This window comes from Phodopus roborovskii, unplaced genomic scaffold (genome assembly GCF_943737965.1).
Source record: "Phodopus roborovskii unplaced genomic scaffold, PHOROB, whole genome shotgun sequence".
In the NCBI taxonomy this organism is placed as follows: Eukaryota; Metazoa; Chordata; class Mammalia; order Rodentia; family Cricetidae; genus Phodopus; species Phodopus roborovskii.
In genome coordinates, this window is record NW_026125052.1 from 14,755,658 (window position 1) to 14,826,060 (window position 70,403).

Consider the following 70,403-nt stretch of genomic DNA (forward strand, 5'->3'; position numbering starts at 1 on the left):
ATTGTCTACTCCATCTCTATTGGGTTATAGCTGACTTGATCTGTGTAGGTAGCCATGTCTACCTCCATAACTCACAGCTGAGTTCACAAATGCAGGAGACATGCCAGGTCCAGAAGACAGCATTCCACAGCACCTGTCTGTAGGCAGAATTTTCTGTCCCACCAGCCAGTTCCCAAATAACCATCCAGAGATTTATTATTATAAATGTCTGGTTGATAGCTTAGACTTGTCACTAACCAGCCTTTACATCTTAAATTAAGCCACACTTTTATCTGTGTTCTTCCACATGGCTTGGTACCTTTCCTCGGTATAGTATGTCCACATTGCTTCTCTTCCATCTCCTAGTGACTCGGCCCTTCTTCAGCCCAGAGCTCTTTCTCCCGGCGTCAGTAAGTCCAGCCTAACCTCTTCCTGCCTAGCTATTGGCCATTTAGCTTTTTATTAAATCAATGAGAGCAATACATCTTCACAGTGCACAAAAGACACAGCATTCCTCCCCACCGTCCAGCTCTTACATGCCTCCTTGTCTCTTGCATCACGGTCCCTGAGCCTGGGACTCTCACTCCCCTATCAGCCATCAATTGCCAACTAGCTCCTCCGCTGGGGGTGACATTTCATGAATCCCTTCATCACTGATGTTGGAAATTTGATTACCTTGGTATTGTGTGGGTCCTGTGCACAGAGTCAAAGCTGCCATGAGTTCTTGAGCATGACAGTCCTGTCATGTCCAGAAAACACTGGTTTGCAGTGGTCTTCCACTACCCCTGGTTCTTACAATCTTTAAGCCCCCTCTTATGCAATATGTCCCTCTTCTCTTAAAAAAATTTGCATATATCACCTTTCCTTTATGTTTAGGATGTTTCTGACTCTTCAATTTCTTATTTTCACTTCCATGAGCCTGTTATACTCAAATCTGTTTTTTAAAATGATTCATTAAATTAATTTAGTGATTTGTTTAATGATTCATTATTTGTATTTTGTAAGTATGAGTAGTTTGCCAGCATGTATGAATGTATGTATTTTACATGTGTGCAGTGCCCAAGGAGGCCCAGATCCCCTGAAACTGGATTTACAAAGGTTGTGAGTCACCATGTAGGTGCTGGGAACTGAACCTGGGAACTCAATCTGAACCGTCTCTCCGGTTCAGGAACTGGCGTTTTCTTTATTTTTTATTTGTTGCCTTATTTTCACTGCCTAGCCCTCAACAAATGTGTGTCCAGTATGTGTGGAAGGACGGAAGGCTATAACCATTGCACAGTCAACCAGTTCCTAACTTGCAAAGAGCAATGGATTAAACCGAGGAAATCAAAGGCAGAGCTTAGCTCCCGTGGGAGGGTGTACTTCAAATGCAGTGATGGACCAGAGTCAGGGAGGATAGCTTGCAACAGGAAGACATTTATTGAATCACCAGCAGAGAGATAGCCAAAGAAATGTCACTAGTCTAAAAGGAGCTCGTCTTCACTCCCTGGAAGAGAAGCAGAAACATAAGAGGGCCCTGTTTTGGAAAACCATTTATATTTGGTATTTTAATTAGGGCTCTTCATTTTATGGAATGGAGTTCAGGAAGTCATCCTCTGTTCATTCTTGTTGACTTTGGTGGATTTTTCTTCTAGGGTGTGAACTCTGGAGGAGAGAACCTTGCCACGGGGATCTAATTCTTCAACAACAGTTTTAATGATGGCAGTTTTAGATGAATCTAAAATGACACATACAAACCATTAAACTGTTGTTAAATTCACAGATGGAAAATAATTAATCATTTGAAAATGGTATAATATGCCAGGTGGTAGTGCATGCCTTTAATTCCAGCACTCAGGAAGCCAGGACAGGTAGATCTCTGAGTTTGAGGCCAGCCTGGTCTACATAGAGAGTTCCAGGACAGCCAGGGCTACACAGAGAAATCCTGCCTTGAAAAACCAAAGAAAAGAAACATACTTAATAAAAAAGATAGGCAGAAAATAAGAGAAAGGAAGGCTGTGGAGATGGCTCAATCTGTGACGTGCTTGCTTTGTAATGATGAGGGCCTGTGTTCCATCCCCAGAACCCACATAAAACAAGCCCTTGTGATTCTATGTCTGGGGAGGTGGAGTCAGGAGGGTCTCTTGCTGTCACTGGCTGGCCAGCCTCACCTACTTGGCAAGCTTTAGGTCCATAAGAGACCCAGTCTCAAACAAAAATGTGGACCTTGGCTGAGGAACACTACTTGAGGTTGTCCTCTGGTCTCCATATGCGGCTGCACCTGTGCACATGCACACACGAGAAAGAGGTTCCAGGAAGAAGAGCAGCAGGAGGAGGGAAAGAAGAAGAGAGAGAAGAAAGCACTGAATGCTGCATAGAGCTGTTTTTTATTTACCCTTTGTCTGATTTCCAGGTCCTCCATGGCCTTTTGACTTAACACAAGAGCTGTAAAAAAAAAAAAAAAAAAAAAAAAAAGATTTTGCATTAATTGCATCTGTGTGTTGTGCTAAAGCAACCGAGAAGCACACATTCATCGACTGCTGAAATAATGCCGGGGACTGTGCATCCGCACATGGTCTGCACCGCAGAGACTTGACTTTTAGGAACCTTCAAGAGTGTTCTTCGAGGAAGGGTGCCTACCTCTCGTCTCCGTCTATGAGGCGGCAGTAGGTCTCGATCTCCTTCTCCAGGTGGGCCTTGACGTTCAGCAGCTGCTCATATTCCAGCTTCTGGCCCTCGGTCTCGGTCCTGACCTGGTGCAGCTGCTCTTCCAGGGCGCTGATCTGAGCCTGGATCTGAGCCAGCTGTGTGCAGTAGTTGCCCTCGGTCTCCGTCAGGGAGCACTCCAGCGAGTGTTTCTGTGATTTGGGAAGAGGGCGTTGGAGAAAATGTCACTGTACCGGTTCAGAATAAGTCTCTTACAAGAGAGTCATCCTTACACAAGGCAAGCACTCCTATCCAGGGTCTTAGAGATGGTTGTTGGGAAAGTGCTTGCCGTGCAAGCATGCAGACCTGATAGCAGTCCCCATCACCTACACAAAAAGTCAGTTATGGCTGAGAAGTGGAGACAGGACTTCTATGGCTTGATGATCAGCCAGCCTGGCCTAACCTGTGAGCCCCAGGTCCCATGTGAGAGACTCTGTCTCACAAAACATAAAGGAGAACTCCGTAGGAACAGCACCCGAGGTTGACCTCTGACCTTCACACACATGTACACATACTCATACCCACATGTGCGCCACACAATGAACACACACTGCTTATATACACAAATAGTCATATCCATCTAAAAGATTCCATTTGCTCAGTATTCATGGTGCACACCATACTGGTGTATTTGATAGTGACACAGATAGTCGTACATGGTCCTGGTCAATCCAGAAAGGAGACACAGTTTCTCCCTAGGGTTCAGTCGAGACTACCATATGCACTGATACGTGCTGCACTTGTGCGGTAGAACAGTTTCCAGTTTTCTTAGGAATGAAAGGTCCCCTACACTCTGCTTCCTCATTGTGAGTCACATGAAGTCTGGCTCCTGCCAATCATTGCTTTTCTAGAGTCAGTTATAAAACAGTGCATATGTAGAGCAATCCAAAGCACTACCCCTTTAAACTTCAAACTGTTCAATAGCTTGGCTTGTCAAGGCAACTGAGTCTGTATAGAACAAGAGGGTCACCTGTTAGAATTTTACATGTAGTGAAGATGACAAATGGAGATGACAGTATCTTCCTTTTCTTTTTCTCTTTTCCTTTCCTTTCCTTCCCTTTCCTTTCTGTTCCTCCCCTCTCCTTCCTTCCTTCCTTCCTTCCTTCCTTCCTTCCTTCCTTCCTTCCTTCCTTCCTTCCTTCCTTCTCCTCCTCCTTCTCCTTCTCCCCCTCTGCTACATAGTCCTGGCTATCCTGGAGCTTGCTATTTAGACCAGGCCAACCTTGTGCTCACAGAGATCTAACTGCCTCTACTTCCCAAGTACTGAGATTAAAGGTGTGCACCACCATGCCTGGCTAGATGACATTATTTTACTGACCCTTTTGTAGCCAAATATTTTCTATGAGCCCTGATTTTATATACATTCACATACACCGTGTGCACTCTTTGTGGGTAAGCGCTGGTGGTCTCCTAGCCATTGGAGGAAAGGTACAGGCTCCGGTTAGGCAAGTGAGAGAGGAAGTCCCATTCTTTGTCTCCATTGTGCAACTCTGGGAGTCACCTTCCCTCTTTAAATCTGATTATTCTTTTGGAGATAATGATGTGAGCTGTGAAGTCTGCCTGCCTATGCCTCAGGGGGCAAACCCTTAATGAAAAGGGTGATTATTACTGTTATTATGTGCGTTTTGCTTTAGACTCAACCTTCACACTCCTATCTTGCTTCTTATTTATGCCACTTAAAAGGAACTTAAGCGCTCTTAATTAACTGACCAACGGCAAGGCTGGGTTGGGAAACCAGGGAACATATGTTTGCTCTGCAGAGATTTTTGGTGAAGGTAAAATGACCTTTCTTCTGGAGCACGTCATAATAAGTATATTTGCAGGTCTGCAGGGCTTATTAATATCTAGGCATAATTTTCAAGCAGATGTCAACATAGTAATCAATGGATAAAATCCCAAGTGAGGAGCACTATGAAGATGAAAATTCTTACTAGTTTTTTTCAGCTTCCACAGCAAATCTGCCTTGTCTTTCATGCTTACCATGGCTAAGAGGGACTGCAGCTCTATCTCCAGGGTTTGGAGGGTCCGTTTCATCTCAGTAAGTTCATTCCTGGCTGAGGTGGTGGCTCCAGCATCGTCTGAAATCTGCTGCTGCAGGGAAGCGCTCTGCAAAGTCAGGAGCTGGTGTCAGGCTGGGGACATGGCATCCACACCTGGTAATAGGTGTGTGCCTGTGAGCCTGTCTTTACCTTTTCCTGGAACCAGGCCTCAGCATCCCTGCGGTTCTGCTCAGCCAGGGCCTCGTACTCAGCTCGCATGTTGTTCAGCAGGACCGTGAGGTCCACGCCAGGGGCTGCGTTCATCTCCACGTTCACGTTGCCTCCAGCTGCGCACTGCAGAGCCTGCATTTCCTGAAATAGTTTTGTTCAGCCACATTAGGTTCTGACTGTTTGTAGGGGAGCCAAGTGGACAGGGTCTATGCAGCTCAGAGAGTTTTATGAGGTTTGTCTCTTTTGAGACAGTCTTAATATGGAGCTCAGGCTGCCCTTGAACTCTTAGCAATCCTCTTGCCTGAAATCTGGGATTGTAGCTGTGAGCTACCATCCTGGGTTGGTTTGTTTCATTTGAGAGGGAATAATAGAAGCATTTCAAAAGCGTAGGGGAAAATTAAAACCATCTTGATATTAGGATATACTATTTACCATCTGAAATTAGGTGTTGATTTTGGGGAGGAGGCGGGCTACAAGGAGGAGGGCTATGAAGGCAGGGAAGGCTGAATGCCTACCTCCTCATGGTTCTTCTTGAGGTACGCCAGCTCCTCGGTGAGCGTTTCCAGCTGTACCTCAAGGTCAGTTCTGCACAAGGTTAGCTCGTCCAGGACCCTTCGCAAGCCATTGATGTCTGCATCGACGCTCTGGTGAAGTGCCAGCTCATTTTCGTACCTTAGAGATATATTGGAACGGTTCATTCTCTCCCACCACATTTAAGTCATCCCCCCCCTTTGGAGGTCATCCTGAAACTTAACCTAATACAGCAAGCTTCAGTGAGACCTTACCCGGGATGGAATAGACACCCGTCTATGAAGAAAATGGGGATATTCCAAGTTCTCCTCCCTTATGACCTTGATGTTCATTTGTGTTAGTTCCAACTTTTCTAAGTTAATTAGGTTAATTAATTAATGCTTTAAAATGAGCAGATGGACAAAAGCAGAGTAGAGAAGACTCTCAGTAGCCCAAGGAAAAGAGGGAAGTGCCCAGATAACTTTTGGTCTGCTTGTCTTTGGCTCAACTCACTTCATTTTGAAGTCATCAGCCGTCAGTCTTGCGTTATCATTTTGCAGGACGATGTTGGCGTTATTGGCAGTTGCAGAGATTATCTGATGAATGGAGAGTTAGGTAAGAGGGAGGAAGTAGTAAAATATACAAATTTCCATGCAATTAAGTAACATGCGAAATCATAGAAATACTCCTCGAACCTATAGCTGATGATAAGGTGTTTTGAAAATGGGGACTTGAGATGCATTCAGTTTTACTTTATATTTTCATTTTTGCTTTACCTTAAAACATTTCCTTTTAAGTTTATACATATCTAGTTGGAGATGTTGGGCAGTTTTTTTTTTTATATTTTGTATTACTAAAAACATGCATGCATACCTAATTTCAGATGATGGGTAGGTCATGCTCAAATATTATAATTGTAATGTAAATTATTATTACTGTTTTTAAAAATTCACTTATTTTATATGTATTGGCATCTTTCCCATATGTTTGTGCACCATATGTATGCCTGGTATCCCCAGAGATTGGGAGAAGGCTTCAGGTCCCCTGGAACTGGAGTTGCAGAGGGTTATGAGCCACTATGTAGATGCTGGTAATTAAACCCAGGTCTTCTGGAAGAGCAATAGCCAGTGTTCTTAACTGCTGAGCCAACCCCCCAGCCCAGAAATTATTTTGAATATTGATAATGAAGTTCTAGAAGCTGTGCTGTGACCTCTCCTACTTTGCCTTGTCTATATGTCCCATGTCACAGTACTTCTTACCTGGGCCCTGAGGTCATCAATGATCGGGAAGTATCTACTGTAGTCATTATCGAGACCACGGCATGACCCAGGTCCAAATTTTTCATACCACTCCTTGATCTTCTGCTCCAGGTCAGCGTTGGCCTCCTCTAGTGCTTGAACGTTCTCCAGGTAGGAGGCCAGGCGATCATTGAGGTTCTGCATGGTCACCTTCTCATTGCCTGACAGGAGGCCATGCTCATTCGCAGTAAAGGCCCCACAAGAAGCGCTGCCCAGACCCAGCCCTCCTGCGGACGAACTGCCCCCAAAGGCGCAGGAGAAGCCACTTCCGATGCCTGGCACACCGCATGCATTTCCAGCCCCCAAGGCCGTTCCCGCGCTGGAGAGCCGCATGGAGCCCAGTCGTCTGGATGCAGAGGAAAAGCGAACGGACATGGTGCTTACACTGGAGTGCTGCTCTGACGATGAATGTCCTTCTGGGTGAGGACTGCTTTATATATACGTCGTTAGGGTGTCTCTAGGCAAACTGTGCCTCTCCTAGCAAAATGGTGTTTGCTAGCTCACTGAGAATTATCTGTAAGTGGATGACATTTCCCCCTAATGAATGTCCTTACTCTGCTGTGTTCACTTCCGTAGGAGGATAGTTATCTTGATGTTGTTATCTTTGGGAGGGAGTAGGGTGGAGTATTATCAAAGTTATTATAGTGATGCCTTTCAATTTAGTGTGAACAACCCTTCCTGCCTCGTGGGCTTCACGAGAATAAAATTCCTTAAAGAATTAAAACGCAGTGTGGTAGATACACTTCTCTCTTCCTTGTTCAACAACATCTGCCATTTCTCTGGCAACTAAGTCATTATCTGCCTTGTTCTCGATCAGAGAAGTTGAAAATAATTTCAAGAACACAGGCCCTGAATTCTAGAGAAAGGAAGCTGAGTTTTAAATTAAAAAAAAAAAAAAGTCCTTTTTTTGGAAACAGAAACTTTCCCCTTGATCCTTTACCCTTCCTGAATTGCCATTTAATTTGCACATTTTTTTTTTTTTTTTTTTTTTTTTTTTTTTTTTGCCTGAGCTGTGTTGCTAGGCAGGTTATATGGGGGACTCTGTTAGCCTCCATGGCCCCCAGTTTCTTTAGCTGTAAAGGAAGGACCTAGCTCCCCTCTCCTCCTCTCCCTCCCCTTCCCTCCCCTTCTTCCATCTGACAGGTTGCCCAGGCTAGCTTTGAACTTGGGGTCCTTCTGCCTCAGCCTCTAGAGTGCTGGGCTATGGTGCCTGCTCAACCGTGTTCCTTATATTTAACCTTCTACATCTCTTGGTTCCACTAGTTACTGACTACCTCAGTCATACTGCATTTTATTTGGTTGCCCTTTGGGAGTCCCTGCACATCCTCGGCTGTTCCCCTTTCTCTTCTCTTCATGCCTTGTCCACCTCACCTTTTGCTACTGTGTGTTCACAGTTTTGTGCTTGCCCTATAAAATTTTTCCTGATACAGCTGTCATCTTGCTGACTTGCCATCCTATTTCACCATGCCCCCTTCCCATCTTATTTATTTTTGTTCATGCTGTTTCTTTCATCAGTTTATTTATTTTAAGTGTAAGATCTTGCTAGGAACAACTGCCATCACTTTCAGTTGTGAATATTTGAAACAAATAAGCTAAGAACATAAAATTTCATAACCTAGTAGGTAAGCTTGCAGAGAAGAAAGCCAGAAAATCGGAATAGAAAACTAATGTTGAGAGTCTGGAGAGGTGACTCAGCTGTTAAGAGCACTTACTGTTCTTCCACAGGACCAGAGTTCAATTCCTGGCACCCACACTGGCAACTCACAACAACCTGTAACTACGGTTCCAGACGGTCTGATGCCCTCTTTTGGCCTCCATGATCACCTACACTCACATGCACAAACACATACACATAGTTAAAAACAAAATAAATCCTTTAAAAAAGTGATAATGTTCATTCGAAAAACTATTGCTTCAAAGGTACTTAAAATAAAATTAAAAAAGAAACATTATTAATGTTTTTTAAATAACTTAATGTAGTAATAAAATTATGCCAACAATAATTATTCTGTTCTCTTCTGAGGAAACTGAAGGATCCTGTAACAAAACCTTGAGATGTGCAGATCTGCAAACCCCTCATAAAGGAAGCCGATCCCACAATTGTCCTGGAATACAGATATAATCTCTAAATATTGAGGCCTTCCCTTGAAAATAAACAATCTCAAAAGCCACCATATACGACTATCAAAAATTATCAGGTACTACAATACAAAACCATATTCTCCCTGACTGGTAGGTTTAAAGTTACAAGTGAGAAATGATACTCAGGAACAAATATAATAAAAGGAAGCTGGAGAAATCATTCTAAACAGACCACTTACAATTATTAACTGTAGAAGAAACACAATAGTGCACATTCAAAAGATGGCTAAATATATCAAACAGAGCAGCAAACACAAGAAAAGCTTTTAATTAAAAAAGTGTGTGAGGATTTGGGGTGCCAATCGTCACCGCTCTCCTGTTTAATTTTTGAGCCAAGTCTTTTATTGAACCTGGGGGTGTTTCGGGTCCACAGGCTGCCAGCAAGCTCTGGGTGTCTACCTGTCTCTCTTTACCTTCCCAGTGCTGGAGTAACAGGCCCTGGTTTAATAAGAAAGAGTTAGTGGCTCTCCACCTGAGGGTCGAGACCCCTTGGGGATCAAATGACCCTTTCACAGGGATCACCTCAGACCATGAAGCATATTAGCTATGTACATTATGGTTCATAACAGTAGCAAAATTACAGTTACAAAATAGCAACGAAATAATTTTATTATGTGTGTGTGGGAGGGGTCACCTTAACACGAGGAACTGTTAAGGGTCATAGCATAAGGAAGGTGGAGAAGCACTGAAGAGGGGACTCTGAAAGTGAAGTTTTTAGTGGGGATGGATACATTTTTGTTGTTGTTGTTTTGATACTGGGTTTCTCTGTGTAGCCCCAGCTAGCCTGGAACTTTGATATAGACCCAGGCCTCAGATATCCATCTACCTCTGTCTCCTGAGTGCTGGGATAAAAGGTGTGGGCCACAACACCTGGCCTGATAAAAGAGATTTTTGATGCTAAGGAAGCTATATGAAAGATGAGCTTACTCAGGAAACCAGGTTAATACTCCCATGGTCCAAAAAACTCCAGTCCAGTGAATTAATTTAACATTTAAATTAATAGGGCTGGGGAGTTGGATCAGCTGGTAAAGCAACACTATGGCCTGAGTTTGGCCCCAGCACTCATGTGAAGAACCAGGTGTGGCAGCATGTGCTCTAACCTCAGTGAGGGGGACAGGGACGGGTGGATCCCTTGGGCTTGCTGGCCAGACAGCCTAGCTGAGGAAGAGCCCTTGGCCAATGAAGAGACTGTGTCAAAAGTTTGGTGGGTATTGTACCTCAGGATCACACACACACACACACACACACACACACACACACACACCCCTGTGTACCTGAGCATGTATGAACATGCATGCACACAGACAAAGAAAACTAAGTTAGTGATATTATGTACTGCCCAAGAGAAGCCATTTCAGTGCAGGTCCCACAAGATCCCTAAAGTTAGGTTTCAACCAAACTAAACAAACAAATGAAGAAACAGGACATATGACCAAGAGTCAACGTTAACTATAGTCTGTGGAACATGAAAGACCAACAATCATGAAATTACAAGGCAGTATATACAACACACACACATACACACCCGTGGCTTTAATGTATAGGAAGCGAAGGAGCTAGAAGTATTGTCAATGGGCAAGTGACTATAGGAAAAGACTAGGCCACTCCACAGGCATGAATTCATTCCTAGCCATGTAAACTCCCATGCCTGGTTCTGTACATCCAATCAAGAACCTGTGGCTGGGGAGGTCATAGGCTCTAGGGCAGAACCTACTACTGTTGTTTTGCTAAATGGACACATTGTCAAACTGCCTTCTAAATACTTCTATTTATACCCATAGGTTAGTGTTGTTCTCAGCCTTCATCAGCCAGGCTCATTTATGCAATGTGTGACAGTGCAGAGTTCACATCTGGTCAAAGTGTTAACAGTAAGTGACTGTGAGTGCTAATCTCAAGTATCCTATAGGGGAAGACTGATGACGTGTTCGCCACAAGCTGGGTTTGTGCCTAAGTATGGTCAAGAGATGAACACTTTAGGTGAGGACTTGGGCTGCTGGCAACTTCAGGAAGGACCTTCTTTTGTAGTGAGCACTTTTTCTCACCAACCTGTCCCACAGCAGTGTCAGCTTCAAAATGAACACTTGGACGCTATGTTAGTTATAAAGCTATTGGCCGGTGACTAGCGTTTCTTATTGGCTAGCTCTGTTTTAATTATTAACTCATCTCTATTAATCCAAGTCTTTCCACATGGTCTTATCTTACTGGGGAATGCCGGACCTGCACCTTCTTTTCCTGCTATATGATGACTGCTCAGAGTCTCTGCAGAGAAGAGAGCGATTTCCTGTTTGTATCTGCTTATTTCCTGATTCTGCGCACTACGTCACTTCCTGTCTGGCCAACCAGCCAATCAGTGTTTCATTCATTAGCCAATAGATAAACATATGTACAGAAGAACACTCCCCATCAAGCTTCCATAGCCAGGAATGGGGAACAGGGTTTTTTGGTACCTTTTCTTTGTTGGAGATTCTCTGAGAAGGTGGGGTTTGGAGAGAAAGAGAGGGGGCTTCTCAGATCAAATGGGAGTGAGCTAGAGGATCCAGCTGAGCACCAACTACTCTGGGGTATGCAGGAGCACAGCAACAGAGACCTGACTCAATCTAGATGGAACTGAAGGGCCGACACTTAAAGCTTCTCTGGCCACTACACGTGTGCCACGGCACCTGTATACCCTCCCCTGCATATCTGAGTGTGCACACATACACACATCCAGGTAGATCTGAAAACCATAGTAAAATAAAATAACTAAAATGGAAGTCCAGCCCATGGGTTGCCAGCTGAAGGAAAGCTAGAGTACTATTCTACTTAAGCATATGTACAACAGCACAGGTTTGATTATGATGTTTTCACACATACATGTCAGTTTCATCATATTCCTGTCACACATACATGTCAGTTTCATCATATTCCTTCCCTTTTATCCTCTTTGGTCTTCTGTCTTCTCCTCCTGGTCTCCTTCCCTTCCTTGCATATTTTTAATAAATATTATTTTAAATGAGACAGGCGAGGGAAAAAAAGAAGGAGGGACAAGGGAGTGGGTGCAAACTGTGGAAAAGAGATTAAGAGAAAAAGACAACAGTGACAGATGTTCTTAAAAACATTTTGCCAGAGTTCAAGCAAATGAATAAAGACAGAGGGGCAGAGGAAAAGAATTGGTAGAGTTCCTGAAAATGGTGGCAGATTTTCTGACTCCTTACATAAGACTCAAGCAGAACAGTCATGTCACAAAACCAAAGCCCATGTACAGATCTAGGGGGAAGTATACTGGCATGAATCCCAACACAGTTAACATGTAGAACAGACTACAAACATCCAGAAGGAAGAGAAGAAGACATCTGAAGACTCTGATCATAGGACAATTCTCCCCTAAGCACACTGGAAATTATAGCAGAGATCCGAGAGAAGGAGCAGGGGGAACTCCGCTTTTCCTAAGTGAGTGGAAAGATTCTCTACAAGGTCCAAAGGAAATCAGACTGTTCAGACCTTGTGAGTTCTCAGAAGTGCCCAGCCATCTCCCTTTCCCAAGAGCAGTCCCAGGTGAAGCCATGTAGCTGGAGGAGGGAGCCAGCTGACCAGATCATAGAGATGGAGAAGGAGGGAGCCAGCTGACCAGATCATAGAGATGCAGGAGGGAGCCAGCTGATCGGGTCATAGAGATGGAGAAGGAGGGAGCCAGCTGACCAGATCATAGAGATACAGGAGGGAGCCAGCTGATCGGGTCATAGAGATGGAGGAGGAGGGAGCCAGCTGACCAGATCATAGAGATGGAGGAGGAGGGAGCCAGCTGACCAGATCATAGAGATGGAGGAGGAGGGAGCCAGCTGACCAGATCATAGAGATACAGGAGGGAGCCAGCTGATCGGGTCATAGAGGTGGAGGAGGAGGGAGCCACCTGACCAGACCATAGAGACCAAGGAGGGCAGAGTATGAGTGGGATGGGAGAAACGAGAAGGGAAATTCTAGAAATTAAGCCAACACCTTAAAAAAAAAAAACCTACTGTATTTTAGTTAATATGCAAAATGGTGGGTTTCATGGTCACATTTCATACATGTGTGTTACTTTTACCATGTTCGCTCCCATCTTCCTCTCTCTTGTTCCCTTTCTCCTCTCCACTGGATACCTTTTCCCTCACATAGTTCCTTTTCTGCTTTCATGGTTTGTGTATGTTATTGAAATCTAGATGCTGCATATGAGGGAATATGCAATATTTGTCTTTCCAAATCTGATTTTTGTTTGTTAGCACGATTCACATTCCATCCATGTTTCTGCAAACGACATGGTTTTATCTTTCTTTCTTTCTTTCTTTGTCATCTGTGGTGGTTTGAATGAGACATTCCCTGTAAGTCTTGGGTATTTGAGTACTTGGTCCCTAGGTGGTGGCTGCTTGGGGAGGATCAGGAGGTGTGGCTTTGCTGAAGGAGTGTGTCACTGGGGGGTGGGCTTTGAGGCTTCAAAAGACTCCGGGCATGTTGAGCTACCCCTCCCTGCTTCCTGTTTGTGAGTATAGAAATGTGGACACCCAGCTATTGCTCCAGCACCTGGCTTGCCTGCCTGTGCTCCCCACCATGATGGTCACAGACTCTAGTCCTCCTGGAATTATAAACTGCAAATAGAGCCTCCCTTCTGTAAGTTGTCTTGGTCATGGTGTTATCGCCCCAATAGAAAAAAGCCAGTACATCATCCATCTGTTGATGGACATACGGGCTGATTCCTCATCTTGGTTATTGAGAACAGACATGGATGTGCCCATGTCTCTGTGCTATGTTGACTTGGGTGGGCCAGGCCATAGTTCTGTTTTCAGTGTTTGGAAGAATATCCATGCTAATTTCACATGGTCATATTAATTTACAGCCTACCTGCAGAGCATGAAGACCCCTGCCTCCTACACTTGCTTTCTTGGTGAAAACCACACTGACTGGAGTGAAGTGGAATTCTAAATGTGGTTTTGATGTCAAACACCTTGCATCTATGTAGTTTTTCTTTGCTATTTACATTTCTTCTTTTGAGGATTGCCTGTTCAACTCACGTGCCCATTTATTGATTGGATCTTTATAATTTTATATTTGTGTGTCTCTGTACATAGACACATACATACATGTGTGTATGTAGAGCCATCTCTTCAGCCCCAAGGCCAACAATTTTGAATGATGTATCTAAGCAAGAGAATAGAGAACTGTAAGAAGTTAGAAAAGCCATTTGGAATTGCCCATCACTTTAGAAAACAAGGACTAATTGCCCAGGGTAAACAAGCAAAAGAAATAAAGTGAGGTAAAAGCCTACAAAATACTAATATGTATGAGTAAGAAAACGTAGAAATGGGATAGTATTTTTCTATAAAACAAAGCATTTAGTGCCTACAAACAGATGACTATATCATCTACCACTTCAAAATCATCGAAAATGCATGAAAAGGGATATAAAGCTTAGGAATTTGTTAATAGAACAGAGACAGAGTCACAGGAAATGTGTTCAGGGAAAACAAGCCAGTGTCCAGAGGAAAATTATATTCTGCAAACACATAATCTTGAAGTATGATGGAACATGATTCAGAAGCATATTAAATAGCGTATAATGCCCCATGAAAGCTACTCACAGGAAGCTGGTGTAATTCACTTTCTGCAAAGGGCTCGCATGCATCTTGGACACCTGTGATTTCTTTTGTAACAACTAAATGCTGAGATCCAGATGTGATGGTACAAGTCTGTTCTAGTATTGAGGCAAGGGGATTATTATGAGTTTGAGGCTAGCCTAGGTTATATAGTGAGTTGCAGGCAGGGAGGTAGGCCTGGGGTACAGAATGAGATCCTGTGTTAACAACTACAAGAAGTCACAAAACCAAATCAACACACACACACACACACACACCCAATCAACTGTCCAAGCATTGTGGTCCAATTCCTTCTGCTTCACATCAATTCCTTCTCCTTCAGATGGGTATTGATTCTTCAGAACCTTGAAGTATTCCAACCCACTATTGTAAAAAGTGGGGCTCTTCATAGACTGAGGAAGAACATGTATCCATCAGCAGAACTTCTTCAGATACCATGTACCATAACTTCTGCTGGGACAGCAAAAGCTCAGAATTGAATGGCAGTCATTTTCTAGGAAGTCCAAGTATGGCATGTTTCCTTCCACCCTGTGAACTCAACAGAACTTAAAGGAGATTCACCCTGGCGCTAAGTCTATAGCCACTGCTTTGTGAATAGACATCTGGGGAATTTGGGTTATTTCTTCAGCAAAAGGTGCAGAGTTAGAGTTTTGCTTTCCTTTGAGACTTTCTGTGCAACTATGTCATGTACTCCTGAGCCTTCCTGGGCATTCCTACACAAAGGGAACCCCACACAGACAGTGTTTTCAAAGCTCATTTCAAAGCTGAGCATGGCTGCAAGGCAAGAGTTGCTTGGAAGGTTCCACACACAAAGACTCTGTTAGACGAGTCCTGAACTTGATCCAGTGCTCTCTGTTGCTAACTTGAAATGCTCAGTAATTGTGTCTCAAAACTTGAGTTCTGCGATGGACTGTGATGCTGCTGGTACATGGGGGAGTGTGTGAGCCATTTGTCTGCAACAGTTTATACTGCTCGGTACCACACAGCATAAGCAATGTCCGAGTGCACTGGGTTCTGGTTAAAAGTGATGCAAGGGGAAATGTTTGGAATCTAGCCTCCAAGATGGAGTAAGCTGGGTCTCTGGCAATCCCAGGGAGCCAGGCTTTTCATGCAAACCAGAACTTACTTCAAATGTTATGGATATTCCGAGCAGCTGAATGACCCAAGAATCTAGTATGTATTAATCTTTTTGAAGTCTATAAATAGGTGTAGTAGTGCTTGACTTTAATCCTAACACTAAAGAAGCAAGAGCAGGCAGGTCTCTGTGAGTTCTAGGCCAGTCTGGTCTACATAGTGGGTTCCAGGCTAACCAAGGCTCTATCTAACACAAAACTGGACTAAAAAAACCAAAACCAAAACCCCAAACCAAACTCAAACCCAACCCAACCCAAACCAAACAACAACAAAGTGAAATAAAAATGGTTTGTTTTGTTTTGTGTTTCCATTGTTTGGTAAGAACAAAATACATATGTATATGTGAGCTACAAAATATGGATTATATAAGCTTGGTGTTTTGGTTTAAAACTGGGATTTCATGGCATAAAAGCAAGTGGTAAATGTATGCAATAACCTAAATTTTATTTTTTACTCTTTACTTAGAATGATATTAAGTAGCAAAAGGCCATAAAACAAAAGCAAAAACAAACAATAAAACCCTCCCCAAAACAAAATCACAAAAAAAAAAAAAAAAATCCAGGATAAATCAAGAACATAATTAAAAGATCTGGGCAGTGGTGGCACACACCTTTAATCCCAGCACAGGCAGAGGCAGGTGGATCCCCGAGTTTGAGGGCAGCCTGGTCTTACAGAGTGAGTTCAGGACAGCCAGGGCTATACAGAGAAACCCTGTCTTGAAAAAACAAAACAAACAAAACAACAACAAAGGACACAATTGAAGAAGGAGCAAAGTGCATCATATTCTAAACCCTTCAATGCCACTTTTTGAACATGGGGATCTCACATTTTCAATTTCATTTCATAGAGTCTTCCAAGTTATGTAGCTGGCCCCGTGTGTTTAGAAGTCATCTCCTCATAACTTCTAGAGCTTGTTCCATGTGATGCATTGGGGCAGAAATTTTAAGTATTTGATTATTTTCTCTACTTCTTTGAACTCCCAAGAAGCTGTTGTGTTGTTGGGTGGAATGGAGCTTCCCAATGAGATCAGGAAGATACTTGAGAGACGAAAGAGCAGTTTTCCTAAGGCAGAACCACCCAGTGACCTTAGAGACCACACACTTTCCAGTCTTAGCACACATCTTGGTATGGGGAGAGACTGAGAGCTGGCATGATGTGTTTTTGTACATCTCTAAGGTAAGAATGACATTTACATTTTATGTGTCTGAGCACATGACTGCCTGGTATCTGAGAAACCCAAAGAGGGACTTAGATCCCTTGGAACTGGAGTTAGAGATGGTTGTGAGCCATGTGTGGCACACTGCAAATTGAACCAGCAGTCAATGCTCTTAATTGGCTGAGCCTCTTTAGTTCTTGGCTTATACATTTTAAACAGTTGGACACAAAGGAAGCATACATTTTCGTGAAACATTAAATTATTTGCAATTCAAAAATCTCAGTGCCCCTAAATAAAGTTTTATCCAAAGTAGTTGTGCCCATTAACCTATGGCTCTTAACAGCAGTTTTAAAACTGAGCAGTTGCAATAAATCTGTGATCTGTGATGCCTAAAATGTTTATGTCTGGGCCTTCATGAGGAAAAGCTTCTATAGTCCGTTCTGGAAAAGTCATCAACATGCGCTTCAGATGTTTTTTCCCCCCAGACTAACAATGGTCCCCTACTTTGTGGGTGATCTTGAGACAGGTTCTTGACAAAAAAACAAAAACAAAAAACAAAACAAAACAAACAAAAAAACACACACGCGCCATCTAGTGGTGGAGTGTGTCAGTTGCAGGAGAACTTTGAAAGTGCGCAGAGACATGCAGAGACATGACATGGTGGGATTTAAAGATTATGCCTAGTGATCATATTTAATAGTTATTGAAAACTAGAGTGAAATTCAGTGAAAACGTTTTCCATAAGGGTCTTCCTAAGGGAAGAAAACAAGTCACAACTCAATATTGACCACCAGCAAATGGAAGGGTGTACCCCTCAACTATTTTATTTATTTGGAATAGAAACACCGAGCATCGTGCGAAATTCACCAAGAAAACAGGTATTTTGCCTAAGGTCACTCATCTGTAACAGTAGAAAGTGTTTCCATTCTCCCTGAGACTTAGAATAGTGTGTAGCTGTGCTGGCTCCGCCCCCGAGTTATTCCATCCTCTAACGTGAGAGCTAGAAGGGAGCCCTCTGTTCAGCCTTGCCGTTGCTAATCTTAGACATTTTTTCCTCGATGGAATGAATCCTGGAAGACAGAACCTTACCGCGCTGATCTATTTCTTCAACCACCGCCTTTACCAGCGTGGTTTTGGATAAATCTAGAGAAAGAAAACACAGGTGAATGAACGAATTCTTCCCAAAAGATTATGTGTGAGAAGAGCGCAGTTTGCTGGGCTCCTCGCACTGCATCGCACACATTGGGGATGGAGAGTTACAGTTTTATAGTAAGATTTTGGGGTGTCCGGAGAACATTTCCAGGAGTTAAAACCAGTTAACTGTTCGGTTGGCTATTATGTGTGAATGCTATTATGGGAAGGGGTTTTCTGCTAACGAAATAAAAGAGGTTTTTCATTACCTTTGGGTGAATTCCCTGAGCTTCCAGATTCAAAGCCCTTTGAGCTGGAGCAGGAACTGAAAGAAAGAAAAGTTTATTATTTTACATTGGGGTGTGTGTGTGTGTGTGTTGTGTTAATGTGTTTTGTGAGTGTGGGTATGTGTAGGTTGGCATCAGGAATCTTCCTTTATTGTTTTCAACCTTAGTTTTAAAGAGAGATGTATTTATTTTTATTTTATGTGTATGAGTGTTTTACCTGGACATATGCACTTGAACCACATGCATGCAGTGCTCTTGGAGGCTGGAGAGGAACATCAGTTTCCCAGAAACTGGAGTTACAGACTGCTGTGAACCCTGCAGGTGCTGAGAACTGAACCCTGTTCTCTGCGAGAGCAGCAAGTACTCTTAACCTCTCAGATGTCTCTCTAGCTCCCCCCTTCACTGTATTTTTTTTTTTTTTTTTTTTTTTTTTGGGACAAGGTCTCTCACTGAACCTACAGCTCCCATATTAGCTAGACTGACTGGCCACTGGGCACCCAGCATCCAGTCTCTACCGTGACCCCAGGTGTGGAGTTACAGGCTGGAACCACTACGTGCAGCATTTACACAGGTGCTGGTGATCAAAGTCGGGTCCTTATGCAACAAGCTCCTTAACTACTGAGCCTTTTCCCAGCCCCTCCCATCTGATTTTTGATTTTAAAAATCCAAGAGTCAAAAACTTAAGAAATATGCACTAGCTTAATAGAGACACATATAAAATATGCAATGACCAAGGAGCCATACATACATGTAGAATGTGTCCTGAAGGCATCTTCAGGGGCTTGGGGGGAGGGACGGGAGTCAGAAAAATCTTGAAATCACAATGCTTAACATGAGCAATGGTGAGGGACTTGTGCAGAAATGCTGGGAGTTATCTGAGCAGATAAGGGGGCTCTGTGATGTATAAAATATATAGGAAATGATTCTAGAAGCAGGAGAAGGACATGGACTTATACAGTGGGAGAGTAAAATGGTAGGCTGAAAGTGTGGAAGGCTAAGGGGTAGAGCATGGCTATCGTGAGGAACTTCCCAATGGTCTTACTTTTCATCTCCATCTATGAGGCGGCAGTAGGTCTCGATCTCCTTCTCCAGGTGGGCCTTGATGTCCATCAGCTGCTCATGTTCCAGCTTCTGGCCCTCAGTCTCTGTCCTGACCTGGTGCAGCTGCTCCTCTAGAGCGCTGATCTGAGCCTGGATATGTGCCAGCTGCGAGCAGTAGTTGCCCTCGGTCTCCGCCAGGGAGCACTCCAGCGAGTGTTTCTGTCACATCAAAGATCACAGCAAGGGATGAAATCACCAGAGTACCCAGCCAGCCCTGAGTTTCTCAGCATCTGCAGGACCCTTCCCTGACACAGTAAGACAGGAAGTGGACCCTGGCACTAACCAGGCGGTGAACAGGCACTGCATGACCTGACATGGGATAAGTGACTTTCCCCCCAAGACTTCAATTATTTATTTTAACGTTTAGTTAAGTGTGTGTGTGTGTGTATGTGTGTGTGTAGGCAGGCATGTGTCACAACAAACATGTGGAGGTCAGAAGACAGCCTGCAGGATTTGGTTCTTTCTACCATACAGGCCCCTGGGATCAAACTCTGGTTATGAGCCTTGGCAGCAGGTATCCAACTGAGCCATCTCCACCCTCTACCCCCTGCTAAGATATTTGACTGTTAAGATTTTGGTAACAATTTCTGTTAAGACTAACATGTACATAAAAACACTTTGAGGGGACAGACAGTAAAAAACCCACAAGGGATGATTTATAGTCTAATTTTTTTTTTTTTGGTGGGGGTGTCTGTTATGTCAAAGTCTTACTCATTAACATCCTAGTTATCCTATTCTTAGGCCTGCTGGGCTCTTGTTTCTTTTTATAATCCATTTTTGATCTTCTGTCATTCACAAAGTCCTCTTTTGTAAAGCAGTTAAGACCAAATGAATCCTGTGACAGGGTGGGCTCTCAAGGCTGATGCTCATAACACACAGGTCATTGTGTCCACACCACCCCTATGAGTACCCTGCTTCCTCTCACCTTCCATAGACTGTAATTTGCCCTGCCACACAATCCCTGCTTCAATTATGGTCATTTCCCTTATCATATATAAATATGTATGTCTGGGCGGTTATTACTTCTGATACTTGTCTAGTACCTCCTCCACTCTGTTATTTTCCTTTTCTTCCTGTGCGGTATGACTGCAGATCTTACATCACAGGAAATAAAGCCTCTATAAGGAGATACAAGGCTCTGCTTGGCCTTGTTCAAGGTAGTTTGGTTCAGTGTTTACATAATAAATGCATTTTATTTTAAAATGTTTTCTTTCTTTCTCTCTCTCTCTCTGTGTGTGTTTGTGTGTGTGTGTGTGTGTCTGTGTGTTTGTGTGTGTGTCTGTGTGTGTGTGTGTTGGCCAGAGGACACACCTAGGTGTCATTCTTCAGGTGACAGCTACTTATTTATTTAACCACTATTTTAAAGGCAGCCTGATTCAGCTAGATTTGCTGGTCAATGAGCCCCAGGGATCTCCCTGTCTCTACTTCCCACCTCTGAGATGACAAGTTCATGCCTCCATGCCTGGCTTTTTGTACATGAATTCTAAAGATCAAACTCATAGTCTTATGTTTGCCTGGCAAGCACTTTACCAACAGAGCTATCTCCCAGCTCCTTGTATTACTTCTTTATTGCAAGAGTGGCATTAAAATTTTAAAGACGAGTTTGTGCATTGCCAAACATATGATGTATTAGTCAATCCTAGGATCAGAAAGAAGGAGTTAGTAAGATTTTCATCGTAACAGGCTGGAATTGGTCTAATGGCTGAAGACACTGACTGACACTGGCTGCTGCATTTGGAAGAGGCTGCTGGGCTCTCCAGGAGTATTCAGGTAGAAGGTGACCAGTATGGTAATGAGGAAGAAGAGGTGACAAATAGCAAGATGTCAGGGAGGGGTGTACCCACAGTTCAAACCTTAAAGCCTCTCTTCCCCTCATGGGTATTCCTTTATAAGATGCCTAATACCCTGGGAAGTCAGAGGGGGCAGGATCTCTCTTAACTGCCTCCACCTGGAAGGTTGGGTGGTGATGAGAGAGAACCAGATGAACTTGGAAGGTTGCATAACACAGGAAGCAAACATACGGATGTTTATTTAGATAACCCACAATCTATAATTGACTTGTGTTCTACCTGTGGGAAACTGAACTTAGAATTTATCTTGACCAAAGAATCTCAAGTATGGAATCTAGGTTATCAGCATTACTCTATAATTTGGTTACACTGGCTGTTAAGTGGATTTTTTTTGTGGGGGAGGATGGGTTATTTTCTGATCTCAAAGCATGGCTTCCAGGATCTAAGCCCCAAATCTAATTGCTTTATGATTTCATTGCTTCTATGAGAAAATGGCTATAATGGGTGATCTGCACCTAGACTCTGAGTCACAATATCATTGTTGCTGTGTGAAAATACCTGTAATTCTGCTGAGGAAATTTGAGAATGTATTTCCTACCCTGTTTTTCAGAAACATGGGGAGAATTCACCCCTGCAGTGGGAGCAGATTTGTTCAGGGTTCTGATGGTTTCAGGAGAGGACGCAGAAGGAAGGTCTAGAGAGACAGCTGTGCTGAGGGTGTGGAGAAGAAGGGCATGCTGGGTAAGCTTGGGCTCAGCTAATGGTAAGAACACATCTTCTCAGTACTACTTAGTGACAGAACACTGCATCTGTGTCTTTAAGGTTGCTAAATCAAAAGATCTTTCTAGTATACAGATTTATAGTTTCTTTTGTGAATGGCTCACTGTTCTCATTTGTATATAGTAGCTGTTCTCAGGGATTACAAAACATCTTGTCAAGATGGGGAACTCTTGGGCCACATGCTTACCACAACTTTCAGAGTCAAGCCTTTGGGATACTGCCAGCTCACAGTCCTGACTGAATGCAGGTTTTGGACTGGGTTGTTCCCATGGTAACCACTGGAGTCTTCTAGACACCCCAGATGTGCCTAAGAGGCTGAGTGCCAGGCTCTGTGCTGTGGAATGAGAGCTTTTCTATATGGGGTGGGGGGGACCTGTAGGGCCCATGTCGGGACTGGTGTGTGCCTTCAAAAAGATATTTTATGTGTATTGGTGCTTTGCCTGAATGTATATTATATGTACCTCATGGATGCAATGTCTGCAGAAGACAGAATAGGATCTCAGATGTCCTGGGACTGAAGTTAAGGTCAGTTGTTAGCTGCCCTAGGGGTGCTGGGGATTAAATTTAGGTCCCCTGGAAGAGCGGTACAGCATCTCTCCAGCCCTGTGTACCCTTTCTTAATATGATTTTCTCAGTGTTATAAGATGTTGGTGTGACCTATCCTGGCTGGTGTAACCAAATAACACTGGTCCTGTCCCTTATTGTTATTATTAATTTTTTAAAAACTGGAACAACACTGACCAGCATGCTCTTGGGGGTTGAATGAACTATGCTCAGAGTAGAACTTGGTGCCAGTCTGGTTAGAAGACTGCCTCTCTTTCTGTCTTCTGGGATGTTTTTCCTGCTGTCATGTCCAGTCCAGTCTCCCATCCCTCCTCCAACCCCCCCCCCAACCTGATCTTGAAGAAGGGTTTCTCATAGTTTTATAGGAATGGGGAAGCTCAGGTCCCTACCGTTGCTGAGAGTGACTGCAGCTCAATCTCCAGCGTCTGCAGCGAGCGCTTCAGTTCTGTCAGCTCCGTCCTTGCCGAGGTAACTGCGCCCATGTCATTGGAGATCTGTTGCTGCAGCGTGGCGCTCTGTAAGGCAGGGTGCATAGGGTCACATTGGGTCTGGCCCGCTAGGGTGGAATAGACAGAGCAGGTCTGGGTCTCCTCACCTTTTCCTGGAACCCTGCCTCCGCATCCCTGCGGTTCTGCTCGGCCAGGGCCTCGTACTCTGCTCGCATGTTGTTCAGCAGAGCGGTGAGGTCCACACTGGGCGCAGCATTCATCTCCACATTCACGTTGCCTCCAGCCGCGCACTGCAGAACCTTCATTTCCTGGAGCAAAGTGCAAGTGACTGTTCCCATGACATCTGAGAAGGTTTTAGAGGTCCCAAGTTTCCCATAGTAATGTGTAATTTGTGGGTCCTATTTAATCTGTGTTCATCATCCCTCCTTCTTTCCTTCCTATTTCTTCCTTCCTTTCACCCATCCATCCATCCATCCTTGTTTTTATGAGACAGGGTCTCCCTCTTTAGCTTAGACTAAGCTGGAACTTGCTCTGTAGACCAGGCTGGGCCTTGAATTTGTGGGTCATCCTGCCTCAGCCTCCCAACTGCTGGGATTATAAAGTTGAACAACCAGCCAGGTGGTGGCGGCACATGCCTTTAATCCCAAAATTTGGGATCTGTAAATCTGAGGCCAGTTTGATCTTCAGAGTGAGTTCCAGGACAGACAAGGCTAAACACAGAAGCCCTTTCTCAAAAAAAAAAAAAAAAAAAAAAAAAAAAAAAAAAAAAACCAATCAGACAAAAAAAGTTGAACCACCACACCAAACCCAACCATACTGGTTGAGATGGCTCAACTGGTAAAGGTGCTTGCTGCCAAAACACCCGAGTTCAATCCCCAGTTCCACGGGATGGAAGGGGAAAACCAACTCCTGAAAGTTGTTCTGACCTCCCCAGACACACTGTGGCATGTGTGTGGTCCTTCCACCACAAACAAACACATAAAACGTAATTGAAAAAAGACAACCATATCTACCACTTTAAAAAAATATGAAAGGATTACAAAGACCAGAGAGTTTATTCAACAAATAATCATCAGCTGTTGGGTTGATGGACTAGAGTGGTAGATGTTACACCCCCCCCCCAAAATCCAAGCCATCGAGGAATTTTCACTTGAGGGATACTAGCTGTCCTTTATTGAGTGACCATTGGATGCTGGACACTGTTCTGAGAATGTGCTACATGTCCAAGCATCTTTATGAAGCAGAAACTCCTTCACAGACTAGGACAGTGAAAGCCAGAGTGGAGAAGAAACATGCAGGTGTTCTTGCTGGGATCTGAACATGGTTCCCCCACTCCCGGGTGCCTGTTCTAAGTGGCTATACTCTAGGTCTAGGTCTAGGTCTGCTTTGTCAGTCTGTCTAGAGGAGTCAGAAAATGGAGTTCTCACGTGAAGCAATGACCCACACTTATTCACTGACTAGCTGACATTTTCATTTGGACTGATTTCAAAGGGTTGATATCTCAGGTTTCTTCCTCAGACCCTGCTGACAGGGATTTGCTGTGTAGCCCTGGCTGGCCTCCAGCCCACACCCCCTTGCCTGCGTCAACTTCCCAAAGGCCAAGATTATAGGAGTGTACCACTGTACCTGGCCAACTTGTGTTTTCTTTAATCATATTTTAATGTCATTTAAATCGACTCCCTAGTTAAGAACACACACACACACACACACACACACACACACACACACACACACACACACACGGTTCCTAAAAAGCTGTTATTACTTTATTTCTGTACTTTGGAGTTCTGCATACGATTCCTTATAAAGGAATTTTTTTTTTTGAAACTGTGGAGTTTCAAAAATCAAACTGCTTGCAGTTAGCCTAACCCATCAGGAGAGTGTAGCAAATGCTCCCAGCATCACAGTGTGAGTGGCTTTTTACCCCACCCTCAGTGCAGTCAAAGCTGCCTTCTTTCAGTTGCTGTGACTTTATAGACATGGGTCCCTCTGTGCTCCAGGCCCTTCCCTGGTCCTTGCCATCTCTTCTCTTCCTTCCCCTGCTTTCCTTGTTTGGGGGCCCCTCTCGTGCTATGCTGCACGACCCCCCTCTCCTTTCTAACTTTCCTTCCTGTAATGTTCTTATGGCAGGCAAGTAGATTTCATGTGTGATTTCCCTGTGTACAGATGAGTGCTGGGATTGTAACACCTTCCCTCTGGAGAGTTTTCATGGGCAGAGCTGTGATGGGACTTATGTGCAGCTTCTCCTACCTCTTCGTGGTTCTTTTTGAGATACGTCAGTTCCTCGCTCAGGGATTCATACTGCAGCTCTTGGTCCGTCCTGCAGAGGGTCAGCTCATCAAGGACACGGCGCAATCCGTTGATGTCTGCCTCAACATTTTGGTGAAGGGTGAGTTCATTTTCATACCTGGGATGGGGGGGAGTGAATTTAAATGCATCTCAGTGCAAGTTAGCTCTTCAAGAAGCTGAAGGCGTCAACCTCAATTCAATGTCAATTGGAAATCCAAAACCAAATCAGGACTCTCAATCTTATAAAAATCCACAGAAAAAGCCTCATGTGGTAGCCCATGTCTGTATTCCAAGAACTTAGGAGGCTGAGGCAGGAGTATTATGAGTTCTAGATCAGACTGGACTACACAGTGAGACCCTGTCATAAAACAAAACAGCTAGACACAGAGAAAGACCCTTCCCTTTTGTTCTGTGCAGCACAATGAGCAGCTAACCCATCACACAGATTCCAATGCCTATCACAGTTAAGAGAAAGCACCCTTTTTGTAATCTTATCTAAGTTAACATTCTTATGGAGTGAACAATAGTCACTGAACATTGACTTTGTGCTTGCAATTATTTAGGCAGGCATAGAGATACCTGGACAGTTTATTCCTTGGATGTAATGAATATGTTGCATTTTGACTCAAGTTGCATTTTGACTCATTTTGTAACCAATTATTTTATTCCTTTACTTTTTTGGATTACAATTTATTTACTTAAGATGAAAATGAAAAAAAATTCAACACCGTAAACAGATAGGAACTTCGATTTGGGACCATGATTGTCACCTGTCACTCACTTTAGTCGGAAGTCATCAGCAGCCAGTCTGGCATTGTCAATCTGCAGAATTATATTAGCATTAACAGCCGTGGAAGAGATGATCTAGAAGAAATTAAACGGGAGTCAACAGAAATAACTTTGCTTTTGTTATTTATTATTTAAAAAAATAAGCATTTGTATCAACTTTTAACTTGTGCAATTATGAAAATGTTTTAGAATTTAGTTTTTAAAAAAGGAGCAATGTTTTAAATGCATTCTCATGTAATTGTCTTGTTTTTAGAATAGAATAATTATCTATAAATGTATTTCAAAATAAACAGTGGAATTAACATTTAGCTACACCGAAATTCATAATTCAAGGTTCTCGATTTTGAGTAATGAGAATTATGTATTAAAATTAAATACAAATTAGAGAGCAGCCATTACACATTTTCCTTTGTGATTCTATATACTTTTTCTGGAAGTTATTAAGTTTTAACAATTTGACAAGTTCCTGGTTTGTGGTTTTTACCTTGCTTTTAAGGTCCTCGATGGTCAGATGATACTGGCTGTAGTCATGATCAAGTCCACGACAAGATCCAGGTCCATATTTCTCATGCCAGTTCTTAATCTGTCTCTCTAGCTCAGCGTTTGCCTCCTCTAGGGCTTTCACGTTATCCAGGTAGGAGGCCAAGCGGTTGTTAAGATTCTGCATGGTGACCTTCTCGTTCCCAGAGAGGAGACCCCCTTCATTTCCAGTGAAGCCAACACCAGCAGCATTTCCCAGCGCACCAGTGGCATGGCTCCCACCAGGAGCATTGCTCAGTGTCCCTCCTAAGGCCCAAGAAAATCCACTACCAGCAGCTGAACTGCCACCCGCACTACTGCTAGCAAAACCTGTGCCTGCGCTGGATGGCCTGAGGGATCCTGACTGTAAGCCAATGTGCCTGGATCCGCCAGAAAACCGGAGAGACATGGTGCCAGGGCAAATGTTCCACTTGTCTGTGGGCAGCCGGAACTTCAAAGGAGAACAAAACATCACCTGCTTGTGGGTTCTTTGGCTTTTATACACAAGTATGGGGGTTGTCTAGAGCTAAGTAAGTGGTGTCTGTTGAGAGAGAAATGGCATCATTTAGATTAGCATGAAATGATGTATAATTGGGTGATTTAAAAAAATAATTAATGCCTAACATTCCCCGGTGTTGCTTCAGGGTATTTGTTATCATACATAAAGTAGGGCTTACTTCTATATTAAGTTCATTATTTTGACTTTTAATTTTGAGTGAGTAACCCTTTTCTTTCATCTAGAGACCCTATGAACATGCTGTCATTATCTAGTTCAGGGGCTAATAGACTGTTGAAGGCTAAGTGAGACTAAGATAGGGCTCTGTCTGGTTTACCACGCAGATGGATGAAGGACTATTAGCTACAGAAACAGGTATTTTATCCCATGAGAACCAGAAAATGTGTCATTTAAATAAACATATCCTTGGTAATTTTCCCTTCTTTCCATAGCTGTAACACCTATGTATTTATTGTCATGGCCAACAACACAGTATATGTCTATCTATGGCTATCATGGCCAACGACACAGTGTATGTCTATCTATGGCTATCATGGCCAACGACACAGTGTATGTCTATCTATGGCTATCATGGCCAACGACACAGTGTATGTCTATCTATGGCTATCATGGCTAGTGCACTATGTTAAACACAGAAAAGGAAGACGTGGCGTTAAACACGTAGAAAGTGACAAGATATTTTTATAGTCTCTAGGGAATTGTTAGTTTCAGACAGGGGCTGGATCCAGTTTAGCTTTGTGTGCTAGACCAAGGAGTTTGGGATGACTCTTAAGTAAAAAAACAGTGAGAAATATCAAGTTGATTCTGAGAGTTCAGGAAGTGAACTACCTGCAGGACGGAGCCCTCTAATTGGTGACCCAATACCAAGTGGTCAGCCTTGAAACTGTTGTGCACATGCAAGCCACACTGAGCAGACAAGCAGGTTGTATTTTTTTTTTTTATATGTGTGCATATAACAATTAAAGGAGAGGAGGTCAGGAGCTTGATAGGGAGCCAGGGTGAGTGTGTTGCGGGGGGGGGGGCATGAGAGGAATTGGAGGAAAGAAAGGGAATGGGGGGAAATGATGTAATTATATTTTAACTTTTAAAAAGTAGTGAAAGTACCAAGTTGAAATGAGTTGATAAGGCAAACTACAGGGGTGGAAGAGTGGTCCATGCGGGAAAGATGAAGGTGGTGATGACGGTGGTGTGTGGAATAGGGTGGAGTTGAGAGTACATGGTCATTGATTGATATTTGAAAGTAAAGGAAGAATTGGGATTGTTGGGATTGGTTTTTTTTTCCCCTGACATGGATCTTTCTATGGGCCAGGTTTAGAATTTGCTCTGTAGCTCAGGCTGGCCCTTAATCAGTGGCCAAATACTGCAGTAACAAGTACCCAGTGTCTGGTCCTGGTTCTGATCATTATATTTTAGATGCTGGGAATCATAGTGTTTACTGAGATGGGATTGTGGTGGGAACACTAAGTTTAATTTGGACTAACTGAATTTGAGAGGTTGCTGGGATAGATAAAGATGGCTGTCGATAGGGAAAAGTCAATGTTTAGAGTAAGCTCACTGCAAATGCCTGGCTAGCAAGGTGTGAAGGGGTTGTGAGGCAGACTTGAGGGCCTGGGTCTCATTTCAGTTCACGTTCCATTATGCATTTGGAAGTAATCTTGTGCTGGAGTAGACCGAACAGTGTAGGTTCGGGGGATGCAAGGATGGGAGCAAGAAGGAAAGTGCCAAGGAAATCCGTGGCACTCTAGTGGAAATGACTAGGTGACTGACTATGTAATTATATAGAAAGAAGAAATGGTATCAGAGGCACAGGTAGGCTGAGGAAAGGCTTGAGTCATTGCATGTCTTTATGTCCCAGGATCCAAGAGTGACCATGACATAGTTAAAGTTGAGGAGAGGCTGGATAAAGTTGCTTTGTTAATCTGTTGAAGCCAACTATTTTATAAAGAAAGGAGATTTATTTCACTGGCAGTTTTGGAAGTTTGCAGTCTAAAATTGGGCAGCGCCATCTTTTCAACTCTGGGGAGCTTCCCTTTGGTTCCATCACACTGTGGTAGAGAAATGGAAAGGTGTAACGTGAGGCTCTTTGTCCTTTGTCCCAGCTGGTCCCGAGGCCCCTGAGCCCCAAATAAACACATAGATGCTATATTAATTATAAAACTGTTGGCCAAATGATGAGGGCTTCTAATTGGTTAGTTCTTTCTTACTTATTAACCCATTTCTATCAATCTATGTATTGCCATGAGGTTGTGGCTTACCCGGTAATGCTCTGGCATGTTGTTACTCCTTGGGCAGCATTGCAGCTCTGTGTGGTGGGCTCACTCTGCCTCCCTTTCCCAGAATTCTCCTTGTCTACTAGTCCCGCCTATTTCTCTGTCTCTATTGGCCACAGTGTTTTATTCATCAACCAATAAGAGAAATATATACACAGAAGGATATCCACTCATCAGGAAGGGAAACAATCGTGTGAATAAGGAACAAGTACTTGCAGATGGCGTTGTTTTAAATAGCCCTTCCTCTCTGGGTTCCATGAGCAAAACTGCATTAATCCTCTTTGAGACAGGGTCTCTAATAAACAGTGAACTCACCATCTTCCATCATGTGCAACCACTAAACTGACCTTAGGGTTTTTATTGCTGTGAAGAGACACCGTGACCATGAAGTGTCCTGTGGTGTTTGGAGGTGGGAGAGAAATGAACCATCAGCCAGCTGCAGACATCTTGGGATGATGGGTTAACAAGAGTATGTGGTAAGCAGCACTTGGGTGGCATTTCTCCTCAAAATAATTTTAATGTAAGGATTAAGTGGCCCAGGCCTAAGGGCTGGCTCAGTGGGAAAAAGTGTTCCCTTTTCAAGCATGAGGGTCTGAATTTGTGTCCCCAGAGCCCACATAAAAGCCAGATAACTCCAGCAAGTCTACAGGGAGATGGTGGGTGAGACAGGAGAATCCCTAGAAGCTTACTGATCATCCAGTCTAGTATAAGCAGACATAAAACACTTAACACAAAGAGACCCTGTATCAAACAAAGTTGAAGGTGAGGATTAGCCCCAGAAGCAATCCTCTGACCTCTACATGGAGGCTATAACACATACAAGCCTGCATTACAGACAGACACGAACACACCCACACAAATACGCACACACCATATACATACATACAAACAAATGCATTAAAAGTGGCACAAAGCTGTGTGTAGCACTGGGTATGGAGGGAATATGGATTTATACTTCTGTTGTGAAATTCATAGATGGGGTGTGTGGAAGTGGGAGAGGAAGGAAAGATTCAGGGTGATGCTGGAGGAGGGAGATGAGAACTAGGAGCCTTCCCCGAGGCAGTGGCTCAGAAGGGTGAGTGAGATGAAGAGGGTTTGGGAGGACTTTGGAATGACTGGCTTTGGATTCAGGTGGAGCAGATGGTATGGAACTGTGTTATCTCTAAGATAATCAGGGGTGTCACCAGGACCCGAGTTGCCATAAACCTGGTGCAGTGGTCAGCTGGTGCTGTGGCCAACATGGCATGGTCTTTAAATGCATGATCTGGGCAAAGCTGCATGATATTTTTAAAGTTATGAAGAGCCCTAGGTATCTGTTAATTCAGTTCCTTATTAGCAGGTTAGGCAGATAAGACGCAGCATGCCAAACATTTTATTCAGGATGATCAGGCACATGCCAAGCGAAATCTTCTTTGTTCAAGTGACTTGAGATTCTCATGCTGAGATTTATTTATTTGAGAATGTTATAGGTGAATGCAATGCATTTTTATCTCATCCATGCCCCTCTCCAACTCGCCCAGACCTACATCCACACATTCTCTTCTGAACCAGCTGGTCCAATTATCAGTGCTCATAGCACACAGATGTGGAGCATGGACAACCTGGGGGGGGCACATCCTTGAAGAAAAATGACTCGAGGACACTATTTTACTTATGAATAATTATTCCATATGTATACAGATTTGCATACTTACTTTGCATATTGTCATCCACAGTCTAAACTATCTGTGTGTTGTGAAATAGTTCTTTTGATTGAGTTGTTGAAATTGAAACACTAACGGAGCTCATTAGCTCACAGTAAGAATTTAAAGTGTCTCTAGTGCTCTATTACTACATAAATGGCTTCCTTATTATTGTTACTATTAGTTATTACTAATTATTTCTTATAACATCATTAAAATTAGGCAACAAGCAGACAACTAATTGGTGTAATATGGCTGTATTTTCATATGTAAATAAAACGTTTCTAAGAGAACATTTTATGTCAAAGGGAGAAAACAGCAATGCATTGTATACAAGTAGATTTTTAAATGTCTTTCATCATAATGAGGTATGTGATATTGTCAGTTTAATTTAGTAATTTCACAAATATGCAAATTCCAAGGCACATTATGTAAAATAAATATGTGTGAACATTATTTCTCAACAATACAAGTGGCAAACACACAAATAAAAGCTCCTCAAGAAGCATATATTTAAATAAGTCAGTTCTCTGATCCCACGTTGATGGCCATACTTGCCCCTGGCTATTATTTCCACCAGGGGGCAGTGCTGGTCTTCAAATGGATGTCGCTGCTTGGGCGTATAGGGCAGAACCTTATCTGATTGCCTTGTATTGATAGTGTGTGCTATAGATTCCAACGGAGTTTCTTGAACATCATCTCAAGGAAGCTGGAAATCAGGAAAGGAGAGATTTCCTTTCGTGTAGACCAGATTCTTCTTGACCCAGACTAGTGTCGCCTGGGAAGAGGAATCCTAGATTGAGAAAATACCTCCATCAGATTAGCCTTTAAGAAAGTCTGTGGGAGCATTTTCTTTATTTATGATTGATGTGGGAGGTCCCAGCCCACTGTGGGTGGTGCCACCGTAGGGCAGGTGGTCCTGAGCTTGAGACCAAGCCAACAAGCAGCAAAAGCCTTCATGGTCTGGGTTTCAGTCCTGCTTCCAGGTTCCTGCCCTCTGTGATTTCCTGCCTTGGCTTCCTTTACTGATGTACAGTGATTGTGAAGTGTAAGACGAAATAAACGCATTCCTCCCTCAAGTTGCCTTTGGTCACAGTATTTATCTTGTAATGGTCCTGGGTTTGGTTTCCCTCACCTGCATCATAACATCTGTAACTCCAGTTCCAAGGTAAATGACGCCCTCTTCTGGCCTACACAGGTACTGCATGCTGAGACATGGGGAGGCAAAACATTTATACACATAAGATAAAATTAAATAGGCTTAAAACAAAGAAATATTTAACGATGACCTATTATATACCAGGCCCTATGCTAGCAGCAGGTAAAACAGAAAGAAAAACAGACACATTCTCAACTCTTATGGACTTTTTGGGAGTAGGATGGGGAATTGGTCCTAAGTAAATAATCATAAAATAGAAATTGTGTTAAAAATTAGGGAGAGAAACAATATAAAACTACCAAAGAAGACTTAGTTTAGGCTAGAGTACTCTTCTAAAGAAACAACATTAAGTTAAACAAGAAAGATGAAAAATTATTTTTTAGGTAGGGATATGACAAGGCTTTTCTTAGAGGGGGAAAAGAATGTATTTTTGAATAAAATATTTCTATTTAGCCCCAGGAGCTTGTAGTTTGTTTTATATTAATACAATGAGTTGCCAGAGACTGGATACATTATAATGAAAGGATTATTTTTAGCTCATAGTTCTGGAGTTAGGGTTAGGGTTCTAGAGGTTTGGTAAGGATGATGGCATCGTGGAGGGAAAGGCTGCCTGGTGAGGTAAAAAGTTAGAACACAGCAGAGTCAGGACCACTCTTTTAAAAAATGATTTATTTAACTTTAATTTATATGCATTGGTGTGAAGGTGTCAGATCCCCTGGAACTGAAGTTACAGACAGTAGAGAGCAGCCACGTGGGTGCTGGGAATTGAACTCCCGTCCTCCGGAAGAATAGCCAGTGCTCCTAACTGCTGAGCCATCTCTCTGGATCACTCTTGTACAGCAACACTTTCGGAAGACTAACCCAGATCTCAAGAGAACTTCATCAAGTCCTTCCAAGGGTGGTGCCCACAAGGATCTAATTAACTCCCAGGAGGAGTCCCATGACTTCTGAGCATTGCCATTCTAGTGATCAACTTTGAACACATGAACCTTTGGGGAACACACTCAAACCATAGCCAAATCATAGCAGGAAGGAAGAGTGTGGTGCCTTCAAGGAACTGGAGGATGTACGGATGGTAGTGTATCAGGAAGTGGCTGATAAAAGAATGTATTGGGCTAGGGGGTGGACTTAAAATTTGGCTCTGGGCATGAAAGGTAACCCTTGAGAAATATAAGTGGGGGAGGTTTTTGGTTTGTTTGTTTGTTGTTGTTCTGGCTGCTTTGAGGAGGGTGTCTGGTGATGGAATAAGAATCTGTATGAGACATCATTAGAAAGCCAGTCACAGTAATTTGGGGGAGATGTTAAAGTCAGGGCTGAGCTAATTGGCATTGTGATCATTTTGAAGACAGTCTAAACAGCACCTGGCAGTGATTAGCTGAGGTAAGGGTAGGAGTGAACGGACAAGAGAGGAACCAAAAATTATGAGAATATATTCCTATACATAATGAAATGGGCTTTCCAGATATGACTGAAGTAAGGATAAATAATCCTGATTCTGAGAAAGCTTTCTTAGAGCTGTTGTAGTAGAGATCTTGGGTGCTGTGCATTGTAAACACGTCCCTGGCAGTCCTAGATTTCTCATTCTTTCTAATTAGCTGTTTTCTGGGATCCTCAGGATCTGTTCAAGTCACATTTTCTAGAGACCTTCTCTGACACACTATTTTGAGTGCCTGGGCATCTTGTCCATGATCTTTAGTCTCTGATGGACACATCTTCTATGGCATGCATGACAAGAAGTGGCTGTGTCTTCACACACACACACACACACACACACACACACACACACACACACACACGCTAGTTGAGTGAATGGATGTCTTTCAACCACTGACTTAAATTCTCAGACACTGTAATCTCTCCTCTGGGTAGGTATTAAAAAGTCTGGAAGAAACTCAGGACAGATGGCTAGCTGAGGTGCCTATTAACATATCAAAGTGGATATTCTGAGCAGTGCAAGTACCTGTGACAGATTCCTTGTGCACTCAGTACTTCTCAACCCTGCCCCCAGCCTAAACCTCTCCAACCTGAGCTTTGCTTCCCTTTCCGAAGCTTCTTGGTTCTCTTTGGCTCTTGGCCTCTTTGTCCATGTGCTCTTCTTGGTTCTTTCCCCCTGCTGGTCCCCTCCCTTGCTCCTTTCTATTCCTTTCTCACTCTCCCTCCACTCTCTCATGGCCTAGTCTATTCTGCTGGCCGTATCTATTCTGGACTCTTCCAGATGTCTCTGGCTGTGCTTTCCCTCATAAGACTCTTTTTACTCAACCATACCTAGGCATGGTTGTGCCCTCCTTTTCACTCAGCAGAGTCCTGGAATTGGTTGTGAATAGATTTTACCATTGATACTCAAACGTACAAGAAACACTCGATATGGTCCAGCAGCCTTGTCCTTTCTCCACAGTTGTTTCTGCTGTCCCTGCCCCTCCTCTTCTCCATGTGGGAGGGTTCTCTGCACTAATACTTACGGTGTTTATTACCTCCTTAGAAGGACTGTTCATTTCGCTCTTTACCTTCTCAATGCCAGAGAACAAGGAGACAGAGGGTTCCATGGCTTTGGTTGTTTGGCATTTGGATGGCTTCCCCTACATTCACATTTGGAAGCATCCTTACTGGTTATGGTTTAGTTCCTCATGCTTCTACAATTTTCTGGTAAGAATGGGGTTGCTATTACTGGACGAAAGAGAAGTACTGAAGGTGGAGAGCTAACCAAGCTTCTAGCACACGGAAGGCGGAAGGCCCTGGGTGTCATGGATACCCTTTTCCTTTTTGACTCAACTGAATCATTTCCATTTTGTTGACAATGTGTTTAAAAGAATCATATAATTGTACAAAAGAGTTGGTTTTGTTTGCATTGTCATACAGTGGAAGTAAATACTTATTGATTTTTAGTCCCCAGAATTTCTGGCTTCACCCTGGGAGGTACTGCATTTACTTATTTGGATATGACTCACTAATTTTGTTGCTCAACTAGTACTTATTGGGCTTTAACACTTTGTGTTGAAAACCGTGCTAGGGTGGAGTTTACAGTGATAGGTAACAGAGTCAGTCCTCTCCTCACTACCATTATAATCTAGTTTAGATTTACACCCGGATACAATTTAGTATCCCAAGGGAGTTTCAAAGTACATAGATTGACAAAGGAGTCTCAAAGTGTATAGGCTGGAAAAATTTTCTGTAATAGAGATTCTTGATATGAAAAGAAAGTCTAGTTCTCATTGTCTGAGGAGGGCACTAAGCCCAAGGATGCATTCTAAAGTGTGTTATATATCAGGGTAGGGCTTATTTAGTGGAGTCCCACTGAAATGGCAAGGGATCAAGACTCAGATCTTGAAAAACACTGGTGTTCAAATCAGGAAAGATGCTGAAGCTGCTACTCAGTGGACATGGGCAATTCAGAAGCACACTGCTATTTTCCCCCTTTAGTACTTATGAGTATAAATATTGTCAGTTGGTCACTATTACTGTGATGAAACATCATGACCAAAGGAATCTGAGAAGATTTATATGTCTTATGCTTCCTCACCACTGTTCATCATTGAAGGAAATCAGGGCAGGAAACTGGAGACAGGAGCTGATGCAGAGGCCATGGAGGAGTGCTGCTTACTGACTTTCTTCTCATGTCTTGCTCAGACTCCTTTCTCATGGAACTCAGGACCACTAGCCTGGGGTGGCTTCACTAACAATGGGCTGAGCCCTTTCCCATCAGTCATTAATTTAAAAATATACCCACAGGTTTGCCAATAGCCTAAATCTTAGGGTGCTATTTTCCTCAATTGAGGTTTCTTCCTTTCAGATGACTGTAGCTTGTATCAAGTTGACACAAAACTAGCTAGCGAAGTTGGGGTCTAACTGGTTGAGAGATACAGTTCAGTGTATACTGAAGAAAGGACGAGGTCATATCAGTTGCAAAGGAATTGGGGAAAGCAAGGAGACTTAGAGATGTCTGTTTGGACACACAGGTATATCACCTGGCTGTGTAATAATTTTGATATTATTTTTTGTTGGACTGGTTGATTTTTTTGTTGTTAGATTTTGATTGGAAGATATATTTTAAATGGTGCATAAGAATTGAGAACCAATGTCATAACTGAGAGAATATAGTCAGAAATGATGAGAAATAATAGATTGTGAAATTTCCCTTTTATTTTGGCAATCTTGTTTGAGATGGTTTCAAAACTTCCAAGGTTGAAACAATTTAAAGCCAGAGAGCTGGGAGTTCTCCACTCATTGTGTAGCTTCAGGAAATGTAACTTTGGGGGAGTTTTGGACTTTTTCACCTACATTACTCATATTGGTCTGAGCACACCCACGCAATTAAATAATAATTCTGACAAATTTAGATAGTTTGCATCAGTAAGAAAGTTTATTGAAATCCATTAGTAAATGAGAAAATCATTAGTAAATGAGAAAGTTTTCTTTTCTTTTTTTTTTTCTCCACAAAAGAACACTTTGTGATAAGTGAAAAGAAGAAATACAGAAACCACAAAACACCTTTTAGACCCTTATTTTCAAGGAGTGAACCTATTTTTATAGACCATTAAGACAGAAGTGCTTTCTTGGACATCTTGTTTTCCACACATCTGTGCAGTGGTCTGTGTGAAGAGACTCTTCTTTATGCAGCTTAGTAGAAGTGTTTCTTGGTTTCTGATTCAATCATAGACGAAAGGACTCGACCATTGGGTGTCACCTCCTCAATAATCGTCTTGATCACTCTGGTTTTGTTAGTATCTGTGAGTAGAAAGAAAAATTAGAACTTAGATGAAACGACATGTAGGGGTCCTAGCTTAACAAGCCAATATTACAAAAGTAAGACAATACATCTTTTCCAATTTGTTCTTTAAAAAAAAAAAACAAACTGAAGCTGTAGATGGCATTTTCCCAACACTGACGTCTATTAAAAACAAAAATGAAAATCTAACTCGAGATTTTCATCGTTTTAAAATCAGCTCTTGAGTTTAAAGAGCAACAAAACCACTGGGGAAAATTAAAACTAATTCAGATTACCCCAGTTAGTTTCTGCTGACCTTGGTCCTTTAGACGACTGGTCGCCACCAGACCCGGAAGAAGAAGACTTGAACCCTCCGCTTCCGCTCTGGCCTCCGCCGGAACTTCCGCCGCCGTAGCCACCGCCGGAACTGCCGCCGTGACCACCTCCGCTGGAACTTCCGCCGCCGTAGCCACCGCCGGAACTGCCGCCGTGACCACCTCCGCTGGAACTTCCGCCGCCGTAGCCGCCACCGGAACTGCCTCCGTGGCTGCCACCGGAACTTCCGCCGCCGTAGCTGCCGCCGTGGCTGCCGCCGCCGCGTCCGCCGCCGTAGGATCCGCCTCCGGAACTAAACGGAGTGTGAGGGTCAAATGTGGTTGCTTCTGACATGGAAGCGTCAGGTTGCGCTCCAGATTAGTATTTTGAGAAAATACAATCCGGTCAAGTGTGTCTGCGAAAGCTCATCCGTTGATCCATCCATTAAGTGTTTATGCACACAGCCCTAATTTCCGAAAGCATCACGGCCCCCTTCCCGCCTCCTTTGCCCCACTCTCTCTCTTGCATGTCCCTGGGTTTGGGTAAGCTTGGCTCTGTGGAACCCTGAAGGGAAGCAATTGGAGGCACTTTGCAAGTTTCCATTATACCTTCCTTCTCCTTCTAGCAGGCTGCGGTAGGTTTGGATCTCGTTCTCCAGTCTGGTCTTAATGTCTAGGAGTTGTTGGTACTCGGCGTTCTGGCACTCGGTCTCAGCCCGAATCTGTTGCAGCTGTTCCTCCAGGGCGGAGATCTGGCTTTGGATCTGGGAGAGCTGCACGCAGTAGCGACCTTCTGTTTCTGCCAGGGAGGCTTCCAGCGATTGTTTCTGAGAAGAAGGTTTTATTAAGTGTAGTGAATGCAGCACGGAAATTCTTCAGTAAGGCGTCATAGAAGGAAAATGGATAGGGTTTCTGCCTTATGGCAGTACTGCAGTTTGAGCCCGACTGCCTCAGTGCCAACAGTTCTAATCCCTCTTCCCCCAAAGCCGAGATTTTGGTTCCACTTTCTTGACCCCCCCCCCCAACTCATTTTTTAGCACGAAACATTGCAGGATAAAATGGAAGCTGTTTTACAAGATTTAACATACCAGAGCCAGTTGGGACTGTAGCTCGATCTCCAGACCCTGAACAGTGCGTCTCAGTTCAGTAATTTCACTCTTATGGCTGGACATTTGTTCAATGTTGCTGTCAATTTCTGTGGTGAGTTCCTTGCTCTAGAGGGTTAGAAACGGGAAAAGATGAGAACATCCCGGCATGATAACAAACCCTCCACGAGCTTCGCTGAGGAGAGGAATTAACTTGCCTTCTCATTGAACCAGGCTTCCACATCCTTGCGGTTCTTTTCTGCAAGTTGTTCATACTGGTTTCTCATGTTGTCCAGCATTTGAGTCAGGTCAACTCCTGGAGCAGCATTCATTTCCACGTTCACATCACCAGTGGACACATTCTGAAGGTCTCTCATTTCCTATTTGAGGAACAGTTAGATTTAATGAATGCACCGTGACCAAGGTGAACTGTTTTTTTGGGGGGGGGGTGGGGGATGTAATTTTGTGTCACCTCTTCATGGTTCTTCTTCAGGTAAGCCAGCTCTTCAGTCACACTCTCAATCTGCATCTCTAGGTCAGCCTTGCTAAGGGTCAGCTCATCCAGTACCCTGCGCAGGCCATTGATGTCAGCTTCCACACTCTGTCGAAGGGCTACCTCATTCTCATATCTGAAAGGAACAGGATTCAGACATTGGACATACAGGCCAATGAAGGCATACCTGGTCAAAGACTGACTTAAAATGCAAATACAGATTTGATTCAACATCATGGCAACATTTGTAATACCCAAATTCATGTAGGACTATCAATAGTTTAATACAAAGAGTTAACCTTAAAACACATCTTCCTTTAAAGATTACCCAGAAGATATTATTACAATGAAAACTTTCTTTAAGAGCTCAGAACTGTTTCACTCTGGGTGAGTTTAGGAAAATGTAAATGTTGTTATGGGCATCCAAGGTCAATGCTAAAAACAGCTGCTTTATTTGCACCACAGTCACTTAGCTTACTTCAGTCTGAAGTCATCAGCTGCCAGTCTGGCATTGTCGATCTGCAGCAGGACATTGGCGTTGTCCGTTGTCAGGGTGAGGATCTGGAGGGAGACAAAAGATCAGGCGTGTTTATGGCTCTTAGATTAGCATAGGTATACTGCACTTTGATATAGTTCCCTTCCAGAACTTTTGGGGGAGGTTAATTTAAGCATAGACCATTACAAATTTGCCATATGTAATATAACATATAGTAATTTCTTCCTCTTACGGTTTCAGTACTTTTATAGCCATGATTCTTTTGTGAACATTAGCTGGCATTATATAGGTATATGATGACTCTTTATGGTTTGTGATTTTCTCGTGTTGTAGCTTTTTTTAGTGACTCACATGTACATTTGTTTAAGTTGTTATAAATACTTATAAGTGCATATACTCTGAATTTATAGATGTGGTTAACAGATTCCCTAGATTCTATATTGGAAAGTTGGTGTTTCCTGCATTATTGGTGCTGGATATGACAACTTACAGTTGTCTGTCACCCTGGAGACAGGCAACACACATGCTGGATGAAGATAGGCATGCCATGCCTTCATAAATATCTTTGATGAGACTTGGTTACAGTAGACGTGGAAAGATTACAGGTAGACACAGTGATCAGCCACGCTATGCTTAGCTTGGTTTCATCTGTCTGCATTACATGGGTAGAAATGATTTGAAGCTGGAATTTAAAATGCCCCTTACCTGGTTCTTAAGGTCTTCAATGGTTTGGTAGTATTTGCTGTAGTCCCGGGGCTCTCGCTGGCTGGAGTTGCCATGCTTATCATACCATTCTTTGATTTTACCTTCCAGCTCATAGTTTGACTCTTCCAGAGCCCGGACTTTGTCCATGTAGGAAGCCAGACGGTCGTTCAGGTTCTGCATGGTTACCTTTTCATTTCCAGAGAGAAGGCCACCACCATCTCCTCCATATCCACCACCAAAGCCTCCACCGAAGCCACCTCCACCGAAGCTGCCCCCTCCAAAGCTGCCACCTCCAAAGCTGCCTCCTCCATAGCTGCCTCCTCCGTAGCTTCCGACAAAGTTGCTTCCTCCATAGCCTCCCCCAAAGCTGCCTCCTCCAAAGCCTCCATAGCCACCTGATGAGCCCCCAAAGCAACCTCCACCAGAGCTTCCTCGGCTAAAAGAGCCACCGCTGAACCCCCCTGAGCTAAACCCTCCACCATGGGAGCTTTTGCTGCTGGAAATTCTGAGGGATGATCCTCCACCACCTCCTCCTCCACTGCGGGAGGAAGAGAATTGCTTGCTGGAGCTGTATCGAACAGACATGGTGATGGAGAGTAGCTCAGGGAGTGCCTGCTACCAAGGACAGTGACAGGCCTTTATATACTGAGAGGGCGTGTCTCATAGGTCCTCTGGTTTGCTTGCTTGCATGGTTTTCTTTTTGCCAGCTTAGCATGTTTGGCTGATGATTGCATAAATTATATGCAGTAATAACCAATACCTTTTCAATGCTTTTGAATTTGCCCTGGGTACAACAGGAGACTTGCTGTGTTGAAACTGAAAACGGGTGGAGTTCAGATGAGTACGTTTTACCTTTTGGAGACCATTGAGTAACAATTTTTCTAATGCTAATTTAGGTTGTATTTAGTATTTGCTAAGTATGAAAAAAGAAATCTGATTACAAATGTAGTTGAAATAAGAATTTTCAGATGGACATTTTAAACAGCTTTAAGAATTGCAATAACTAGCAAGTGTGTACTGTAATAATCATGCTCTAATAAGGATTATAAACTAAGTAAACAACAAAAACAGAATATGCTGAACTATTTTATTAGTGCTGAAAGTTGCCACAACTTGTGTAAGAAGCACAATTTAGGAAACACACGCACACACATAATCTCTTATATAGAATGTTTTTTATTTGGTAAATGAGAGTATATTCATATTTTTGCCTAGGAAACTGTACACAAAGAGTGACTAAGGAATCTTCAAATGTAATGATGCTGCTATTTTAAATATGAAATCATGGTTAAGGTCCATATGAAGACCACTGTGCTGAAATCCTAAGCCCACAAATTAATGAGCTTTAAGCCATGGCTTTAAGCCATGACTGATTAAAGAGGCAGAATTTGGGTCTATTTGGCTGCAAGTAAAAGTTTTCTTGCAACAATATAAACCCATGTTATACAATGTACTTGCTTTGAGACTTAGAACCCAGACTTGCACATCTGTCCCCAAGCTAGATTTTCCTTGTCAATAAACAAGCAAAACACATTTCCTTGAATACACGATGCACGGATTTCAGTGGGACCGTATCTAGTAAAGTATTTAATTGGTACTTTCCATGACATAAAATTTGTTTTGTATGTACCCATAGGCTACACTATTGCTCTTGTTAAAATATATGACACATACATTTATACCTATAGATTCACACATGGTTTAGAATTATGTTATGCTTTTTGAGACAATTAAAAAAAATCTCTAGAGTAACCCACTGACACAGCGTTGGCAGTCAATTTTGGGTCAGGAAGATGAAGCTGAGAGAGGTAGCAGGGTTTCTTAATGATAGCTGGCTGAAGTGCGGTTGAGTCTTGGCTTTGCCTTATTCTACTCTTCTGCTGTGGTGAATTTGGTACGCATCCCACAGAGCGAGAGCTACAGAAATAGTTTCTGCAGGGAAAGGGGATGTGGCCAAGTGAACACATCAATGAAGAGTGCTTGTTAGGCTGCAGGTTACTAGCAACAGATTGCAGCTCCTCTAACTTGTCAGCACCTGCAAGTAGGGCAGCAGCCGAAAGGAACAAAAAGCCCTAGGCATGGGAACTGATTCCTGTGAAGATAACGTACAATAAATGGAGGCCGTGACAAATCAGGGGAAAAGAGGACCCTGGCAGGTTCAGAGAGGTGAAGCCCGGCTGTTGAAATGTACAGAAAAGGCAAAGGACTCTCGATTTTACTGACAACCACCACGGATTTGGGCTTTTGATTTTCCTAGGTTTGCTTTAGTTTTAGCTTTTAATTTTCTGCATCAGTGGAACACATAAAAACTCCAAGTTTAGGACTGATTTAAAAAGTAGTATGGAGAGAGCCACCTTTCTATGGGAGCAAGCCTCTGTCCTTGGTTGCACTTACTGGTTGAATTGAGTCTTTGGCATGAGTGAAATCACAGAGGTGCTGTGTGATAATTCTACACACATGGATAATTCCATGGCTGCATGGAAATGTATAATTTTAGCCCTGCCAGCACTAAAACGTGATTGTCACAGCCCAACTCATAATCCCTTTGTTCTCAGTGTCTGCTGCGTTTCTGTATAAGGCATGCGGAGATCTTAAAAAGGATGTGGATGAGCTTCATTCTTGTCCTTAAAGATCTCCCCAGCCATTGAAGTCTGACTGAAGGGAAAAGCTAAGTGCTGCCACTTAATTGCTGTCTGAATGGTACAGGAGTGTGGGGGCTGGGAGGAGCCTCATTTTCCTAGCATGCCTGATGTTCAGATGATTTTCTTCCAGTATTCCTCCAGTTCTCTAAGGAAGGTACTATATGCCTAACTTTATAGCTAAGAAATGCTAAGCCTTAGACATTTATAGGAGTTATCCCAGAGGAGCGCAGCTAGTTGTGCTAGAATCTGGCTTTGAATCAAAGGTATGGTGACAGAGATGCTAGTTTCCACGGCATTGAACTGATACTCTAAGATTGTTGAGGCCACTGGACCAAATTTCACAGTTCAAGTGGAACTGAGCTGAGTCCTGTGAAGGATGGGTTGGGGCTTTCAGTGTGTGCAACAGCAGAGAGAGGACTGTTCTGGGAGTGAGGACTGGAAAATATCAAGCATGCGGAGACTGGAAGTGGACCAGTTTGGCTGGGACAAGTTGTCCATATTCATACTCCTTAATTTATTCCTCTCTTCAGCAGGTTTAACTGAGCACCTGCAATATGACTGAGATATAATTCCTGCTCCTCAAGGGGTATAGGGTGTCCCTGGAGAGGCAAACAAACATACCCACGGACCAAGGAGAGCATCAGAGCAATCTAGGCTACCTTTGAGGATGTGGACAGAACGCTAAGTCTGTGAGAGAGCTGTATAACTGAGTAATTATGACAAAGAATGAATAAGGTCCCTGCCTGTTCATTGGGAAACTTGCAAAATTCAATAATCTTAAATCTGCAGAGGTTAAAAAATAATGCAGATAATCTTACATTACCACTGCCCCAATGTCTTTGTCTGTACTGCGATGGAAATTGTCCGGTAGCTTTGGAGGGTAGTGTAGATTCGGTGAGTAGACTCTCGAGTCAGACTTCTTGGATTATAAATCAGTTCACTATTAACTGTTTAGCTTGGGCCCTTGTTTCATTGCTCTAAAGTAGGAATAATTTGCTTACTACATGGAGTTACCTGCAGAGCCTAATGAGTTAATAAATATCATGTGTTAAGACAGCAGATGGCAGGCATAGAAAAAGGGCTTGGCAAGTATTTCTGTGTTTATCACTGATTTCTGTTTCTTAAGGCTTAATCCACTCAGGGCTGCAACATCTGAAAGAATGGGGGATGGGAGACAGCTTAGTTGCTGAAGTGCTTGTATTTGCTGATTCAGTCTCAGCATCTGTGTGAAAAAGCCTCCCCTGATGGTCCCTCCAGTGCTGGGGAAGGGGCTGGGAGGGGGAGAGACAGACAGACAGACAGACAGACAGACAGACAGACAGACAGACACACACACACACACACACACACACACACACACACACACACAAGAGGATCCCTGAGGCTGTCTGACCAACGAGTCAAGTTTATTGGTAAACTCTGGGTTCAGTGAGAAACGCTGTCTCAAAGATAAGGTGGACAGTGGGGAAGACGCCCGACTTTGACATTTTATCTTCACAGGCCTGTACATACACATGCACGTATACATGAACGCACGCACACTCACATGCACACCCACACACACGATGAAAGGATAGGGTTAGAGGGTGGAAAATGGCCAGCCAGAGAGGAGAGCCAAGGGGAAAGCTTTTAGCCTGCTTTATGATGAACTTGCCGTCCATTTTTCTGTGAGTGACACTTGCCTCCATTTGTGTTTTTAAAACTCATTTTATCCATTTCCTACCACCCAACAACTGACTAATTTTTATCATATGTTGCTGCCAGTGCTCTAAACTTGGCTTTCAGATATTTTCCCCAGGATGAGTTCACCAGCTTCTGTAGTCTGGTCTTTCTTTCGTCTTCTTCTTCTTTTTTCTTTTTTCTTTTTCTTTCTTTCTTTCTTTCTTTTTTTTTTTTTTTTTTTTTTTTTTTTTTGGCTCCTCGTCGTGTCAATTGAGATCTAGTCTGTTCACTGTGGCATGATTAATGGTTTGGAAGCAGCGTTGTCATCGCCTCATCAGCGTGCTCAAACTTCTGTGCTGGATTAAGTCTTTTCTAGAACCTGGCTCTCTCCTGTCCAGCCAACCCCATGGCCCCTGCGGTGAGGGTGGCGGGGAGGAAGGAGAGCTGCATTCTCAGAAAGTAATTACGTGGCCTTGGGCAAGACACTCAGCTTTTCTGCGTTTCAAGTTACTATCCCATAAAAATTAAAAAAAAAAAAAAAAAAAAAAACGAGAGACATAAAAGTCAATGACAATGTTTAGCATTTCCTAAAATATTACTTAATTACAAGCAGGTCTTCCTTCACTTTCAGCAGAGACACCCCGTGTGGTTCTGACTTGAGGCCCTTGTCTGTTGCGCCCGGTTTGGAATAACATTCATTCTTCCCTGTGGATGGCTTGTCTGCACCATCCCAATCATGGGACCTCGACTACAGCCTGTGGCCGAGATGCCGTCTCATTCATGGGAGTTTTTTCACTGTTAGGCCAGCTCATGGCTGTCCCTCTCTTAGTTCCTATGCTGCACTGAGTCTTGTGACATGGTGTGTAGCCTCCTCATTCTTTTCCCCAAGGAGACTGGCCGTTGGACTTCCTTAGAGTCTTGGCACACCTCATAGAAACTTATTGTTCTCCTAGGAGTTTTGGGTGCCTTCCCCCACTCTCTCTTCTTTGCTTTTGTTCTCCGAACATTTGTCCTGGACATGTTGACACTCTTGCAAGCTGAAAACTGAAGGGCTAGTAAAAAGTTGATTTTGCTTGGTGATTTTGCTATGGCGCTTGTGGGTGTGAAAATGTTTTGGATGAGTAAGAAACTCAAGATTCTACATTATCAGTCACAGAATACCTTTGGTGTGTACCTGAGAATAGGTACACCTGAAAGCTACATTTCCCCTCCTCAAACTAAGTTTGACCTGCTGATATTATCTTGGCACTAGTCAACTACTGAGATAAGTAGTTGTGTTGTGAGCTCTGAATTTAGGGCCTTTACCGGTTGCCTTTTCTTTAAGCACCCCTGTGAGTATGTAATAAAGTAGATTATAAATATGACACGATTTAGCCTTTACATTCTCCTCTCTACCACAGGGTTTTTCTTTTGGTCAAGCTAACACTATTCTGTGAAAGATAGTTTGCCTACTATGAATAAGCTGCCTTTGGAGGGGAAACAGTGGCAAAGAACAGAACGTAGGAATGTAATATCCATTTTGGTTTTCATAAGAAAATAGGAAAGCTGGAAGAGTCAAATAAGTCGACATGCACAAACTCCAATCTTGAAAGACGGAAGAGGAACATGTCAAAATTTAGCAGCTGGTTTCCACTCTCATACATCTATAAAATTCTTTTCGGATATTTGTTGTTGTTCATCCATGTTGATTCAATTTAAAGAATGGCTGAATGTAAACTGAACCTAACCTCTCTCTCTCTCAAACTGAACATAACCTGTCTCCATCTCTCTTACTTAGGAAATTTATGCAAATCTAAATAGAATAGTGAAGAATTAGGCTTACACATGGGACATAGAAGTTAAACTACATAGTAATAATTTGCTTCCCTAGCTATTTTACTTAAGTACATGAAGCATAAATTGAAGGGAAATCATATAGAGTAAAATTAATCTCTTAATGTTATTATTCAGAAAACTCATCGATGCCTGACTTAAAAAAAACAAATGACTAGTTTTGTAACAAATGCCGCTCTTTTTCTGAGTCACGTGTTTTCCCAAGCCGGAAAGAATGCAGGAGACTAGACTTAAATAACTATTTAAATGTAATGCAGAGGTATGACGGAAATTGGCCGTGACCATTCTGGCTCTACAGGCCTGGAGACCAATCACATCCCAAGATAATTTAATTTCTTGGATTAAACCCACTTAACAAGTACGCAGATTCTATTTGGGAAGTCAGTCCCAGACCAGGTCTATAATGCTTGAGAGTCCCGAGTCCCAGGTCCTGTGCTAAGCACTTTATCTTCGTCTTTGTCTCATCAAATCCTAAAGGCAACTTTATGGAGTTTGCTCAAAAGGCTTCCGGAAAGGACTTTGATGGAATCTCATTAGTATTATTTACTTCTCAAACTCCCTGGAAATGACTTAAAACTGTACTTTCCAGCATTGTGTCTTAGAAAATCAATGAGTACATAGGGATTTTATTTATTTATTAATTTAATTATTTATTTTCAAAGTGGACAGATTTTCTTTACTATTACTACTAGAAAAAAATGGCACTGTGGTGGGAAAAGCAGAGTGATTTGAAGAGAAAAAGAAGGAGTGGGTGAGCGCTGTCCCAGGGAGGTCAGATTTGCAAGTCTTCTTTGTACTCTTCTGCTGTGCATGAACTTCCTGGGGGCCTCTTCTGTTTGGGTTTCTGGAGGTTCCCAAGTCTTTGTCAGGACTGTGCTCAGCCCCAATGTAATCATTAGATTGATGCAATTAGCCACCGTGAATAATTGCAGAGTTAATCCTTTTAGACTGCTGGTTTTTCCAGAAGCTGCTAGCTTCCATTACAGAGCTTAATCCCTTTTCTTCAGATTTTAACTCTTAAGTCTTGGGGAATAAAGTGCATACTTGGTGCAAACCTAACTTAATGTACTAGCAAACCAGACCATGGAGTGCACCCAATAATGCCTTGGAATTCCTCAGCTTCTATACATTTATTTTGGTTAAAAGGTGGGGCTCAGTAGAATTGTCTAGTTTTTTTTTTTTTTATTTTTTTTTAAACGGTAATTAAGTTTATTCTTTGACAATTTCATACATGTAGATGGTACATTCTGATTACTCTTGTCCCCAACCCTCTGTTATCTCCTTTCTGTCCCGGTCACCACTCCCCTATTCCTTTCCCATGTTCATGTCCTTTCCTTTTGTTTTGTGGCTCACTGATTTGGGTTTGGAACTATTCATTGGGACCTGATGGGGTCTCCCAACTAAAGGTGACTTTTGGCAGCCAGTAGGTCCAGAGTAAGGGGCAGAGCCCCACAGGCCCCTCCCCTACTCATGACTGACTGTTGACAGGGCCAGTTTTGGGCAGGCCCAGTTCATGTACCAGCAGTTGCTCTGTGCTCATGTTGAGATGACTGTGTGTGTCCAGGGGATGATGTTTCACAGCCTTTTTTCCTGTCGTTTGGATTTGACGTTTTTTCTTCCCTACTCTTTTCCCATGGTGTGCCCTGAACCTTGGGGGCTGCTGGTATAAATGTCATATTTAGGCCTGAGCATTTGACCATCGCTTGCTCTTCGAACCTTAAATAGCCACGAGTCTTTGCATCTTTGCATTCACTGCTGGTCACTGCAAATAGAGGCGTTTTCTGGTTTAGATAAATATGTTCCATAAATGTTGGACTTTATTACAAATGAAGACCTGCAGTGTTTGTTGTTGTCATAGCCTACCACACAGAGACCATCATGCATAAGACCAGTTCCGCTCTAGGCTCCAGGCTGGACCTCCAGCACCGGTGGGGATGGAAGGGTTTCAGACAAGCAACAACTTTCATCACCAATGCTTACTCTGCTAGACAATGTCAGATCTTTGAGTGCATTTTCTCTTGCAACCCTCTGCACAACCCAGAAGTCAGAAACTGTTAGTCTCTGCTGGTAGAGGAGGAAACTGAAGCTAGGGCAACGATACAATGATGAGTTGGTGGACACCAAGTCCGTCACTAGACCAAATAGTCTTAAACCTGACCTTTCATCGCCAGACCCTGAATTAAACTTTCCTTTGTGCTTTCAAAGTCTCTCCCAGAAAAGTAAATCGCTGTGTCGAAGACAGAATCTTTTCATCGTCACAGGCTGTTTCACTAGAGGATAACATTTGCTATGTTCAACTGAACTAATGGAGTTTTAAAGGCAAGCAGTTTTGAAGAACACTCCTCTTTGCTCAGCCAGTATTTGAAGTGCAGTTTATGGGGCTGTTCTGGGTCCTGGTCATGTGCACTTGTCATGCATGCTTCTCCACTGATGGTCTTCCTAGGCCCACATCTGAACACACACTGGGTCTGGGTGTACTTCAAACTGGGCCGAGTTGCCTTTGAACAAACAGCAGAGTTGTGCTTGGTCTTCCATATCATCACCCTGGCCTTCCTTCCTCCTCTTCCCATCGAACCTGTCTGCACCTCATCAGGTGCTGTGGGCTCTCTTGCGCTTTAACATCTCATTTGCTCAAGGGACGTGGTGCTGCTCACTGATAAAACACTACCTATTCACCATATGCAGTCCAGAACACTAGCTTCTGTATTTCAAGCTCGTTCCTTTCCATCGTGAGACAAAAGACTGTTCCTTGAGACAGGAGTTTCAGATGTTGTTAAGAAGGAGGGTGGGGGGAGATGTTGGGATGAAATCACACTCTGCCCACCTAAAAGGCCAGCTTTGAGCAAAAGTGTGATTCCCATTTTCAAGAATGCATCTGGGTGGACTGGGAGGGGGTGCCTTAGTCTGAAAAGAGCTTGCCATGCAAGCAGGAAGATCCAAGTGTGGGTCCTCAGCATGGTATAAAAAGCAGGATCTGGTGGCTCATTGCTGTAATCCAAGATGTGAGAGGGTGGTGACCAGAGAGTGCCTTGGGTTGAAGATCTCCAGGTTCAGTGTAACCTTGTCCAAAAAAAAAAAAAAGTCGATTGAGAAAGCTACCCTCACATACTTGTACATATTTGCACACACATGTATACATACACACACGGGCACATATACCACACACATACTCACATGCAAATAAAAATTAAGAAACAACAACAGAATGTGAATGGTGGGGTAGGTAGAAAAGAAGACACATTTGCCCCTTCTGCCCCGCACAGATAGCTTCAGGCTCCATGGGCCAGTCCTCAGAGATAGGCATTCGTTCCTCCTGGAGTTCAGGAATTTGTCTCCTCTTCAGATTTCTTCGCCTCTTTTCCTTTTCCTGTCTCCCACTGTATCCCAAGAATCCAAATCACCTGCACATGGAGGCTCATTCCACCTCAGTCTGAGGCAGCCCCTTCCTGTAACCATTTCTGTGCAGTCTGCTGTGGTCCTAAGGACCCATGATTTTGCCGTATGTCAGCAAGACACAGAGGGTAGCAGCTGCATGCACAGTTAATCCCTGCAAGGATGAGGGAAGAAATGCAGGGAAAGACAGCCAAGGCCCAGCTTATGTCAGGGCTGCAAGAGAGACACTGATCATTGGAAGAGATACTCAGGACAGTTGTCTAGTGCTGTGTGTAGATTTCTGTAGAAGAGAAACTTGCATGTATCAGAAAAGCCTGTCGACCAAACCACTAATCTTGATCCCTGAGAACTAAACAAATGTGTAGACAGAGGTTTTTGTTCCCAATCACCAGTTTCCAAATAACTGACACGGAGACTTAACATTATTTATTATAAATGCTTGGCCAATAGCTCAGGCTTGTTACTAACTAGCTCTTACAACTTAAATCAACCCATTTATAGTAATCTCTGCATCTGCTGTGTGAGATGCCTCAATGAGATCTCTGTCTTTAATCCCCCCACCCCATTCTGGACACTTGGGGGGGGTCACATCTAGGTCTCCAAACACTTGGCTGTAGTCCCAGCAAGCTGGAATAAAGACTTTCAATTGGCTGTACACTGTGTCTGAGTGGTCATCTCTGGTGAGTTCCCTGTAACACAGGAAAAGAAAATCTGAAAGGTTTAGGGGTTCCAAGGGAACACTGGGATGGATTAACCTTCTAGATAAGAGGTTTATTAGAAGGACTGTTAATGCCATAGATAGACAGATGGCACAGGAGGGTTCCAGGTGGAGTAAGGGAGTCTCCTCTTATAGGTCTTAGAGGTAGTAGGAGGTTTCATACTGCGTGGTTGGTGAGTAGCTCATAGGACTGCTTTTGTCAGGCCATCTCTGCTTCCCATTGGCAGGGAATGGTAGGGGGATGGGAGTTCTGACATTTCCAGGAGGAAGGAAGGGAGGAATCATATTAACGGTTGACTTAGAGGATATGGGAGAAGGAGGGATACATTAATACCCAGCTCCAAACCTCACAGCGAATTAACAGAAACAACAATAATTTTCCTATTGCCATGGTACTAGAGTGGACAGGACTGAGAACATGGCAGTCTGGTTGCAGACTAGGGTAGCACGTCTTCACAGCTTGGCTTGGTTTTCTGGAAGGTGTGCTGGTGCAGGGCTCACAAAGCAGAAGCAGCGCACTGGCCGTGTTCTTTGCGAGCCCAGACTCCATCCTTCCCCTGGAAAGCCAGCTCTCTGGTGTCCTTAAGGTGGGAGGAAAGATGAGGCTCAGGTGACAGGAGGGTGGGTTGAGATGGAATCACCTCTGTGGCTGCTGTCTTGGGACTGCAGAAACCAGCTCACCCTCTTTTCTGCACCTCCTTACCAGATGAAAGGAAAGATAATGGGGGCAGAGGGTGGAAACCAGTGTGAGGTTACATGAGTTAGAAGGAGTTAAGTAACAGAGGACAATGAGCTCTTGCCCTGCAGAGCCAAGCCCCAGTGTAGAGGCGGGGCTGCAGGAGTGTGAGAGAGGGTGTTCCCTGCTCTGCGAAGGAAAGAAGCCAGCATCCACCTGAGTTTCTATCATTGATTTTAGGTATTTGCTTTGCTGACTTCTTCTTTCTATGTAGCACCCCTCCACACCGGCAGCAATAATCCTGTGTTCTGAAGTCGGCACCCCAAAGCCACATCTCAGCTTAGTGTGTCTTCCCCCTTAGGCCTCTGCTTCCCTGTGGAGAAGGGCATGAGAGTGGGTATTAGGTGGATTATCATCTGGCTAGTCTAATTCAGGCTAAGGTGTGATTTACTGATGGGAGAGGAGGGAAGGAATGAATGCAGAGGTAGTCACTGTTTAGATTATCACCGAAGCTATTTAGATTAAAAACAAATTTTTTACCTTTGATCTGAGTGGAATTTGGGGCACCGTGGGGGGCGAAGACTTGAGAGAAGAGATTTTTCTGTATTGTTTCAATTATTAAAACAAATTGACAATAAGGTTTGCTGTAACAAGAAAGGTTAGGAAATCCCTTTGTTGTGTCTAGCCCCTTGTCCCGAAGGACAAGGACAGGAGTTGGCTCTGATTTTTACTTATTTTTGCATAATAGTTATTTTCTATTCTGTTAGACCCTTTACTTGGCTCTGTAATTACAAAGGAGAGAGAGAGAGAGAGAGAGAGAAAGAGAGAGAGAGAGAAAGAGAGCTGACTCTTAAGAAAGCTAGCTCTTCCAGAGTGCTGGGAATGAGACATAAATGCCAGCCGGAGGAGAGTTTCCTAATACAGATTAATACAGAATATGTGAATTACAGGCAAAGAGAAGCTAATTTCTGGAGGACATAAGGAGAAGTCACAGAGCTGCACCTTCAGTAACGAGTGGGAAGTCATTACATAAAACAACACACTAGACAAAGAGGCCTCCGTGCGTGGAGGAGTTGGAAATACACAGGATGAAGGACTGAAAACTTGGGATGGACATAAAGTTGATGAGCGTGGGTGCGAAGAGATAAGCCTGAAAATAGGTTGGGGCCATATTGGGAAGTTCCTTTCATGGCATTTTAAGGAGTTTGGAGTTCGTTCCTGAGTCATGGAGTGGACAAATGGGAGTCCTCAGGTAGCAGATGAGCACAGCCTTAACATTTAGAAGCTTAAGCTTGGACTAGAGGGATTTTAGGGGAACTGGAGGTAGGAAGGCAAAATAGGATTTTCAAGGGTCTGAGTTGGGGAAAAGACAAGGAGACACCAAGGGGGTAGCAGTGGCGTTGGAAGGAAGGGAAGGCGGACTGAATGGTGGTGGAAGGGAAGGCGGACTGAATGGTGGTGGAAGGGAAGGCGGACTGAATGGTGGTGTTTCCCTGTGGCTGGTGGGCCAGTCTAAGATGGCAAGAAGTTTCTAGGTTTGGGCTGGAGGACTACCATTTATTGATATGAATGCCAAAGATAGGCAGACCTTGTAGGAAAGACAGGGAATTTGGGATAGTAAGATTGGCAATGAGGCAATCTCATGGCAGTATGTGGGATTCAAGAGAGTGTGTGTGGCTGCCCTTGGAAGTTACTGGCAAAGAGACAGCATGGATTGTGCAAGATCCCCTGGGGAGAAACAGAGAAGACCAAGGCCACCACAGCATGTACTATGTACGCGAGGCTGATGGGTAATGAGGGGGGTGTGGGAGAGAATCAGGAGGCAGAACTTAGGAGACAAGAGAGAAGAGGATTTCCAGATGTGCTGGCCAACACTATGAAAGATTCAAACTTGTGTTTCAGTTAGGCTGTCCTGGAAAGATCCTGTAAGTTACCATTGTCTTCCTTGACTAGGGAGTCACTCCTAAGGTATTCCCTACAATTACACTCACAGCCTCAGTCCTCATAATTTATAGATCATTTAAGCTGACCTCTTACGCAAAGTAAAAGGAGCCCTGAGACTGAGGCTGGGAGACAGCTGCAGGGGAAACTGAGGCACACTGAGGCAGCCGGTGAGCCCTCCGGAACACGCCTGACTTCTACGAAGAAGGGCAAACTGAAGGTGAAGATTGAATGGGGAGGAAACCCTCCAAGTTAGGCTTGGCTCAGAGGAAGAGAACCCAGTAAAAGAAGGGAATAAGAAGTGGTCTGGAAGTCCGAGAAATCTCCGGAAATCACAGTGTGGATGGAAGCGTGGTCATTCACCTGGCAGTATCCAGGCAGAGGTTATTTAGGGAGGTGAGTGCCACTTTCTGTAGAGAGAGACCATAGAGAAGGAGGGCTAGGAGAAAAACATCCATGTTATTGCCATGGAGATTCCTCTCTGAACAACAATTTTCCGGATAATTTAGGGCACTGGAGTCAGCTCACTTATCATTATGGAAGTAGAGGGTGGAGAGAGAGAGAATGCAGTCACCTATGTCTTGTGCTGCTCGAACATCCCAAGTGAGTGCATATGACAAAGGAATGGCAAGGAGGAAGACAGGCGTCATTAGGACAAGGATGTATGGGCCACATTGGCAAGCAGAAGCAGCCTGGATGTCGGAGTCTCCAAAGGTGGTTAGGAAACGTTTCCTTCCCGAAAGCAGGGAAAGGAAGAGCTCAGGGATCCCAGAAGTGAGGCAGCACAGACAAGTGCCTGAAAATGAAGAACGTTAGAAACAATATCAACCAGGAGCCCTCGGTGAGGGTTTGAGACTGTAAGTCTGTGTCTACCCATCCCATCTCTTGTCCTCCAGCTTCCAAACTCTTGAAGGCATGGCTCTCTGTAAGGGTGGGATGACATTTTACTTCTCTTTGTATCCTTGGAACCCCAATTAAACAAAAGTTTGGATGAATAAAATTTATCATAAGGAATTTATAAAAAAACAGACATGTGGTGACATTAAAGAAAAAAACAAACAAACCCTACCCCTCACTATATGCCCAGGCTGGTCTCAAACTCTCCATCCTCCTCCTCAGCCTCCTGAGTGCTGGGATCGCACACATGGGCCACAGCACCCACACCAAGCCTCCTTGATGCCACTCTTCTATACTCAGAGCAGACTTACTAATTCATAACGACACAGCTGTGTTTTATGTCACCATGCCCATCTCCATAGTAACACTGCAGCCTTTTGAGATACAATTCAAAATGGAGTCTCTCATTTTCTTATCTAAACCTGTGGGAATTATTTAGATATAATGATTATTAGGAACATAAACGCACCCCTCTCCCCATTTCAGGGCGTGGCTCCAGGTTGGCTCACATGTCTCGCCTACATTAGTGATGGGAACTTTCTGGGTTTACCCTTTTTTTCTTGGGTGTGGGGCCAAGGTTTGTCACTCAGACTTCTCTGATTGTGGTTTTGATTAAGTAGTTGGCTCTTAAGCTGTAATTATCTTGCTCTTCAATTAAAATCACATTTCTTTATTGCAACACAGCCATTGCAAAATCCAATAACACATATTGGGTTTTTGTATCACTCCAAACAAACTTTCCCTGTGTATTCATATTCTGAGTGTTTTGAGTTGTTCATCTGTTAGATATTGCTGTTCTCCCCTGCTGGGCAGGACTCTCTTCTCAATAATGCTTGATCAGTAAGTACTTTATAATATGGTTATTTTGGCTAGCCCTCGCTGTAGATTGCTCTACAGTCATCTGCTGCAGAGTAGTGATTGAAACATTATAATTGTTCCCAGATTTTAGAATTTTGGGTGACTCATATACTAGAGCCATATATATATATATCAGCCTAATTGGTGCCAAGATGAAACATTCAATCAGCACAAGCTTTTATTGGAAAATATGACAAAATGACAGACTAAATAGTTTTCGTTGGACTTTAGCCAATCTTGTCCTCTGACCAAAAATAATTTTTTTTGATTGATGGATTGATTTGGAGAATTGTACATGGTATGCATACATGCTCTCAGTGAACTAACTGTGTCCCAAATTCACATTCTTATGAGTTTTCAGTGTGGCATGTAAACGATGGATCAACCTCATATGATATTCCTGAACGTCAGTCCATCTCACATGTAGGTGGTATGCCAATTGTCTCCCAGATGCTGATTTAAGTACCGGGGATTTGTTTCTAGATGGCAATGGCACACGGTGTTACCTTTGTTTCAGTCTTCTAGGACAGAATTATGCCATTTGCAGGAAAACGGGTGGTGCTGGAGCTCTCAGCATGCTAAGTGCAGTAAGTCAGACTGGGAACACAGATGTTGAGTGTTTCTGTCATATGCCAAATCTACATTAAAAAATACAAGGATTCTTTGGGAAGGGGAAGAGGGTCTGTAGGAGTAGAAGGGAGATAAGAGAATATTAGCAGGTATGTGAATATGAACAAAAGCAATATATGTAAGTATAAAAATTTCATAATGACATCCATTATATACACTTGGTATATGCTAATAAAAAACCTTAAAGAATCAGTTGGCAGCTGGACTGACCTGGGTATGCTACTCTGAGTCATCTGTCTGTGTCTTGTCTTATGCTGGGACATGCTGTTTGTTACTGTGGCTTTGGCGGTGTGATGCTTCAGCTTTGTTCTTTTTGATGAATGTAGCTCTGGATATCTGAGGCTTCTATGTGTCTATATGATGTTTGAGATTGTTTGCTCTAGTCCCCTGCAAAACTTCATTGGAATTTTGATGGGGATGGCATTGCACATCTAATTGTCCAAGTCTGTGAAATAAGGAACCATTCAAGTGAATGCTGGCACATTTTTTTTTAATTATCTTTGGGCTGTAAAATTTTACTTAGTAGTAAAGAGCCCTGGCTAGTCTCTCCAGAGGACCGGACCTGGGTTTAATTCCTGACACCCACTTGGTAGCTCATAACCATTTATCACTCCAGTTCCAGGGGACCTGATGCTGTCTTCTGGCCTCCATGTACACCAGGCACACACGCGAGAGAAATCATTTTATTAAGAGTTTGTCTTCTAGGACTGAAGTCTGGATTGCCATGGCCAAGAAAATTGGGGTTCTTATGGGTCAGACACTTTGATTTAATTTTTGTTCATCGTCTTGCACTTCACACCATGCAAAGAAATGTTATATAGTGTTTTACTGGCCTCCACTTGGGCATATAGGCTCTGCTCAGATTTGCTCCACCGTAGAGTGGTTGGTTCTCTTGCTCAGCCCTATGCATTTTCCTTTGTCTTGCAGAGGTCTTCAGCATCCTGTCTATATCTTCTCTCCTAGGCAGGTTCTTTATGCATCAAGGTAAGATGACTGGCAGTCATGCCTCTGGCTGCTCACAGTTGCCTCAATAAAGCCAGGTCGATATTAGTTTGAGAGAAAAGTAGATTTTAGAGGACCCCTGATGATAAGGACTGAGAGACACACATTCTATTTTGATCTAGACTATGAGAATTACTTTGACATTAAAATCATACTTTTTTCTTATTTCCTTATAAGCCTAGTCTTCCATCAGTTGCTTTAGGGAACTTTTCTTTTATACAATTAGTTAGTTAATTGTACTCTCTATGGATGGGTTAGGAAATGCCAATATTATTTCTATAAGTGAACGTCTATGGGCATATTGTTATCCGATAAACACCAAATTAAAAAAAAAAAACAAGTTACTTTACCTTGTCAAAACAACTTCTGGTATTCTTACTATGTGTGGGAAGAAAATCTTCTGGTTGATTTCCTTAGAAAATGTCATGAGCTAAAAGCCTGCTTGTTGAAACTGAAGGGCACTTTCTACCGAGTCACCAGCTATTGAGTAACACGATTTCTATCAGTAAGCTTGTGAAATGACCAAGCTCAGATATGCCACGCTTTAGGTAAGTTCTCTGACCCCACTGAAAACATTGACCAAATCCACTGACTACCCCAGTAAAATGGAAGCACCTTTCTCGATGCTTTTTTCTCTGCAACAGCTAGTTGAACTCTTATTACGAACTAAGAACAAAATAAGTAATTTCTAGGGGACCGAAGCATATCTAAACAGAGTGATAACAAATAAGAGATCCAGGTGGAATATTTTCAAGGCGGCCTCTTGATGACTCCATTGTGATGGAAACTATTTAGCTGTTGTATCTTGATAAGCGTGGGTTTGTCCTTTCAGTATTATCATAGGCGAGTGATGGAAAATTGAGAAGTAAACACAGCTGCTGTGAGTTCATGATCACGATGTTCGGCACCCGGCATGTCCGAGCAACCTGCAGCTCTTACGTTCTTTATGTCCTTCTTCCATAATGGTCCCCACGCCTTGGTGGTGGGGTTCTTATAGCTGTCCCATCTAGTACTGAGCACTTGGTCTCGAGGTCAACACATTGACCAGTTGGGCATTCTGCACCGACTGTTGTCTACTGCCTCTCTGACCAAGGTTGAGAGCAGCCCGGGTTTCTGACCAGCCTATGATCTGATGGATATTTCCAGAAAACAGCATCTAATGTTTATATAACAAATGTTTATTGAGCACGTTTATCATGGTAGCCTCATGCTAAGTTCAGTATTTTGACACTTGTATATGATTCTATATACTTCTGTCTAACAAGTACTGGCCACCTCCAGCAGTGGGCTACATGTGATGTTTTATTGATTGTTATGGATGCCAATATTGTGTGCAAGTTTGTACATGTGTGTATATTCTTGTTCGTGTGTGTGCACATGTGTGTGTGCACACAAGTGTGTGCATGGATATGGACATGGACATGTGTGTATGTGTGCATGAGGAGGCTAGAGATCAATTCTGGGTGTTGCTACAGGACTTGGTTATCTTGTTTTTGAGACAAGGTTTCTTACTGGACACAAAGTGTCTTGTAGTGATGGAACTGTGTTTATTTTTGTCTTTGTGTTTTATGAGTATATATGCACATGAGTGCAGGTTTCTTGGATGCCAGAAGAGGGCAGCAGATCCCTGGATTGAAAACAGACATGCCCCCCCCCCCCAACTTCCTTAAAGAACTTTCTTTTATTATTTCAATCGTCATGAGAATAGATATAGAATTGCAAATTGTGCTGGGAGGTACAAAGGGGAAGCACTACACACACACACACACACACACACACACACCAAGAGAAGCAGATTTGGTTAATGGTATGTGTGTGTGTGTGGGGGGGAGTAGAAGAAAAGGCTAATCAAGTCTTTCCAGAAGAGATGATCTTTGAGCTAGACCTGATTGATAAGTAGGGGTTAGCTCTGTCATGACTAGACAGGAAATACCCTCTAGGCAAAGGGAAATGTCTGAAAGGAAGCTGAGTGGGCAGAAGAGGGTTAACTTTTACCGGACTGCGGTAATCACTGTGTGTGTATGTATGTGTATGTGTGTATATCATCACATCATGTTGTGCATCCTAAGTACACATGTGTATGCATTGTAAAGTCGCTACACAAGGCCAGTGGGATTGCTGAAGATGGAAGAGGTCCACTGCTTGAGGAAGGTCAGACTTGGCTGGATTTTTGGTATTTATTCCAAGTCCTTGATGAGTTTTGAGAAGTGTGGTGATGAGATCAGCTCTGTGAGGGGAGAACAGGAAGGAGTGGGTGCAAGCGGAAGCTGTACTGCTTCCAGCTCAGATGGGGTTGTGATGGTCATGGGAGTGAGGGAAAAATAAACCGATCAAGACATTTAGGAGATACAGAGGCAAATATGCCCACAATGAGCTTAGTGTATTGTTGAATGCAGGAATCTAGAAATTCAGTTTCAGGGCGTATAGAGCTTGCTTTAGATAAAAAGCCTCAACAGAAGGATTTTCAGAGCAACATTGGTAGAAGAATATTCCCCCCCCCCTTAGATTGCTTAGCTCAAGTGCAATTCCACTGAACTATAAGAATTTGTTAAAATAATGTTTTTCTCATTTGATGTTTTGTCTGAGCATATCAAATGTAAGTTTAGTAACTGTTAAAGATGCTAACATAACTGTGATTCAGAGCTAAACTGTCATGATAACATAGAAGGTTTGGATATGTGTGTATACCACAACATATAACATACAGCATGTACACGTTTTTTATGATACACAGCATACATTTTTTTTGGAATGTGGTTTTGCATGATTAGGTTTCCAGGGTGCCAACACTTTGGAAAATGCAGCTTAAATGTGCACAATAGGATGGAAACTCATATAGATATTTGAATACAGGCCCTTTTCTGTAACAGTACAACAATAAAATATCTCCTGTCTAAATTGACAAGTAATTGTGTAATTGCTATTTTAGTGTATGTTGGGAAATACAACCTGACATGTATTGTCCCTTCACTCCTCAGAAATGTTCCGCTGTCATGCAACTGCTCCCTGTGTACCCTTAACGTGACAAATAGTCATGGCAATGATGACTCAAGCACTCATGGGCTCTCCTCCCTGTTGAGCCATGCCTTCCCCTTGAGCGGCTCTCATGCTGCTGCTGGCCAGCATTCAGCTTTCCAGCTCCCTCAGCCCTGCAAGCTGTGCAAACGCTGTCCAAGGTCACACGGGGGAGAGATCTGCCGCTGAGGAGGCCAGTGGGGAACGGAGTCAAGCTTTCCTCCAGTTAGACTGTCCCCGAAGACTTTCCCTGAACCCCAACCTCTGAACAACAGGAACCAGGAGGCTTGACACTATTACTATGTTTTTGTATATAACCTGGCTGGTGAATTCTGATCAGCGTGGATGGGATTCTGCAGATTGTGTTCCAGGGTTATCTCTTGGTTGGACGCTGACAGCCTATGGGTTTTTTTTTTTTTTTCTAAACTGATAAAAATTTATCTGCTATCTTACCCAGCTGCTACTAGATGTGACAGAACATTTTAACATCAAAATTACACTGTCCTCCCGAATCAGCACATAAGACAACTTAGATGTCCTCCAAACATAAAGCTCTCTGGAAGTATTTACATATAATGCAACGTGTAATAAAATATTTAAGAGTGTTACACCATTAAAAGACATGCTGGAATATCAGATGTTTACTAATATGAGTTGCTTCTTTCAAAACCAATAAAAAGGGAGTGAGGAACATCCAATCTTCCACACAAAGGCCTCCTCCTCACACCTTTGTTAAACAATTGCATATATTATGTGTGGAACTGTAACACTTGCCAGTGAACAACAATGCAACCTTACTCCATCTGCACTGATTTGATAAGGAAATTAATGTGTGGCACTGCTTCATTCATTTGCATTTAAGCCGTACAGAATAGATATTTACAAATATGTGAAGGTAAATAAATCTATTGGGTCAATATGCAAACAAAGGAATATATAATAATATATAAACCTATACTAATTGGATGATGCTTGAAAATAAAATTACACACCTGAACTGGTTTAAACATTATATTTGTAGCGGGTTCCCTTGAAAAGTGAAATTGCACCATTAAGTGAATTCTTAAAATCCCTTCGTAGTTCTCAGTACATGAAATATTTCAAAACACATACACTTTTCTTGGAGGAAGCTTCATGTTTATGTAACTGTAGGAGGTGGGTGACAACGACCAGACTGACCAGTCTCAGTGTCCTGTGCTACGGCGTTTCTCAGTTCCAAACGCTGAACTCCTGTGAATAGACACGATATTACAGCCATCTTTTTTATAAGAGGAGTCAGCTCAAGTGGAGTGACTTTCTCAGGAAAACAATTACTCACTGAACAGAGCCTGAAGTCCCATCTGCTTTTAGTGATAGACCCCGCCGCTCTTTGTGAATTGTTTCGTTTAAACAAAGGCCTGCTTCTAACTCATGTTTGTTTCCATGATTTTAAGGAAGGAAATAGCCTCTCCTTAAGATTGTGCAGACAGGGCTGGGGACATAGCTTAATGGGAAAGGACTTGCTGCAGGAGCTCAAGGGCCCGAACTTGGATCCCCAGCACCTGTGCTGAAAACAAACAAAGCTGCACGTGGCATCCTGCACATGTAAGCCCCAAGGGCTAGCTCCAGTTCCTGTGAAGAGACATTGTCTCCAAAATAGTAATAATAAATATTAAAGGAGTAAGGTGGACAGAGAATGGTAAAGGAGGACATCTGATACCATTTGCCCTCTGCACAATTCCTACCAGCATGTGCATGTGTCACAGGTGCACACACACACACACACACACACACACACACACACACACACACAGAGAGAGAGAGAGAGAGAGAGAGAACATATGTGGAACATAACACCACCAGTGGCAACAATAGAATTTTAAGGAAAACCAGAGTACAGAGATTATTTCCTGATGCTTTATACCCATGCTTTTGCCTTCTATGAGGCTTAAATATCTACTCTGACTTTTGCAAGTATGCCTGTAAAGCTGTGGGTTTATTCATGACTTTATAATAAGGTATACTGTGAGCCCCAGTGTCACAAGAGTTAAGCCTTGAACATGCTAAGGTTCCCCTGGCCTGTTTTTTATAGGTCACAGGGTATTTATGTGTAGAGCTCTCTTCTTCCATTTGAGCAGTTGCGGAGAGCTGTCATTTTACAGTTCTGAAGGGGTTTGCTGCTCACAAAGGTCTTGCATGGAAGCTGGCTAATCTGACTCTGAAGGTAACTTATCATCCAGGGAGAATATGATTGACCCCTTCCTGGGTATCCTGTAAGAAATATTTCAGGTGAACAGGAACACATGCACATTTCTTTTCCATAATTCCAATCATTTAGGAATGCCTATGAAGGTATGGAAAGGCATACACGTCAAGGGGGATGGTATGCAAATTAGCTGATGTTTTGAGTCACAGCGTGACTTTGTTTTTATTTTCTAACTGATAATGACTAACACTGCGATAGTACAATGTCTGAATTAACTTCTTCCTGGGAGTGGGTATTGAACCCAGGGCCTAAGAACACTATGCAAGAGCTCTACCACTGTGCGACACCCCAATTCAGTAGGCACTAGTCTATCAAGATGTTATATGCAAGAGTGATTAAATAAAGGGTTAGAGCTGGGACCAAACTTAGACCAGCTGCTTTCAACTCTGTTCTTACCCACAGGGGAAAGTAGATGCCAGAGAGCTTTTTGAGATCATGCACAAGGCACCCTGGTTTGTGCTATAATATTCCAAAACCCTGAATATTTAAGTCTGTGCTCAGAGCAGGCACTGGCTCATTCAGGCATGCCCATGCTGGTCCCACATGGCCCCCATATGTCCACTGCAGTATCGCCTTGGAGAGAAAGCAACTCCTGTCTGACTACTGTCATTTTAAGGCTGCCTTTGCAGAGATCTGCATACAAAGCAACGAACCTACTTAAAGCTCTTGGCTTGAAGAATCCTGAGAATTAGCTATACCCATGTCACCATCACCTCGAGTCAATAGGTCCTTCAGTTCCAAAGGCTGTCTTGGGACCCTCCCCAGTAAGCTAGTTCATTTATTCTCATTCATTGTTTGTTCCAGGAGGCCACTGACCTGCTGTCATAGGAGAGGAGACCTGTTTTCCCTAAAGTCTCATATAAATGGGATCCCAGAGATGGATTCTTTAGCTTAGCCACTAGGCTGACCTCAAACTCCTGGGCTGAAATGACCTCCTGTCTCAGCTTCCTGAGTAGCTGGGATTCTGGCTGCATGTCCCCATGTCCCACTTCCCACGGGGTTTCTATATCATATTTCTAGTCTTTATAAACTGGTGGGTTGTAGTTTAGTGTGTGGACTACATCAGGTGATTAGGTTCAGGAGCATGAACTCTGATCTTAATAATCTTTTGCTAATACGTTCCTAGATGGTGCCGCCACAGCTTTTGGAGCCAGCTGCAGGGATGAAAAAGATACAGACAGTGCACTGGCTTTTTAGTTTGATCTTGAGTTTGTGATACTAATCTCTCTGTCTCTCTGTCTCTCTCTCTCTCCCTCCCTCTCTCCTCTGTGTGTGCACACAGGTATGCGTACAGGTGCATGAGCATATGTATTTATACCTGTAGAGGTCAATGGTCAACCTTAGATGTTGCTCTTCAGGCTCTATCCACCTTGCTTTTTGAAACAGGGTCTCTCTTTCCGCTGAGGCTCACCATTAATTTAGAGCCAGCTGACCAGTGAGGTCCACATACCTCAGTCTCTGAGATTTTTGGGATCAGACTCAGGCACTCATGCTTATGTGGCAGTTGCTTTGTTGATTGAGCCATCTCCCCAGACCATGATATTAATCTTAATAAAATTTAATCTTATCTTCATTTAAGAAACATTTACTTCACAAAAGGCCATTCACTCAGCTGCATGAATACATTTTCATTTTATTTAATATTTAAGTACATTTTGAAGAACTCAAGATGATCAGATTGCCTGCCTGGTATTCTAAATGTTAACTTCATTTTCCACAAACTGTCTAGTAGACCTGATGGGGAGTGATTACTAGTTAAATGAGACAGTCTTAGCTTATTAAGTTGATAATAAAAAGTAATCTTCTCTTTTTCCTCCTCTGCTTGCTCCTTTTCCCCTCTCTCACTTTCCTTCTTCCCTTTTAATAAAGTTATAACCTGATATTCTGATCTCGTGATTTGAACAAAGGAGGTAGTTTTAAAAGGTCGTTTTTTAAATATTCCAGCAGGTGGCGCTCTTACCAAGTCAAAAGAGTCTTGCTTTGCATCATAAGGGGTTGTTTCTGGGTGGTTTCCTCTCTTTTGTTAACCCTTCTTCAAACATGTTGGTTTAGATGACTAAAATCCATTTTGTCTTCGATTATTAGAGAAGTACATGTGCTTGCTAAACCTTCAAAAATATGAAGCCCCTTGCTAGTCGCAGGAGATTGCTATAACAATTCAGCATATACTGAATCTTCTAGGCCCTTCCTTAGCTTAGACAAAACAACCACTGCATATGTAAACAAGAAGTTAAATTTTTGAAAAATTTCAGGCTTGAACATAATTGTAATCAATATGCTTGTCTTTTGCTATTTGATCTCTTAGCTCTCCCTATGCCCCTTGAGCGACTTATTTTCCTATCTATATCTTCACAAGTTGTGTATTGCAGAGTTGAGGGGTCTTTCACAACTGGGCTGAATCGGAGATTGTGGTTTGGTGGTAGAAGCTGGACTCTCTTAATGTCATTGTTGTGGCCTGAAAGTTTGTGTTCTTCCCAAATATGTATATTAAGATCTAGTTGTCAGTGTGGTGGTATCAAGAGGTGGGGGCATTTGGGAGGCTCTAATGGCAGATGGGATCAGTACCTTATGGAAAAGAGGTCCCGGGGAGTGGCTTTCATCCTCTACCATGTGCCCAGGCAGTGGACCCTGAGCAGACACCCAGTCTGTCCGCTGAACTGTGAGAAATCACTTTCTTCCCCTAGTCTAATGTATTTTGTCCCAGCAGTCCACGCTGACTAGGATGGATGCTGTGATAATTGCTTCTCTTGCCAGTGAGAATACAACTTTCAGACTTCAGTGACATGTAGAGACTGGAGAATATCCCACAGAGATAGCGTGAAAAATGGACTGGGATTTGGAATCTGCTGCCTTTCCATGAAGTCTCAGCCATTGGAGCCTCACTGGGAGAATTTGTGAAACCACCAATATATGTCAGACAGCTGACTTCCCTTGTAGTATAACCCTGCAGGTGTCTGGCATTCCCTGAGACCAAAGCTCAGCAAACAACGTTTTAATCCCTATATTTTTATGTACTTTGACCACAGTCACTTCCATAGCCTTCTATCGTCACCTCCCTCCTTCTGCCAAGATAGCTTTGTACCATCTAGGTTAGGGTTAGAGTTGGGGTCAGTGTTGGGAAGAGTTAGGGTTGGGTTGAGTAATATAAGGGTTAAGATTGTCTTTGGTGGTCATGCTCTGTCATTTCCTTCCCCATGAGTGTCAGGAGGTGAGGGGATAACTGGGATCATTATGGAGGCCACCCCAGGAAGTAATTGAAGTATAGACAACAGTTGAAAACATAGGACCAGATGAGATTAACCAGAGAGTAAGTATAGCGGGAAGATGGGAGGATGGAGCTCAAGGTTCATAGACAGAAACCTGACAGGCTTCTAATGGGAGTGATGCCTTTGAACCACATTGCAGAGATGTGGGGGGCATTTCCAAAAGAAGGGAAGGCTAAGAAACCATGATATCTCAGGAATGACCATTAGATTTGCATTTGATCATACCCCCTTTGAAATCCTTCAAGTCTCTCATCATTCAGATATTCAGATGTCACTATAAGGGAAACATATTGCTTAAAGCAATAACTATTTATAAGCATTTTGGAAGAGCACAGTAGTGACATTGTTTATCACTCGGGGCTGAGGATCTTGCTCAGTAACAGACCTAGTGTTGGGAACCAGCAGTCTGCTGACCCCGCCCCCTGATGATGGGCGGGATGCTCATGGCCATGTCTTCTCTACTTCATGACTTACCTGCCTGCTCAAGCTTTACCTGGCTGCCAAGGGACTCAGTTAGGCATGCGCAAGTTTCCTTTTAAAGCAAGTGTTCCAAGCACGTCTCTCTCTCTTGCTCCTTCTCTCTCTCTTGCTCTTTCTATCTTTCTCCTCTCTCTCTCCCCTGCTTTTGGTTGGCCACTAGCTACCCCCTTTCTCTCTCCTCTCTCAATAAACTCCACGTGGGCGCTGAATCTCGTGTTTGTGTTTCATAGGCAATAATTATAGCAAAAGAACATCACCTAGGACATCTCTGTGAGTCTGAAAGCTCAGGTTTGTCTATGACAGGTGCTGGAAGAGAATACCTAAACCCAGAGAGATGAGTGCATGCTAGAAGGAGACAAGCCCAAAGCCACTAGAAACACTAAGAGGAAGGTGACTTTAGGAAGCACACCAGCCAAAAACTGGAGTAACTCTCTCTGAGGTCTTTCTCAGCTGTAGAAGTCTTCCAGGCTTCCTAATTCCTTGTCACACTTCACTATTCCTTACTCACCTTTCCCCAGGATTCCCCATCCCATTTTGGTTCCGGATAGCAGACACTAATGGAACACACACACACACACACACACACACACACACACACACACACAGAGAGAGAGAGAGAGAGAGAGAGAGAGAGAGAGAGAGAGAGAGAGAGAGCATTTTGAGGCTGGGTGCACAGCTTAGTGTAAATCAGTTATGTAGCATACTGAGGTCCTGGGTTTGATCCTGACCTTTGCAACAAGGAAAAAGAAAGAAAACGTGCCATCCCCTTCTCTGCCTCAACTGGGTACTGCGGAGGGCCAACACTTTGTAAGTTCCTGCTGATTTATGTAGCCTGCCTCATTTAGTCTTCATAAAACTGAAGGCTGGGCAGATGGTACAATGGGTAAAGAGAACCTTTGCTTTGCAAGCATGAGGAGTTGAGTTAGAATCCCCAGCACACACACAGAAGCAGAGAAGACATATGACCCCAGCATTGTGGGCCCAACATATGACCCCAGAGTTGTGAGCCAGACATAAGACCCCAGAGTTGTGAGCCAGACATATGACCCCAGAGTTGTGAGCCAGCCATATGACCCCAGAGTTGTGAGCCAGACATATGACCCAGAAATGTGAGTCAGACATATAACCCAGTGCTGTGAGCCAGAGAACTCCCTGGCCAGCCCACCTAGCTTCCAGTTGGGTGAGAGAGCCTGTCTCAAGGGGGAGAGTGATAGAGGGAGGAGCCCAATGTTCTGCTCTGGCCTGCACTTCATGGCTGAGGATGTGTGCACCTGCAAGGTCATGTGCATGCAACACACATGTGGGGACAGAGGCATGCAGAGAGAAGTTACTCAAGATGAAGGAACCGAACTAGGACTTGAACCCAGTGTGACTTCGGAGTCCTGGGTCTTCCTTACTGAATCTCACCCCTGCTTTCTTTCAGGCCCTTGGGATTTGACAACCTAGATCAAGGCACCGCCTACTCTGGTTTAGACTTTGGTTATCTTCTATCTCAACTCAGAACTTGACTTATGCCATTGGCCTTGGCCCTGACTCACTCTCATAAAGCCCTACCCTTGGCCTCACCACTCCCATAAATAAGGCAGTTCTCCACCCTTGGATCTTGTTACTTGTAGGTGCTCAGTTCCTTCCTCTCTCCACTGCCTGGTTGATTTCTGAGTGAAACATTTAGTTGCCTCTAAATAACTTGATCCCTTCTTCCCCCATGCATCTTTGGAACGTCTGTGAGCCCTCTGTCAAGGTGTCACCATGCCTTGTAGATGTCTGCCTCTGCCCTCAGACAAGGACCAAGTCTTGTTTACCATTGGTTCTCCTAGCTTCCATTCTATAGGGACTCATTAAGTGTATGGAATTAAGTGTACAGGGGCTCATTGACTGCCTGAAATAAGGCCCTAGAAAATGAATAGAACAACTGTTATCTCCTATAGTGGAAAATACAAAATTTCTGCAACCTCAATGGGCTGGTACAGAGGACAGCCCCTTAAAATAATCTTAATCTCCAACCTCATTTCATTTTGGTCTGAATGCTTATGTACTTTATTATTAATATCTTAAAAGCTCATGTCTATGCCCTTGGCATTATTGTTGTAATCAAGGAGGCACACTTCACTTTATTGCCAGTAGTCTTTAATCAAAGTTAGCTCTGTTAAAACAATGCTATTCCCTCAAAGCTCTTGTATTAAAAGAATGGTCCAAGTGACCAGAAAATCAAACCTATTGGGAAGATTCCTTCAGGCCCAGCAAGGTGTGAGGTGATTTGGGTTTACCATGAAGATCTGTCAACACAGCCACAGGGACTCGTAATTTGATATTGTTTCAGACATGCTAACAAGACCCAATATTAACAGAGAATCCAAAGAAGGGAAAACCATCAAAACAGGTACTGGATTAACATAGCAAATGGAAGCAAGAACTTCTAGCTGTAAACTTCGCATTTCCAAGGAGCCAGGTGAGGCCTTATATTGCTTCTTCAAGTTCCTGAACTTGAGATGAGACCACTTCACCATTCACTATCTCCTGCACAACTGTCTTGATTTTTCGAGTTTTATTTGGGTCTGAGAGAGAGAGAAAGAGAGAGAGAGAGAGAGCGAGAGCGAGAGAGAGAGAGAGAGAGAGAGAGGCGAGAGAGAGAGAGAGAGAGGAGGTTATTACTAACCAATTATTAACCCAAAGTTTATTCTTGTTCAACTTAAGCTTTTCGTCAAATTTAGACTCTCGGAAGTGACTTACTTACATTCCAAACCAAATGAGTTTTATTCAGTGGAAATGAAATTCATTCAATACTGTCTTATGAACAAATCAAAACACTCAATCTCTCTTTCCATCCCTCTGTTCCCTCTTCCTCCTTTTCCTCCCCACCCCCTTCAGCTCAGGGTCTTGCTAAGTAGCTCAGACTGGCCTGGAACTCACTAACCTTTAAAATTATTTTTTAAATATTTTTAGCCTTCTCAGAGCAGGCCTGGAACATTCCACAGCATTTCAGAAGTGTGTGTGGTACTTAACACACCTTCTGGGAATAGGATTCCCCTTACTTAGCTTGCTGAGAGTTTTAATACACCACCCATTGCCCACTTCCCTTCAGGAGAGACAGCGTTGTGTCCCTGCTCAGAACAGAAATACATCATAAGTTAATTATGTTCAACACTTAATGAGATCTTACAGGTAAGTCATTAATATGTGGGATTCTAACTTATTTTTAAGGAGCATTTCCATACCTTTAGAGGAGTCAACGGATGGTGTCTGAGGTTTGGAGAGAGTGAGGGATAAACTTTCATCAAAACCATCCCTGGAAAGGAAACAAAGGCTGGGCTCATGGGATTGCTGGGTAAGGAGTATCTGCTGTTTGAGTTTAAACATTAGGGATGTCTATAAAACCACAGAAAAACATAGAGATGCTATTGCAAGGTTCTTGACTGAATGATGCATCACAAGGGTAACCAATTGGGTCAATACACATTTGTTTCTAAACCACCTACAGTGGGCTCTGAGGGGAGGCAGCTTGGTCTCAGAAACCAGCTTTCTTAATTTACAATTTGGAGTAGTTCTTTCTCTCCACATTGGGCTGCTATTGTTTATGACAGGCTGGCTACTGCTGGACAGAGGTGGTCCATATGGCTACTACTGATGCAACATTCCTAGCATCAGGCCATCTGAAGGTTCTTCTAGAACATATAAGTGTTCATTTACAGTGAGTCTTTTTCTACTGCTGCATTTTATTAATTAGTATCAGGTAGTATAATGGCTAAATATAGTTTGTCTAGTGTTTAATAAATTCCAGGCATTTTTTTGTAGATTTGTTGTTTTATTCTTTCTTCTTCTTCTTTAAAAATCTTTGTGTGTGTGTGTATGATGTGTGTGCATGATGCGTGTATATGCATGTATATGTGTACATGTTCGTGTGCATAAGTGTTATGGTGTATTTGCCACTTCATACATGGATGTCAAATACATCCCAGGTCGGTCCTGGACTACACCTTGTTTGAGATACACTGGGCTACAAACTTCTGGGGATATTCCTGTCTCCACCTTCCAACTTCAGTAGGAGACATGAGATTAGATATTTATGTGGGTTTTGGGGTTCTGGACTCAGTTCTTCACATTTGCATATTCTTTTCCCTCTGAGCTATTCCCCAGCACACCTCTTTTCCTTGGAGACTATCTTACTATGTAGCTGTAGCCCAGATTGGTCTGGAACTTGGGCTCCTGTGCCTCAGCCTTCTGCGTGCTGGGATTACTGGCAAGATTTGTTCTCTGTTTAACCTAATACAGACCTCTTCTCCCATTGTAGAAAAAACAGTCTGCATCAGTAGTCTACTGCGTATCAGTCCCTGCGATATTTCCAACCTCACCGCTTGTCTGCTCACCCTTGGGCCTCTCCATCCAGCAGGCGGCGGTAGGTCTCAATCTCCTTCTCCAGGCGGGCCTTGACGCCCAGCAGCCGCTGGTGGTCAGCGTTCTGACGCTCTGCATCTGCCCGCACCTGTTGGAGTTGCTCCTCCAGGCTGCCTATAAGCTGTTGCACCTGAGACAGCTGGCAGCAGTAACCACCCTCGGTTTCAGCCAGTGAGTTTTCCAGGGACTTCTTCTGCAAATGAGAGGGGTTGGGGGGAATAGTGTCAGGGTCTGAAAACAAGAGGGGCAGCCCACAGTTCAGCATACGGTGAGTGCAATATTTTCTTTGGAAGTTAAAGGGTGCAGCCTCTCGCTCTGTGCGTTGCCCTACCATGGCGAGCTGGGACTGGAGTTCAATCTCCAGGTTCTGCACCATGCGCCTCAGGTCGGTGATCTCACTCTTGCTGGACTGAAGCTGCTCCGTGTTGCTGCTGATCTCTTTCCTGAGCTCTCCACTCTGCAACAGCCAAGTGGGTGGATAGGTGAGCTCTGTGCCGGCTCAAAGCACTTCCTGGGAATGTACCAAATCTCTGTCTTGGTGTTACCTTTTCAAGGAACCAGGCCTCTGCGTCTTTCCGGTTTTGGTCAGCCATGGCTTCATACTGGGCCCTCATTTCATTGAGGACCTTGGTGAGGTCCACTCCAGGTGCAGCATCCATTTCTACATTGACTTCTCCTGGCCCACCTGCCTGGAAACTTTGGAGTTCCTAGGGACAGTAACGGAGAGAAAAGGATGAAGAAGTTCACATGACTACTGGGGCCCCCAGGTACTTTTGCCTTCTGGGGTCTCTTCACCTGGGATAATAATAAAATTATATTTTTGACTGAATTGGTATAAAAGCAAAATATTAATGTAAGACATCAGCACATTTTTAAGTTATTTTTCTTCTGATTGAAAACCAAAACCAAAA

The 70,403-nt window shown here is 43.3% G+C and overlaps 4 protein-coding genes across 4 annotated transcripts in view; all 4 read right to left on the minus strand.

Annotated features, from left to right (window-relative positions):
• Window positions 1–1,498: 1,498 nt before the first annotated feature.
• On the minus strand, window positions 1,499–7,091 carry LOC127215748 (keratin, type I cytoskeletal 27). The gene is made up of 8 exons (XM_051176237.1): window positions 6,644–7,091; window positions 5,898–5,980; window positions 5,390–5,546; window positions 4,854–5,015; window positions 4,645–4,770; window positions 2,599–2,816; window positions 2,354–2,403; window positions 1,499–1,696 (listed from the first exon to the last, which is right to left on the minus strand). The coding sequence occupies exons 1-8, from the start codon at window positions 7,055–7,057 to the stop codon at window positions 1,560–1,562; spliced, it is 1,347 nt and encodes a 448-aa protein (XP_051032194.1). The 5' UTR covers window positions 7,058–7,091; the 3' UTR covers window positions 1,499–1,559.
• A 10,424-nt stretch (window positions 7,092–17,515) lies between these two features.
• LOC127215739 (keratin, type I cytoskeletal 28) lies at window positions 17,516–26,882 on the minus strand. The gene is made up of 8 exons (XM_051176227.1): window positions 26,385–26,882; window positions 25,893–25,975; window positions 25,073–25,229; window positions 22,969–23,130; window positions 22,763–22,888; window positions 19,181–19,398; window positions 18,121–18,176; window positions 17,516–17,863 (listed from the first exon to the last, which is right to left on the minus strand). Exons 1-8 carry the CDS (start codon window positions 26,826–26,828, stop codon window positions 17,721–17,723), a joined length of 1,389 nt encoding a protein of 462 aa, XP_051032184.1. The 5' UTR covers window positions 26,829–26,882; the 3' UTR covers window positions 17,516–17,720.
• Window positions 26,883–36,382: 9,500 nt separating this feature from the next.
• Window positions 36,383–40,442, minus strand: Krt10 (keratin 10). The gene is made up of 8 exons (XM_051176274.1): window positions 39,843–40,442; window positions 39,120–39,202; window positions 38,621–38,777; window positions 38,367–38,528; window positions 38,152–38,277; window positions 37,673–37,890; window positions 37,046–37,377; window positions 36,383–36,769 (listed from the first exon to the last, which is right to left on the minus strand). The coding sequence occupies exons 1-8, from the start codon at window positions 40,425–40,427 to the stop codon at window positions 36,663–36,665; spliced, it is 1,770 nt and encodes a 589-aa protein (XP_051032231.1). The 5' UTR covers window positions 40,428–40,442; the 3' UTR covers window positions 36,383–36,662.
• Window positions 40,443–67,472: 27,030 nt separating this feature from the next.
• The window catches only part of Krt12 (keratin 12), a 6,447-nt gene continuing 3,516 nt past the window's right edge, over window positions 67,473–70,403 (minus strand). The window contains exons 4-8 of the mRNA XM_051176266.1: window positions 70,038–70,199; window positions 69,824–69,949; window positions 69,465–69,685; window positions 68,316–68,386; window positions 67,473–67,655 (exon numbers count right to left, since the gene is read on the minus strand). Coding sequence (XP_051032223.1) covers window positions 67,558–67,655; window positions 68,316–68,386; window positions 69,465–69,685; window positions 69,824–69,949; window positions 70,038–70,199 — 678 coding nt within the window. The 3' untranslated portion in view covers window positions 67,473–67,557. The remainder of the gene's footprint in view (window positions 67,656–68,315; window positions 68,387–69,464; window positions 69,686–69,823; window positions 69,950–70,037; window positions 70,200–70,403) is intronic.

What these genes read in the sequence shown, in the direction of transcription:
- LOC127215748 (XM_051176237.1), bottom strand. Translation starts at nt 7,057, where the DNA reads ATGTCCGTTCGCTTTTCCTCTGCATCCAGACGACTGGGCTCCATGCGG. An exon ending in TCAAGAAGAACCATGAGGAG is followed by an intron (nt 5,016 to 5,389) that starts GTAGGCATTCAG and finishes AAACTATTTCAG; the next exon opens with GAAATGCAGGCTCTGCAGTG. An exon ending in ACCTGGAAATCAGACAAAGG is followed by an intron (nt 1,697 to 2,353) that starts GTAAATAAAAAA and finishes GTGTCATTTTAG; the next exon opens with ATTCATCTAAAACTGCCATC.
- LOC127215739 (XM_051176227.1), bottom strand. Translation starts at nt 26,828, where the DNA reads ATGTCTCTCCGGTTTTCTGGCGGATCCAGGCACATTGGCTTACAGTCA. An exon ending in TCAAAAAGAACCACGAAGAG is followed by an intron (nt 23,131 to 25,072) that starts GTAGGAGAAGCT and finishes ACTTTGCTCCAG; the next exon opens with GAAATGAAGGTTCTGCAGTG. An exon ending in CTCATAGATGGAGATGAAAA is followed by an intron (nt 18,177 to 19,180) that starts GTAAGACCATTG and finishes TCTTTCTTTCAG; the next exon opens with TTCCTGCTCCAGCTCAAAGG.
- Krt10 (XM_051176274.1), bottom strand. Translation starts at nt 40,427, where the DNA reads ATGTCTGTTCGATACAGCTCCAGCAAGCAATTCTCTTCCTCCCGCAGT. An exon ending in AAGCCTGGTTCAATGAGAAG is followed by an intron (nt 38,278 to 38,366) that starts GCAAGTTAATTC and finishes CTAACCCTCTAG; the next exon opens with AGCAAGGAACTCACCACAGA. An exon ending in GTCAGCAGAAACTAACTGGG is followed by an intron (nt 36,770 to 37,045) that starts GTAATCTGAATT and finishes TTCTACTCACAG; the next exon opens with ATACTAACAAAACCAGAGTG.